At 44.1% G+C, this 60,948-nt stretch overlaps 1 protein-coding gene and 1 long non-coding RNA gene across 5 annotated transcripts; one reads left to right on the forward strand and one right to left on the reverse strand.

Annotated features, from left to right (window-relative positions):
* Positions 1-8,336: 8,336 nt before the first annotated feature.
* Positions 8,337-53,038, forward strand: LOC106019087 (uncharacterized). Of its 2 annotated transcripts, none has more exons than XR_011807670.1 (3): positions 8,337-10,545; positions 11,005-11,101; positions 51,968-53,038. It is a non-coding gene; the product is annotated as an uncharacterized lncRNA (long non-coding RNA). The 2 variants fall into 2 exon arrangements; XR_001193645.5 differs by lacking the exon at positions 51,968-53,038 and adding an exon at positions 11,698-14,296 and having other exon boundaries at positions 8,338-10,545.
* INO80C (INO80 complex subunit C) lies at positions 26,728-59,096 on the reverse strand. Of its 3 annotated transcripts, XM_072034899.1 has the most exons (7): positions 53,018-53,140; positions 51,725-51,780; positions 45,860-45,987; positions 37,010-37,120; positions 34,053-34,164; positions 32,226-32,293; positions 26,728-27,442 (listed from the first exon to the last, which is right to left on the reverse strand). In XM_072034899.1, the coding sequence occupies exons 3-7, from the start codon at positions 45,968-45,970 to the stop codon at positions 27,311-27,313; spliced, it is 534 nt and encodes a 177-aa protein (XP_071891000.1). In that variant the 5' UTR covers positions 45,971-45,987; positions 51,725-51,780; positions 53,018-53,140; the 3' UTR covers positions 26,728-27,310. The 3 variants fall into 3 exon arrangements, with proteins under 3 accessions (XP_071891000.1, XP_038030801.1, XP_027307594.2); XM_038174873.2 differs by lacking the exons at positions 51,725-51,780; positions 53,018-53,140 and adding an exon at positions 56,366-59,096; XM_027451793.3 differs by lacking the exons at positions 45,860-45,987; positions 51,725-51,780; positions 53,018-53,140 and adding an exon at positions 56,366-56,654.
* Positions 59,097-60,948: the final 1,852 nt, after the last annotated feature.

A 60,948-nucleotide genomic window follows, 5' to 3' on the forward strand; every position in this document is an offset into this window, starting at 1 on the left:
CAGACAAATCACCGCTGGTCCCAGCTGCTTGTCCCTACCCCGGAGTAGCCCCTTGCTGAGGCTAGCAGAAGCCATCCAGTGAACCATGTTGGGAAGCTGATCCAGCTGAAAAATAACCAGGAAAATGTAATGTGTTTTTCTCCCAGCTGAGCCAGTCTCCTGATCTGACGCACCGAGCTGCTACAGAAACACAGACCCGGGCAGAACAGCGTGCGGGGGCACCCAGGAATGAGGTGGTGAGAGACAAGGACAGAGTGAACCTGAAGAAATGCAGGTCGAGCATTTCGTGTCCTTGGAGCTGGAGGCGGATCTAGGTGACAGCAGAAAGTAGGGCACTGCGACAGCTCTGCCTCGTCCCGGGGCGGGAGGGGAGGCAGAGCTGCAGGGGGGACCCAGTAATGATCAGAGGCTTGGATGCAAGGTCTTCACCGTGGCTGTGAACATGAACAGGGGCTGGGATGTGAGTTAGGGTCTCTGCACAATACTGGCTCCTGGTTGCAACCACCGAGGGCAGTGTTTCTGCTGGCTTTGGGGCGTGGGGTGGCCTGGTGTAGGAGTATTATCTGCTACAGGTGAGAGCAAACGTTTTATTCTAAGGAGAAAAGGGCTAACGGGGCACCTCCGCCTCCCCTCTGCCCCCCTGTGTTTCATGGGACAGCACCGGGAGGTGGATGCGTGGGATCTCCTCTCATTGTGGGTGCCCAAAAGGAGCTCCTGAGGTCCCCATCGGGCCTCACAAGGAGCTTGTACTTGCAGCATTTTTGCAGAAGGAGTGGAGTGGCTCCAAACTCAGTCTCGCCTTCTTTTGGCAGCCATGCTGACTGCCAGTGTCGTCACCTTATTATTACCCTGCTCCACCCCGGCACGACTGCAGTTGAGGCAACAACATCTGACCTAATAATCAGAAATCTCCAGCTCTACATTTTGTAAAGAAAAACCAGAAAGAACAGAGCTCAGACTTGACCTTTACAATTGTTTTTTTTTTTTAATGTCACTCCCAAGAAGACGAGAAAGTTTAACTCAGAGGTAAATAATGTTAATGATTGCACAATTACATGAATAGACAAAGGATAAGCCTGTCAGACGTATCGTAACGTGCATGTTTATCTGCAGAGAGGGGAAAGTATGTCAGGATCTTGCAGGAAACCTGTGAGAGAGTATTTTGCCAGACCTGTAAAATTCAAGAGATAACTAAGAGGTATTTTTTATCTTTGTTTTTACCTACTGCTTACGCATACCATGAAAATAAAATACAGCACAGACAATATTGACTGTTCATAAATATAGCCACAGCCTTCAATATAGTAACAAGGATTGGTAGGAAACTTCTTCTTCCTCCAACGTGTGCTTTGGCCACAAAATATTTGACGATGTTGACGCTCAGGTGATCACAGAGAAGCTTCAGAGTGAATGCCTGATGGAAACAAATGAAGCTGCTTATGATTCACGAGTATTATTTCAGCGTATGATAGGTGCTATTTTCAGGCACCACATCAATTACACCTTTTCTCACTTTAAAGATTTTCTTCACAAGTAATAAACTGCACAAACCAATCAACCAAACAAAAAGTCTTCACATTCTGAAAAAGAAATGACAGCGACAAATGTAAAATAAATAAATAAACGCCGGTTTACTGAGGAGTTTTATTTCACTCTGGATGAGGGTTTTGGGTAGCTATAGTGTACTCTCACCTACTGAATATATTCTGTCTGCTTTCCTGCTGACACCATTTCCCCTATATTACTTCTGTGACCTTCAGCCTGAAACGTTGGCTGTGTAGTTTTGGCATGTTCTGTAGCTACTCCAGGTTGTTACAGAAACGGTGTGTCTGCCTGGCTTGTGAGCCTCTTCAGTTTGGAGAGCGTGGGAACACAGTCAAGCTTTCATCATTTATTATTTTATTTTATTTTTTTTGCATTTCTTAATGGCTGTTTCTTTATAAAAAGCAACTTACAAGTTAGTCACACCAAACCCAAACTTACGTAAAGTTGTTGAAAGCGATTGCCTTGACAGCAGCGTGTATATATTGCTCCGTCCTGCTGACTCAAGGTTATTCGCTGGCGTCCTCAGAGCTGCAAAGTTCTCAGACAAAAAGGGAACGAGGCCACGAAGCCTCCACCCCAGCAGCTTCTGACGACTGGCTTTAAGATTCCCCTTCTAGGTGTGTGGAAGGAAGTTATACCCCGACCTGCTCCTAAAGACTGCAGATACCATGTGAACGTTGCCCTGTGACAATGGGAGGGTTTCTCCCTTCAGGACAGCTTTCCAGCAAGGAAACCTGTGTACAGAATTGCCAGAGTTAGCATCCATAAGAAATGTCACCTTGAGGCATGCCATGAAAAGCTTTGCTGAGCAGCTAACCTGTCTGCTTATCGGGGAACTGGCAATTAAGGTGCATTTTGGTTTGATTTGTCTTTTTCTGGATACTATGTTTTTAAAAAATAAAATAAAATTGTATTTACAAGGGGGTGTGTACTGATAGTTGATAAAACTATATTCACACAATTCCTGAAATTACTTATTCAGTGGGAAGGCAACCTAGCCAATTCATCGTTGTTTAAATTTTAATTCAGTGGAAATGTAACCTCTGGAAAACACTGTTCACATCTATAATTAATAGATTGTTATGCGCTGTATTTTACGATTTGATACACTTTCCTCAAACTCTGCGAAGAACTGTTTCATGTTATCTATCTCGGAATTCATAACAAATGAAAATGGCCTGCTTGGGTTCATACAAGGAGGTTCATTTGCAGGGAGAAGCAGAACCAAATGCTGTTTGCTGTCTAATATAATTTAGACAGAGCAGTGCAGCCTTCTCTTTTTCTCATGACAGTGATTCTCCCTCCAAAACGAGGTTCTGGCAGTCTGCTTTCGTACAAAGTAGACTCAAATGTAATTATGCTGCTATGACAACTTAGTCTTATAGCACTCACAATCCTTTTTCTTCTAATCTTTGTAGTGCTGCTGTGGGCAGAAACTGATTCTGTTCTTTTTTTCTTTTTTTCCAGTATAAATAGAAATCCACATCAATGAAGTCCAAGTTGCACTTGTGCAAGATCAGGGTCAGCCCCGGGATATTAATCACTTGTCTGTTAAAAAATGGGAGAGTGAAAAGAAGGAAAAAATGTAAAATGTGCTTGAGCCCCCAGCCTCTACTTAATGTGAGTCGAGTGTTAACAGCTGAGAGTGAGACTGCCCCTACCCACACACCTGTGTGTGGAAGGAGACCTCTGTCTGAATCTCCACTCCCACATGGGAAGGGAGCAGCTAAGGTCCATGTGCCTCCCCTTCTCATGTCATTTCTCCAGAGCTCCTTCATGCAATTTTTAAGCCTTGCAAAAGGATCCCATGCATGTGCTCACCCAGCCTCTTCCTGGGGTTGAGCTGTCTTATGACAGAAGAGAGAATTATTGCCATTTGGTGAGGCCCCCATTAAAAGAAAAAAAGAAAGAATTAGCTGCTCTGGTGGAAGAAAATCATGGGAAATTTTTGATAGTTGAAGGCTGTTTCACAGAGAACAAGCACCCAGTCTGTTCCCTACTTCCTGTGTTTACTCCTTGTATGGGGTCTGAGCCTGTTATCTCCTGCAATGAAAGCAGAAGTTCTTCTGGACCTGTTCCGACAAGTTTTAGCTTCCTCTTAGATCTTCTCGTCCACTCTTTGAGGTGGATTGTGGAAAGGACAAAGTTTGTTTGGATGGGCACTTCAAAATTCAAAGCCTGATGCAGGCGCTTTAATGCTGGATACCCGCGGCCAGCCCCAAGGTGATGTGGTTTCATGATCAAGATGTCTCCATCAGTTGCTACCAAAGTCAGAGGTTTTCTATGGGATGAGGTATGTTCATCAGAGGTCTATGACTGTACAACGTAACTTAGTTCACGGTGACACCCAAGGAGCCATGGAAAGCTTCCAGAGGTGTCATAGCGAGCATTTTTGTTTCATGTGGCTTCCTGAAGTTCCCCAAAGCACGCTCAAACGAGTCCAGCCATTTTTTTCTTTTTATTTAAGGCAAAAAAATGTCCCCTTCCCAGCTGTGAAAGCAACCGTATAGTCCAGAACAGAAGGTGTTTGCAGTAAAAAGAGAGAGGCTTTTTTTTCCTCCCTGAATTCTCCATGGAGCTGGCCTCAGATCACAGAAAAGACCCAGGGCTTCTACTTACCTTCTTAGTTGTGATCCGTGCCCTGGAAGCAGTAGGCACTTCTGCTAGTCTGCCTTGCTCTCTGCCACTGGGGCTGAGGCCTCAAGGTACACACAGACTTTTCTTGCTCAGCGTGGCGGAGACAGCTGCCAGACCCAGCAAGGGGCTGGAGAGAGAGTTTGTGCAGTCCAGTACTTGGGTCACCACTTCTGAAACAGGCTTTATCGAGAAGTGAGGACCCCCATCTGCCCTGCTCCAGAGCCTGTGATGTCTCACAGCCCTCACCCTGTATCTCCCCTGTGCCTCCTTGCCACAGGGCTTCCAGCTCTGCAGTCTTCTTGCAGCGGAGCCCAACTCATCCTCGCCCTCTGCACACACCAAAAAGCTGCCGTTTTTCAGCTTCTAGCTTGGCTGCTCTGAAAACAGACATTATTTTTATCCTCCAAAGGCCTGGAGCGGAGGTGGGACCTAGTTCCCCAGATCAGGGAACTGTGGCAGCCACAGTGGGCCTGGACCTCCTCTGAGCTGCCCCTGCTGGGTGCTGCAGGGCCTTTCAGCATGGGCATCGCCTGCAGCCACAGATGGCCCAAGGCCCAGTATGTCTGCCCCAAGCACAGAAAAGCTGCTTTCAGAAGAGCATCTGGCAGCCCTTTCTCTTCCCCTCCGCCCCTGCTCAGAAGTGGAGAGACAGACAACAAACACAGCAGGTGCTTTTTTTTTTGTTTGTTTCATTTCCACAGATTTGAAACAGCAGCTTCGTGGAGCCATCCCTTCTGTGAAGAAACACCTCCTTTTCCTCTTGCTCTTTGACATTTCCATGGATAAACCAAACGTTCTGACCTCTAATTTAATCAAGCACCATGGATTTTGCTCGCAGGCTGGTCACTCAAGCTTACAACAGCATATGCAAGATTTGTCATCTGAAATAGAGCACTGGTGTTACACCCAGCACTGACTTTATGAGCACTGTTTCTGTCTCATGCCCCACATTTGCTTGTTCACATGTTTCTGGCCAGCCGTGACGCTGTCTGCTCAGCACCTCCTGGCTGAGGCCTCACGTTTTTTTGGTGGGTGGCTCTTCCGTGGTCTTGCTGTCTAGACGTGTCGTAGACTAAGAACTTGTCTGAGACTCTCCTGAGAGCTGAGACAGATCCCTGACAAAGTGATGACTTGTCTATAGCCGAGTAAGATCAGGAAGGGGAACTCTGTGTTTCCATTGACCTGGTGGTAAAGCTGCTGCCAGCCTACAGCCTTCCTGTTTTAAAGATTCCTGAGGAACTTTTCCTTGGGGAGAGTCTTAATGCATCTCCGTATGGATGGCAGCTGTTGTCCTCTAGGCAAGCAGAGTGCTCCCTCTGATTTTATATCATGTATGTATTCTGCCCAGCCTCTCTCTGCTACTGCACATACTTCTCCCTGCACATCCCTATTCACAACACGTCATGCCGAGCACCAGTCTGCTTTACCTCCCATCCAGCTTGTCCTCAGCTCTGAAGGTGCCCAGCTGCACACTAGGTCTCACAGCTCAGGATTTGCGGAGCTCTCTGGAGCAGCTGGTTCCCTGTCTGCTCTCCTGCATGCTGCTGGCAGTCCCGTGTGCCAGCCCTGTGCATTGCCTAACCATGATGGCTTCACCCTGCTGGGCAGCTGAACTCCACCACACTGCTCTCTCAATCCCTCTCCTCAAAGGAAGAGGGAGAGAAAATACGAGGCAAAGGGCTCAGGGGTTGACACAAGGACAGGGGGATCACTCACCTTTAGTGGCAAAACAGACTCAGTGCAGGGAGATTAATGTAATTTACTGCGTATTGCTAACAGACTAGAGCAATGAGAAGCTAAAAGCAAACTACAAACACCTTCCACCCATCCACCCTCTTCCACTTCCTCCCCCCAGGCAGCGCAGGGAAACAGGGGACTGAGGGCTGCGGTCAGTCCCTGACACTTTGTCCCCGCTGCTCCCTCAGGGTCCCTCCCTGCCCCTGCTCCCCGTGGGGTCCCTCCCACGGGATGCCGTCCTTCCCCAGCTGATCCCACACGGGCTGCCCACAGGCAGCAGCTCCTCAAGCACTGCTCCCACACGGCTCCGTCCCACGGGCTCCATCCATCCATCCATCCCCCAGGAGCAAACTGCTCCAGCACGGGTCCCCCACGGCTGGGCGGCAGCTCCCCCCAGACCCCCTGCTCCTGCGGGGGCTCCTCTCCACGGGGGGGCTGCAGCTGCGGCCCGGGGCCTGCTCCTGCGGGGGCTCTCCGTGGGCCGCAGCCTCCTCCAGGCCACATCCACCTGCTCCACCGGGGGCTCCTCCACGGGCTGTCCCAGCAGCTGTAGTGCAGCAGGGTATTTTCCTTTCTTCAATCTGCTGTCCCAGAGGCCCAACATAGTCGCTCCCTGGCTTTGCTCTGGCCAGCAGCAGGTCCCTTTGGAGCCGGCTGGAGCTGGCTGTGCTCTGACATGGGGCAGCTGCTGGGCTCTGCTCACAGAGGCCACCCCTGCAGCCCCCCTGCTACCAAACCCTTGCCACATAAACCCAATACACTGACAGCTTCTTCACCTGCCTGGTTCTTCCTTCAAGTAAAAACCATGCTCTTGCTTCTGTCTGAGATGAAAATACCTGAGCCATTACTAAAAGTAAGCTGTGTTCACAAGAAAAGAAGGCATACGAAAGCTTCATGTTCTCACAGTCTCGATTCTTTCACTGTAAACTGTCTTGTGCTGTTGATCATATCTCTATGGAAAGCACAACACCATGACCAGTGGCATATCTTGCAATTCCTTTGCAAAGATGCTAATAACGATGGGACCAAAATGAACTAGGTCTTCCCTGAGAAGGCAATACCATTTTGTTCTGAGAGGCAGGTCATATCAGATGCAACGTCTGTGCACTTGCTTTCTTGTGTGCACTTCTCATTTCTGCCTTCCTGTTTTATTACTGAAGCAAAATTAGAAGGCACTCATACCAATTGGTTGTTGTCAATAGAACAAATATTTTCTATTTTAGGGTTTCATAAAAGAAGAAATGGGAATCACACTCTCCTCTCCTTCTCACATCACAGTCTCTTGGGAAGTGGTGGCTTTCTTCCAGGTGATGCTCAAACTTAATCCTAACAATAGCAATTTTTTATCGATAACTTAGAAGGTGAGTGTTTCAGCATCATAAAAAGGGCTTGGAGCTTATTGGGATTCTCGTTTCATTTTCTTTGTTGGGTTATAAAGCAGTTGGGCAAACATTGTTTCATGGTTCTGATTCTATATTAGATTCTATGGCTCTGTATTTCACAGCTACGATAAAACCAGATACAGCAGTGATGGGAGCCATATAAGTACCTAGATAGATGATAAAAATATTGATGCTGAGTCCTTCAGGGTATGCTTTGTGAGAGAAGACACTTAATCTGAAAAATAAGGGATTGTTAACTTTTACTATATAGCATATGCAATACTAGAGTTTATTAGCCTATTGTTCATACAGTAACTGATGTGCTGTTTAGTTTAGTTTTGTGTTTTTTTTTTTAAATCCATGAGGTGAAAAAAGTTCCCAAACTTTCTGCTCAGTTGTCCTGTTTGCAATATGTGCATGTTAGTGATACGAGGTGAAAGTGCAGTAAATTAAACACTTGTATACATGTACAGCACACAAGTGGAACACGATTCACCCCTGTACCTGAAAACATTCATGTTTTTCCCAGGTCAGTGGAAGACTTAATCCTGGTTTAGGTAAAGTAGCTGCATCCAGTGCACACGGCTGGCAATGCTGTGCGGTTGCTGCCTGGGAGAACACGTCAGAGAGCTGGCTGCATTGATATGCAACGCGGCACCCCCTAAGCAGTCTGTAACAAACACCCAATAAACCACCATTGTGCCGATGTCCAGAGCTGTCACCGGCAAAGCAACCTGCGTGCAGGATTAACACAATCCCTTGCTGTGTTCACACAGGCCCTGGGGCAGGCTGCGCATTGCCAGGTGTGGTCACGGCTGCGGAGAGCTGGCTGCGGCGTGTGCAGGAAGGGGGGAACAAGCAGAAAGAGAGGAAACGTAAAGGAGAGAAGGTGCTGCCACTAAGCCAATTCTGCAAGGCAGTCTCACGGCGCCGTGCATTCATTACTTGCTGTATTTAATGGTAATTACTAGAAAGTATTGCCAACCTTTTTCTTTCTTTTTTTTTTTTTTTTTTTTTTTTTCCTGTCATCCAACACATTTTTGTATTTTTACATTTATATTCAGCGTCTTTTTTAAGCTGAGCATAGAGTGACAGGTTTAGCCCGTAGCTGCTTTCAGCCTGCTGGCAGGGAGAGAGACACTTTTTTACCTTTCCACAAATTGAGAGAAAAGCAGTCATTCTTTGTACAAAATCTGCATCAGTGGCAGCTTTTAAAGACCTCCTTGCTTGATGTCTGAATTTAGTTTTTAAAAATTATGAAGTGCCAGCTTTTTCTCTATAAAAGCTGCTTATCCCTCAATTGCAGGAACTTCAAACAGTTTGCTGACAGCATCGAGGCAGCCCCAACTGAAATAGCTCGAGATGGGTATAGCTTCTCTTGGCAAGTGGGGGAGATTAAGAGCAAAATCCTACGGTGATGAAGATAGCTACACTGAAGTCCCTTTCTGCTGTTGATCTCTACACATCTTCAGGCACGATCGCCGCTTTCCACATTTTTCCCACCTCGCAGTAAACATCCATTGCCAGCGTGCAGATCCATCGGCAGGAGCTGTGCGTCCCTCTGTGCTCTCTCCGTGTTGGATGCAGGCTCGGCGAGGAGGCAGTCCAAGCTCCACAGCAGTGCTTACACAGGGCCAGTGGCTGTCTCTCAGCACTTCATGCGAGTTTGCCAAGCCAAAGTGGCTACTTCACCCGTCTCGGTGTCTGACAGGAATTTGTCCCTGCTCCAGGACTCAGGAGTCCTGGAAGAGCACAGTGCACTTACGCTTCGTTAAGGCTGCAGATGATAAGCAGTGAGATGCATTCTAATTATTTTCATCTGGGTATGTGCAGCATAGAGGGACAGAGTATTGATTTTTTTTTCTGTTTATTTTCCCATCTCTGAATGAATAAATGCTTTTTGCCCAGCAGCGATAGACTCATAACCTCAGGCTCACATATATTTGTCTTTTCACTTGGCTCTTCTCTCTGGCTTTCTCTTTGCTGTTGCATACCCTGGGGATCACAGAATCATGGAGTGGCTTGGCAGGGACCTTAAAGATCATCTAGCTCCAACCCCCCTGCCATGGGCAGGGATCTGTCTTTACTCTATGTGGTACTCAGAGGCATAAAATTTGGATACATGGTGATACTACCCCCCTGTTTGCTGGGATTTGAAAGGAGAAAGCCACTACAGAATGATGGCCCCAGAGTGTTAGGAAAGTGTCCCCAGTGACTGCACTAAAAGCCTAAATACCTTCAGGAACAGGCCCCTGGTGAACCACGATGTCTGTGTGCGTGGCCTGCTGCAACACCAGTACCAGGCCCTGTGGCGCCTCAGTCTCTGTCCATCAGTGCCCATCTTTTACCAGAATCAGCAGAGTCTACCAAGGTAGACTTTGGGACTCTTGGTGGCAGGTTTTGGATACAAAGCTCCACATATTCAAAAAGAACAGGATCTGAACTGACATAACACAGCTTCAGGTGTCTGCTGCTGGGGGATGCTGTGATCCTTCTCTGTCTTCCCAGCCTTGCAGTGAGTGACTCAACTCCATGCATGTGCACAGGCAGTGGGTATCAGACAAGTGAAACAGGTTCATGGCAAGCTTTTTATCTCCCTTTTAACACAGAGCAAACAACACCTTAATACTGCTTGTCTAAGGAAATAGAAACTCCTTTCTAAAAACTGGGTCACTCTCAAAATCCTGCCTGTGTAGGCCCCCATTGTCGGAGCTGTGTTTTTCTCCTGGCTGACAGGGCTCCTTTCATTACCCCTTGCAGGTGGAGCCTGGGTAGGCAGCTTCACAAAGCTCATGGAGGTGTCAGTACACACAATGGCTATCACTGAATGCAGAAAATGTTTTTCAAAAAGGATTAAAAACATATCTTCTGATCTGGGGGCTCAGTTTGATAGGCTAGGCTGGCTGAGGGTCCCTGCCTAGCTCTAAGGCCTCACACACCCTCCAGCAGCTTTGCTGCAAGCTGTTCCTTTAAAGCTGGAGGAAAGCAGCACCTGCAGCCTCTCAGGGCTTGTTTTGTAAGGTCTGATGTGGGTTGGGGCTTGGTCTTTTCTCACTTGTGAGCGCTCCTTTCTTTCTCTTCCTTGAGGTTATTTTGGACTCCTTTCTTCCTCCCTTTCATGTCCTCTTTGACTTAGAAGATATTGGTTTTGAGAAACATCACGTAGAGGGGCTTTCTTACCAGTGTTCCTCTGCATGGAAATGTGCTGGAAGATCTTTGGGAAGCACTTTAGCCATGCCAAAAGGTAAAGATTTCTAAAGCACCAAACTCCACCTGGTCCTCTGCTTTGTCTTCCTTTAACCTATGCACACCATGGTGTGAAGGTGGGCACGTGAGCATGGACTCTTTCCCTTTTTCCCCTCCTTGCTGGCAGCCCCATGTGCAGGCAGGCATCCCCGTGCAGAGCTGTGCCAGTGCCCCCCCAGGGGAAATCTCTGTGCTCACAGAAGATGGTTCAGCAGCAGCTTTCCTGCCAAGCCTGCAAGCGTGCCAGTCGATGTGGGAGCTAGGTCTCGATGTGCTATGCCTCCCGTTCTGCCAACTCAACAGATGAGATTGTGGTGCTCTGTGATATTTTAGAAGTTAACAAACATTATGTGCATGCTGTGAGAAAAATCCTACACTGAAATGAGATGAGTGCAATTTATGTCTTCCTTTACAGCACCTCTTAAATCAAATTATTCTTTTTTTTTTTTTTTTTTAGAAGTTTATGGAAGTGGAGCATAACAGAGGAGGAACAAGCTGAGAAGAAATAGCAGAATATCTTCAAGTCGGTGACTGCTGGGGCAGAAGACACAAAGGTAGGAGAGCACCTACGTGGTTATGAACCCTTCAACCACTCAGGCTGGCTGTAGAGTTGCTGTTGGCTCAGGTTGTGCCACTGTCCAAATACTGTCGTTTGACCCTCATTTCCAAGGGTGGAAAGGGGCATTAGGAAGCTCCAGAGATCAGGAGGAAGGCAGGTAGAGTAAGAAAGACTTTAGCAGCCTTGACCTCTGGCTTGGCTCCATGCAAGCAAGAGGGGAGATGCACTGCTCTGTGAGTGAGTTGTCTCTCACAACTCCTTCCCCCATCCCAAAGCCTCACGGCCTTTTTGAGGCCAGCCCCATTTCACCACCATCTTGCATACAGGCATATGAAAAAGAGCGAGCCCTGGGTTTATTTGCTGAAGCAGCTACCTGCTTAGTGTTTAAAACTCTGGTTTTGTTTCCATAGTACTTTATGGCAGCATCGTAACCTTTAACAGGCCATGAATCAAAGCTGTCAGCTTTTCCACTTTTGTCGTGGGCCCTGTGATTGTTGCCATGCGTTTTAGTTTCTTGTGGTTTGTTGAAGCTTTCTTGCAAATTTTTCCGGTTTAGAAATGACCATCATTTCCTGTTCTTTTTAACAACAGAGGAATACAAGCCAAGGCAGGCGGCTGTGCCATGCAGCTCCTTGCTCCTTCTAACTGAGGGTGCTCTCAGTAAATATGGTTTCTGCCTCTCACCCTTTTTAAGGGGACTGCAGTGAGACTCTGCTTTATTCCTTATTCCTGGCAGCTCTGGGGAAGTGGGAGATTAGGAGGACAGAGCGGGGAAGCTGACCTGAAAATGCAAAAAACAAAAATCAAACAGAAACCCAAACAGAACCCACAACCTTTTCTCTAGTTGTTGAGTAAAAGTCTTATATATTATGTGGAAATTTTCCTATTATTGTTGTTATTTCAGCTTTTAGTTGGCCATGGGAACACTTCCAAGGAAACCAATGCTCTGGGAAGCCTTTTGTTTTCCAGAAAGGCTGTTATTCAAAAGCAATTAACATAAAAACATTAAAGTTGACTAATTTCAGAGACAGAAGAATGGAGGAAGGAAACGTGAGTGTGTGTGCAGGAGGGAATACGGCAGGCCAGGCTAATGTGAGAGGCAGAAGGGAGATGTCACGGGGACTCAGGTCAGCCTGGGGATGGGTGCGGAGCAGCTGCTGGAGACAGCCAGGACAGGAAGGTGACATGCACAGGGGACACAGGCTTACTTTCTGAAGGGCTAATGCTCCTGAGTCATCTGGCTCCTCACCATGAATGCTGGGTGAGGGCACTGGCAGCTGCAGTTTTGGTGTTACATAAAGGTACGGTGCAGCCTCTCTCCACTACTTGTCCAGGGGGATTTGTGCCAGCTGATCTGTCTCACTTGAGAGGACAGAGGGTCCCAAGGTACTGAGGAACCGTCTGGCTCTCTGAAAATGAAGGGTGACCAGAGATTTCCAGATCTTTTGAGTAATCTGTCTCCTTTGAGAAAGAGCACAACTGTTTTAAAAGTCTGCACTGAACCATATGCAGCCTGAAGGCAGCTTCTTTTGGAGGGGAGGCAGCAGCTGTAAGTTTACCGATCATCTCCTTAGCCCTTCAAACTTTTGACTGGTCTTTACTTACAATTTTAACCTCATCTCTTGCCCTGCTTATGTCCATACACATCACTTATAGCCAGCCAAAAATGTGGAAGAGAGCTCCCTCATACTCAGGGAGGGCCAAGGGGACTCAGAAGGGAGCCAGAGGCGGTGTTGCAGGCAGGAACCTGTGGAAAGGAGAACTGATGGCAAATACTGGGAAAGCTGAGGCCATCAGGAGAGATGGACTGGATTTACTGGGATGGAAGGAAGGGACATGAAATTCAGTTGAAGAAAAATCACAAACCAGTCAGGATTTGTGAGTTCAGCTACACTTAGAAGAGCTTATTTGCATCCCAGAAGCATGCTTGAAATCAAAATATACCAAGAGCTTTTCTTAAAAGTCTGAAATGCGAAGTTTTGTTCCAAACTGGATGGTGGCCTTGCAGTCTTTTTTTAATTAAAAAAAAAAAAAGACAAAAATGACAACTAAACAGATAAATGGGGGAAGGAACATAATATAAAAAGGCAAAAGAAGTGGGAATTGCAGGGCTAGTAGGTTTGGAACTGATTCATGACATATAGAGGCTTAGGAGTACAGCATACAGATGGTATGAGAAAAGGTGTCAGGGACTCTTCTACTCTTGCTGTAGAAGGACACTTTCCAGCTTTTTCATGGCAGTGTTTCTGTGTTGGTATTTTCCTGCAAGCCTTCCCATCCAGTCAAAACACAGCATAAAATGTTAATATATCATCAGTAGCTTGTACCATAGGGTCCCACCACTTCCATCCTTCTGTCTTCTTTCAAGATCAAATTTTAATTGAAACAAGATGTGGCAGACAGGATGAGTTTCTATAAATATGTTATAAAATGTCATCTTAACAGGAATGTATGTGACCCAGTTCAAATACCAATATGAAGAAAACCCATCACATACATAGCCCCATAGGAATGTCTCAGTGTAAATAGTTTTATTCTTTGGCAGATATTTATTTTGGCTGGTTCCAGCAAATGATAATGTATTTTTGTTTCAGTACCCAGTAAATGTATTTTGCTAATAGTTTCTGCTGATATTACACTTTAAATTGTCATGGTTGGAAGTTGTTGCATGGATAATGCACACTTTTACTAGTTTCTTTCTATCACAATTTTTAAGGGTTTCATTTATATAATGTGCTACCTGGTATGCAGAAGAGGTTTTGTTTGTTTAACTAAATCTTCAGTAAAGGATGTAATTTTTCATGATGTAGTATTCTGTGATGGCCATATGATTTATCTGAGAAACCATCTTCAATGTTGTAGAGGTTGTGATAGAGGGTTTGAAAGCCATGTAGAATGTTTAATATCCACTTGCATTTATGTAACACAGTATTTAAGTAGTCTCAGCGCCCCCCCAGGATTACCTGCATAAGTAACAGATGCAGACAGTACTCAGCTTTTGTTATTTGATCTTTTTAACATACAAAATGCTCTCAAATAGCTGGTTACATAAGCAGAGGTTTGGCAAGGCTGTGTATTTCAGTACCTGACTCTCAGCACTGTGTATCTTCTCATTTGTTTTTTTTGCTGTGCTGTCTTAGGGGTTGCACATATCATTCTTATTGCTGAAGTTGTGCAGCAGCATGCCTATTTTGAGAAAAATACATATTAAAAGTGTAAATATGTTTTCACTTAAAAAAAAATCTATGGTTAATATTGGCTAAAATAAGAGCCCAGCGTTCATTCTTGAAGTATGCTCATGCAAGCTTAAATAAATGAAACATAGACGTTTAAACATTATCCATACTGCCCAGGCTTGACACGTTATTGCTATAGATAGCAAGCAGTCAGAGCCAACTACCATCTAAAGACCAATAATAACAGTGTTTCTTGGATTTATATTAGAGTAAATGGTTCCTTATCTGTTTTGTGAAATTATTGAGAACTTACCATATACTGCAGTGCTAGCTGTTTATGTTCATGTTGAGAACTTTTCAAATATTTGGAGATTTGTTATATCCATGTGAAAGCCAAGCATTTATATTATATCAAGCTTCAACACATTCACGAGCCATGAATGCAAAGTGCAGACCTTAACATTCAAAATATAGGTGCTTTTTTTGTTTAAGTTGATTGACAGATTTAGACATAACATTTAGCTGGTGGAAGCTGTGAGTTTAAATATCCTTGGCTGCCTCTAGCATGAAAAGTCATGGAGCTTGCATTACCAAATAAAATACAGAGGTGTCTCAAGCTACAGACAGAGCAGTTTGGTAAGATTTTTTGGGACAGTCCTGTCTGACAAAGCTGACAGTTCAGCTCATTGTGCGATTGCTATTGTTTGAGTTTGGATATTAAACTTGCTATTTGGTTGGGTGCTCTTAAAATGCTTTTTAAAACTTGTAGCTTTTTAAAACTTGTAAGCTTGAGTGCCAGAGCATTGGAAAATGGGATAATGGGTTGTGGGGTTCTGGAGGTGCAAAAAAGCAGTCTGCTTTTTTTTTTTTTTTTTTTTGGTCTGAAAGCAGACATTGCTTCTGCTTCATCATAGTTTGTTCTGGTGACAGAGGGGAACTGCTGGCTCAATGTGATCTGATGCCCCCGGGACCTGAGTAGATGCACAGCCTTCTAGTCCTGTGCCCTTTGCACACCTGGAGTGCTCCTCTTAGCCAGCATGATGTAAAGCAGAGATGGCCCATTCACAGAGCTGGTAAATATGTGAAATAGTGAGATATGTGACATGAAAGTAAGCATCTCTGTGAACCTTCATGTTGGCATTTAGATTTGAAAGCAGTAAATGAAGCCAAACTGAGACCTGTCCTCGCCTCTTGCAATAAAAACTCAAAGCATGTGTGCACAAGGCAGGGCTCTGAGTAGATGTGCTGAGTGAAACACCACCTAGACAGGTCTAGCTGCAAGCGGAGAAAGAACATGAGTCTTTTAAAGGCTGAACTGCACGTGTGCAGCCTTACATAAGGTACTTTCTTTAGCAAGAAAGAGATGAGATTTAAAAAATTCAGCAATTTGTCTCTCTCCCTATATCCTCTTTCAATGCCTTTTTGATTTTTTCCAGATAGTTCTGGCCTTTGTAGGAAACTGGTTAGGGAATAGAAACCATATTGTTTAACGTGGGTGACCAATCACACAGCATATTTGAATGCTGAACAGAAATACTTTGTGGTATTGGTAGTATTCAGCAAACCATAGGCAAAAATTGTTTTCATTGAACCTCTTCGCTACGTGGTTATAAGAGAAGACTGTAAAAAATGTTACCCGTTTGTGGTCAGAAGAAGCATCAAGTAAAATAAATTACTCATACTGAATACTTTAGTTACTGTAGCTGGCAGTGAACTTGCTTTAACTCCAGAACAGAGCTGCAAATGAAACATTTAGCAGAGATACAAAGCCATTGTGCAATACTGGGCTTTCAGTTCCTCACACCGTGGTCTCACTGACGATCACAGGCTCTCTGTCTACCAAGAAATGTGTCCTATTGAGGCAGCAGGAAATTTAAGCAGCTCCTAAATGCAGAAGCCAGCATAGCAGCTGGGATGAGAGCACCAAGACACAACTGCAGTTCCAGCAGGATTTGGCTCCTAGGTCCTGCGGGGAGCCTTTCCACTGCCAGACCAGTGATGAAAAGGAGAGAGGGGGGTGAGGGTGAGAGGAGCTCCAAGCCGTGACTCACTGCTCATCGAGGCCAAGGAGGCTTCAAGTCTACAGACAGAAGCAGGAGGGAAGCAGCTGCTGAAGCAAATTGTTGAGGACTCAACTCTCCTCTTCCCCATTAGGAAGAGCTGTGCTTTTTTTTTTTTCCCTGAGATATGACCTCTCACATGGCATTCACCATCATAATGGGAGCATCTCCCTCCTGCACCCAAATTAAATGGCACTGTCGTGGTAGAGTCTGCGTTAGGAGCGACTTCGAGCATGCTGCTCAAGCCAGCCTGCGGGTTGTTTGCCCCAGGCCTGGTGGAGATAGGTCTTCATCTAACTTTATTCAGAATAAAATGATTAATTGTATTGAAGCATGAGCAGACCAGCAAGAAAAAGGAAGGAGCTTCTACTGTTGTGACCTTGAATCCTTGTTTTTCTTTTTCTGTTAAATACATTTAATACTCATTCTTCCAGTGGAGCAAAATAACACAAGGTAAAAGATGGCAGTGCACACATTAAAAGGGGGTTACACCACAAACTGACAAAAGATATAGAAAAAAACAGCTGAGGAAGAGTTTAAGATCACAACTGTATGCATGCAGAGATGGCCCTTGCTTTAGTGAGTAAATCTTTCAGCCGGCTGCTCTGGAGGAGCTTCCCGTGGCTGAGGAGAGAAGCCTGCCTCCTGCAACGGGGTCAGTGGGGAGCGGGACCTTGGCCCAGCCTGTGGTGGAAATAAAGTGTCAGCTGCAGTGTGGCTTCCAGGCCTGATTCGTAATTTCCCCAAAAGAGCCACAGGAGTGAGATTCCTCATCTTCCTGTTGATGGAGGCACCCCAACGAGGACCTTCATAAGCCGTAATCGCAGCGAGAGGCCTGCTTGTCACCAGGCTCAGGGTCCCCAGGGGAATTTCCCCTGTGCCTATACGAATGGGGCCACCTGTGTCTGTGTCACGGTGCCTGTGTCCAAGCCAAACAGGCAGCTTCCTGGAGTCCCCGCTGGCAGAGGAATGTCACTGGGGGGTGTCACCGTGTCACCGGGCCTCACAGGCTGGAGCACGCCACGGCCGGCCCAGCTGCGGGCATGGCTCCTGTGAGCTCACGCAGCAGATGGCTGCTTCCTGCGTCTGACAGCAGGGGAACGGCAGGGAGGGGATTTTTTTTATTTTCCCCAGGAAATCAGCCTGTCCGGCAGATCCTGAGCCAAGCATGTGCGAGTCCTGGGAAGCTGGTGCAGATGTGTTATGGTGCTGACACGGCCCTGAGCTCCCCAGCTGCGTGGCTGGGGGTGGCCTTGGCACGGGGTCCTGCCTCAGTATGCAACATGGGTTAAAAAGTTACTTCCTCGCCTCTGTCCCGCCACCACCAAGCAGTCACAACCATCCTAAACCTCTGCTTTCTTTCTCAGACACCAGCTAAAGCTTTACCCTGCCAAAGCTTGGTTGCCAAAAAAAAAAAAAAAAAAAGCATGATATTCAATATAAAATGGGAAATTTCTATAGAAATGTGTTGCAGAGGAGGGTGACAGTCGTGCTTCTTCCCTTTTTTCTGTATTTCTCCCTTTAGTGGTGCAGACATTTCCTCTGTCGTGGGGTTGGTGTCCCTGTGGTTTTAGGTGGCCCCGGTCACTCATTGCCGCGCTCGGTGGCTGGGAGCAGCCACACAAGGCAGCTCTCCTCACTCCCAGTCAGCACGCAGGTAGGGTTGGATAATGATAAGCCTTGTTGAAGAAGTCAGTAAGTCTTTTCACCATGACACATGCTAAAATACTGGTGTTAATGAGCTAGGCTGGCTCTGGGTCGGAGGGAGGTGATTTTGCAGTGCTTCTGCCTACCCCGTTCACCCAGCGTGGCTCGTAGCAAGGCGACTTGTTTTCAAGGTGTGCAAACGGAGATGCCGCTGCCTTCCTCCTTCCTTTAAAGCTCAGTAGCTGGCTGATTTCTTTTTTAGCTTGAGTGTTCAGAAAAACATTCTCAAAATGTAGCGTCTCCAGAGGCTTGTGGTAAGAAAACAATGTTAATTTGCCCAGTCTAGAAGCAGAAAAGATGAAAAAAAAAAAAAAAAAAGGATGAAATACACTGTGCTCTTTGTTCTAAATACCTGGAATGAGTACCCTTGTTGGAAATGAGTGCCATAAATGGCTTTAATGTTTTTTTCCTCTTATTTATGGAGCAGCGCAGTACTGCTGCCGTAGCTCTCACCAGCTCACCTTACAGCACAATCCACCTATTTTCACTTTTTAATGAGCAGTGACTCTAATTACTGTTGATATCCCATTGGGTGTGCACCCATGTTTTATTGCATTTTTCCAAAGGGGATTGTGTCATATCTGCTTCTAGAGGAGTTCAGGATAGCAGCCTGGGTCATGGAAAAATCGAGCTTGATTAGCAGAGGATGTGAGAAGCTAAAATAAACATTAGGAATGTGTAAAGCAGTTAGGGCAGTGCAGATTAATACGTATGACGGGGTGTGTAAATCTGAGCGTTTGACATGATTCATTTTTTTAATCAAAAGGGAAGTCGTTGTTACTACATACCTAGTTGGAGATCCCTGCTCACAGGGGTAGTGACTTCAGTGTCCTGCTCAACTCAAAATCTCAAATGTTTTGGAAATTAGGGTCTGCATTTACATCTTTATTGACGTGGAAATATGAAATAACAGCAACGAGGGAGAAAAGTGGAACTTCTTAAAAAGCACATCTGTCAGCAATACCACTGATACATATGTACACGGCCAGGAGGTGCCAAAGCTGCTGGACATCAGCTCTGCGCTTCGCTGGAGTTTCTTCCTCCCGGGCTTGTGCTTGGCTGCTGCTCGGCGGCTTGGCACTGCGTGTTCTTGCCTCCGTGCTGCTCACACCGCTCATTTTGTGGCTGCTACTGGCCTGACACAAGCAGCTGCCATAAAAATATTGCAGACAAAGAAGCAGGTGAAAAGCTGCAGTTATTTGAATTAGTCATTGAGACGCATCTAGTAACTCGGTTATGCAGCAAGCATGAATTATCGTGTTCTTACCCTGTCATTTGGAGACAAATGTTTTACAGCACAAACCCCATCATTACGTGTACATATAAGAAAAAGGGTTTCTACAACAATCATCAGACTTCTAGACTTGTGAAGAGGTGGGTCCAACTTGTGGTTAAATCCTGCAGACGATAGTCTTGCTGATCTCAGGATTTTCCAAAGATTAAAATGCAGATGTCTGGATTTCTCAAAACCCCACGGAACTTCAAAAGCACCAGACCCATTTCACTCTTCCCCAGATACCCAAGATGGCTATAAGCCACTTTAGCATCCTGGCAAGATTTTCTTTAATAGACAGCCTATTGAATGGGTCTTAGTGGCTCATTAACAACGTTAGGTTTTATATTTTAGCAAATGAAATCAGAGTTTATTGCTTAGCTTTTGCTTAACTACCATAAACTACCTACAAGGTGCACCCCCATGTGTGTGCATGTACAATACTTTTTCTAGTTGTGCAATTTCTATACCAGAGTGCCATTCAAAATGTGTGTGTGTGTTCTGTATAGATAAATTTAAAGTCTGAGCCAAGAAAAATAAAGGGATCTCCGAGTAAACCCCAGCACCCTAGTGGCAGTAACCACTTTGCCATCCCCAGCACCTCCTGTGGGTCTTGGTACCTGCCTCCTGTGTGGCCCTGTGCGTGGGCTTATCGAGGTGAGAATTTGTTAACTGAATTAAAAGGAAGTCATTTAATAGATGGCCAAAGATAAGCCTGTAGTACTGCTGCACCCCAACCTTCTGGCAAAATCTTTGCAATGCATATGTTTACATTAAGGGTTTGTACATAGATAGGGTTACAGGGGGGCAAAATACCTCTAATCTAGACAAGTTGGCAGGAAGGAGAGTAGTAAGAACAGAGGAAGTACCAGCGTGCCAGATAGAGTAAAATTTGGAAGGTCTGCCTGCGGGTGTGTCATTTCTTCATTTGTTTGTTATCTGAAGTTTCTCCGATGGTGGCTGCGTAGCCTTGGGTAGCTGTACGGTTTAAGAAATGAAATATGCCTGCTGATGGAGAACACTTTGTGTATTAGGATGGCTGCACTGATCTGTGGCAAGCCGGTTTTGATTTTCTGGTGAACTCGTTCCCTTTTAGGCTTTGCTTCAATGGTCCTTTCAACAGCAGGATTGCTATAGGGGATGCTCCTGTCTTTGGGCTGCCCTGGGGTTTCAGTTATCATTTGCAGAAGGCCGTCATTTTGGCAAAATGTACCCTTAGCTTTCCTGTCGTGGTTTCAGCTTTTCCACTTGGATTTTTCTTCTTCTATCGCTTCTCTTCCAGTTTCATTAAGTAGCTTCTGCAGGTCTCCAGGTGAATGCTTCCTCCGAATAACTTGATCATTATTTGTCCTCATTTTTAAGATTAATATCAGAGGCCTTTGAAGGTTTGAGGGCATTTTGTTATTGGGATATTTTTTTGGTTGGTTGGTTGGTTTTGTTTGCTTGTTTTGGTGCAGGGAGGGGGGTGGGAGGTGGAGGGCATCGCATCGTCTTCCAAGGGAGGTGGTGTTACTGATGGTGCTGTGGACCTCATTTCTTAGTGGTTCATGTTCTTGATTGAACTTGTGTTTGTTTTGGGATGAAGTAAACAACAAAGTTCCTCTCTTTCTAAACCAGAAAATGAGCTGTAACTTCAGTATTTGTTTTGGGAAGGGTCAGAAAATTGCATCTGTTATCCTTATGCATCCTACAGCCCCAACCCTGTCCCACAGAGTCCACCCCCTTCCTTCCAAAACCTGGCCACCCGCTCCCATTACAGAGGTGCAAGGGAGGAGCATCAGGATACCTGTTACCAGCTGCTGACTGACTGACTGCTGGACGGCACCCAGACATCTAGAAATCTTCCCCTAGAAATCTTCTGTGTGACTGATTTTTTATAAAAGATATAGGGAGGTGGTTACTGCCCCACTTTTGGTGGGGCAGTTTGGTTTTTGCAGTCTCTGTCCTTCAGAAGGACAAGTCAAGGCCCATGAAGAGTTTGGCTCCTGATTCACCATTAGGTAAATCAGAAGGACGTGGAGACGGCTGCTGAAATAAACTGTCCACAGATGGGGTTTCCCTGAGACCAGTGGGGTTCGACGTGCTGGTCCCCAAGGGTTAGGAAAGCACGGGGTGAAGCCAGGGCACTTACTTGGAGCACTTCGTATTTCACCAGAAGGGTGCTAGTGACTCTCAGTTTACAAAGCTCACAGGAAGGCTTCACATAACGCTGGAAATGTGAATTGGGAATTGTTTGTATTTATTTTTATTGTTATTTGTATTTTATTTTTGTAGTTCTCTTGTTTCGCCTGGTACGATTTGAAGGGTTACAAACAAAAATTCTTGGCTCTTAGATGCCAAAAATTTTTGGCTGATTGTGCTTGGCCATTGGTCCAGTAACAAAAGCCTGTTTGACACGAGGGGAACGAGGCTTGTGCCTATTTGCTGCAGGCACTCGGGCGCATGAGAGCGATGGCAGGCGTTGGCTCTGCATCACCAGCTCTGACACATCTCGCAGTTACGGTCCAGTTATGTTCTCTGTTCCAAATACAAACCCACCATAACACCATATTTGTGTTTCAGGGGATTAAGGATCACCCACAGGGTATTCTGGAAAGGATTGCTCTTTGCTATAGCACTTTTGCTTCGGCACCTGGCGAGGGAGGCAGCTGTAGTCGCAGGACGGGAGGTGCTCGCTCTGCAGCTGCCCTTGGCCAGCTCTGTAAGCAGCCGTAGCCTGAAGGTTTTGCACAATTAATCCCTCCATTTGGGTGGGGTCTCTCCTTCCCTTCCTTTTTATGAGCACATGGGGATCCAGGTTATCTAGGCTGGAAGATGAGAGAGGGTTTGGGCCAAGAGACCAGTCCGTTAAAAGATCCCTAGTTCTGTCCCCTCTCCTCTTAGTCATGAACCCAATGAGCTGAGGCACAGCATGCAGGCAGTGTGCGTGTGTTTGATGACCTCCTAGAGCCATCTCCACCCCCTGGCAGAAGGGAATCGAGCAGCCATCTAGTAAAACTGCTGTCCCTTAGGGTATAAATGGGGTCACAGCCAAAATTCAAGACATTCCCCATTACTCATTCTTCCCATTAAAGGGTAGGGAGCTGCCCTCAAGAACTCCACGATTTTATGCTGAGAATTTGCGTGTGATCTGTGTTGGCACAAGTTTCTACACGAAGAAACTTTTCTTTACTTTTCTGGTTTTATGCCAACTGTGCTTTGGTTCCGAGGCCTGCAGAGAAAAGGGATGCTGTTCACACGTGCTGTGCACAGTTAGTGGCTTGCAAACAATTTCTTCGTATGAGAGAAGAATAATTGCTGCATGTGAGGTCTGGGACACTGACGGAGACTCCAGATAGCCGTGAACCAGGTGCTGTTGTCTGTGGTGCTGAGCTGGGTGTACCAGCTTTTAGTGATAGCTGCAGCTGTTGGCATGCAAGCAGCTGAGGGGATATCACCTGGAGAACGTGCTTGTGAACAGCAGGTGCACCCAACCTCAAAACCAACTTACCCAGCCCACCTGTGAGTTTTGATGTAGCAATTACTGATTTTAGGCTACTGTGTCGGAGAAGGCCATGTTGCATACCCAACTCGCGTGATCTCAAAGGTCTCAAACCATATGCAACCACACAAGCAGTACTTAGCAGCAGTTTAAGCAGCTTGTTAGTTGTTATGATTGGGTTTCCCAAGAGATTACTGCTATTGTTGACTGAAGGGTGTGATTTACAATAGTGTAATCATCTGAAAAGACTGGGTTCTGCAGCGCTCCTCAGATAATAGGGAACCAAGTCAGGCAACACATACAAATACCAAATGGGCTTGAAATGTTTTATTACATGAAGATATATTGCTTTGTCACAGCCCACCCACCCGGCAGAGAAAAGTGGTTTTTAATCAGGACACGCGTACCAAAACGAGGAAAATAAGGGATTTCTGTGAATTCTAATAATGGTGGCATCATCATCCTGGAGTGATTGAAGTGTTTGGAAGTAATGCAGGTAGCACTTGGCTGTTCTTGCTTAAAGGAGCACAAAGTAGTTTTGTTTTGTTTTATTTATTTCCCCAGAACCTACTGTCAGGTCTGTGGAAGTCTTCTTCCCTGAAGTGTTTCAGAAAATCTATGTGCTATTTTGTCCGGGTATGTAAACCCTATACATTAGAGACTGTAAGAGCCCTTAAAACCTGATGGTAAGTCTTGTGGTAATAAATTATAGTTGGATTAATTTATTAGCTTACCTAACTCCTTCAGGAAAAAATCACAACCATGCAGGGAGTTTCAGCTTTTTTCTTTCTGCATTTACCAAAGTTTTTTAACCTTATACTGGTTCACTTTTACTTTGATGTTTTTCACCTGTACAAAGTCCTCCTCCCTTTTGCTTACCTTTGTTTTCCTTGTACGTTGCGGGTTTGACGTTTATGGGTCCCTCCCTGTTGAAGAAGACGAAGGCACATCTCCCTGCATGTGCCTGCTGCTCCTGGGGAAGGCCATCATTAGGACCCCACAGAGATCCAGGTCGCTATGAGGGGAAAAAGCAGGGGAATAGCAGACAGTGAAATGCAGGAGCTCCAACATGAGCTGCTGTAGGGCTGCCCTGAATGAAACTTCACTGCTCTCCAGCACCTGAGGCCAAAGCCATCCCTTGCCCAGGTGCAGGAGGGCAAAAGCAGCAACAGGGAGCAAGCCCGAGATCCTGCTCTCCATCTGCCAGAGGATGGGAAGGGTGGAAGCAGCAACCACAGCCGCTGGCAGAGCTTCATTCCTCTCATCTGCTCCATGGCAAAGCAGGCAGCAGAGCTGTGGTGGTTTTGCAGCCCTGGGCAGCCTGCTGCAGAGGCAGTTGCCTGCTTTGTTCTGGCTTAGAGAGCAGGCACAGCCATCCAAAGCACGAGATAAATGCAAGCTACTGCAGTTGTGGGTTTTTTTTTTTTGGTGTTTGTTTTAAAAAGCACCGCTGTCAATTGCAGGCGAGCCCCATCTCCAGAGTCTGCTCTGTGTGCGGGGCATGTAGCTGCACAGAAAAACAGGAGCTTGGCCCCAAGCAAACATCCTTCCTCTTTCCAAGGAACAGGACAGATGAGGCAAGGAAAGGCTTTCCACCTTCCAAAAAGAGTACAGGCAGAGCTGTGCCAGTTGGACTACATCCTGCTCGCCGCGAGCTCCCTTCCCATTAGCATGGCCCAACCATCAGTGGCGTCAGCTCCACGCTGTGACACCAACACCAGCGGGGTACGGGGCGAAGCCATCCGTGTCTGCAGCGTGCAGCACCCGGGTGATATTCCACAAGTAGTAACCTTTGTCCTTGCTGTGACTCCTGGCTTCCTGCCTTACCTGTGTGACACTGCTTTTAGCCTCAATATATTCCCCCCGGGTCTGAAACGGTATTTGTCGCTGCTTCTCCTTCCAAATGCCTTCCTTTTGTCCTCTTTGCAATTTAAATCCAACTCCTTTTTTTTTTATTTTTATCTAGATAAGGTCCTGTAAGTACTTCAAAACATGAATGTACTTCTCTATTTTCAGATCATCTTCTAAAAAGATGATCATCCCCCAAAAGAACCCAGTTGGACTGATCAACATTGTACACGCTGGCTACTAGTAAGTGGGGTACCACAAACTAAGACAAAGAAAAGGGCCAGTAGCAGACAAAGGAAAAAAACAAGGAAGGAAAAGGGAATCCAACAGCCACCGCATGGCTACAAAGCAATGGGAGAGGGGTCATTAACGCTTGTGCTAAACCTAAGCCATATTTCCTTTTCTGACGCTGACTTGCTCACTAAGACACTTAGGTTTTGGAAATGGAATGAATAAACACTGCTCAGGAGAAATTAGCTGAGAAAAGTAACACCTCCCCGCGCGGTGCGGGACTGCCTGGAGCACTCCTGATAGCGAGGGAGCCTGTGCTCCCAGGCAGTCATTCCCAAAGAATGCTAAAAATATTTGTGGGAGAGAACAAGCGAGCAGAATCTGATTTTCTAAGCTGGTGTCTGCCTATTTAAAGCAAAAGCGATCTTAGAGCAGTTCTACATGTTTTCTTTTCCTATCAACGTTAGGCTTATCTTATAAACACATCTTCAGTACGTACAGTAAGCTAGAACAGCCATTCTGAAACTCGGATACAAAGAGAATGTGGCTTGGATGCTTACTGGCATGGAGAGAGATATCCTGTCCTATTATTTTCTGCTCTGCGATACAGTTGTAGCATTATCTGATATCCAGGGCTTTGAAGGATCTATTGTAAGCATGTCAAAGACTTTTAAAATTACTTTGTTTTTGTAAATATTAGATCACAAAAACTGAGGAATGAGTCCTACATGCATTCGCTGAACAATGCACCCCATTGTTAAGTGATTTTTCCTGTTTTGGAGCTGAAATTAAACTAGCATTTATAATGCCCTGCTTATTTATTCTTTCAATGAGAAAATATCTGTTCCAATAATTATCATTCCTATCGAAATGCGCATTCAGGATGCAGCTTAGGGGTTAGCTACTCACCACGGTGTGCTCCCAGTGCACTCAGAGAGAAGAGGTGATCTTATGCAAGTCCCCACGTCCTTGGTGGAGCCTGGGTGAGGTGAGGATGGCTGTTTGCTGGTGATCAGTGTCTCACCCCATGAACAACCCAGAGGGTCTCATGCTAACGAGCTATGGGATAGGTCTGCCACGAAGCACCTGGCAGCTCTGCACATGGCAGAAAAGCATCCCCACAGCAACTGGTAACTCACCTGGGGCCTTTGTGGCCAGCGCCCACTGGCTCACAGAGTGCTGCAGCTACAGGATAGTGCACTGGTGAAGTGGCACAGGCCACAGGTTGGAGGCTAGGAATGGCTGACACTGAACTTGGAGTCCAAATGAAGAACGAAAACCTGACAGAAGCTAGGCTGAGGCAAAGGTGGAGGAGAGGGAGGAAAAAAAAATCAGCAGCTTGCCCTAAGGAAGAGGACAGAAAGAAAGAATGGGTAGAAAAATCTCTGTCCACTTCCCCCTAGGCTTAGTTTCAGAAAAATGACCATTTCTGCTGTCAGGAAGTAGTTGTCAACCCCCCAGCAAGAGCCTGAACCCTTCTTTGTTCTCCTTCCTCTAAAGGGGGACAGCCCTCAGTTGCTATTGCATGTTCTCCTGGTACCTCACACTGCAAAGGTCCGTGTCCTTACCTAGGGGGTTTTGCTTTGATGATGACCATCTGGGTGTCAGAATGTCACTGGGCAGTGGAATTCATGCTTTTATAGCATCTTTTTATTTAAAAAAAAAAAAAAGTCTGGGAAATAAGTGCTTTTTTGTACTGATTAGTAATAATAATGATGATGTACTGAGGCAGAAGAACAGTTGGGTTGTGGAATGAAGTACTCAAAAACTACAAAGTGTCACACTTAAGAGTCGCATGGTGATTTGGTTTGGTTCCATTATACATATTTCTTAAGATACTTTAAACCAAGTTTGAGTCCAGCTTTATTTATGCTGACATTTCTCCAGTGTAAATATTTGTGTGAAGCTGTTCACTTCCACAGTGCTCAGTACCACCAGCAGTCATTGATAGAGCAGCTCTTGGTATTTTAACTTCCATGTTTACACGTGGGACAGACTTCTTCAGAGACAAGTGGCAAGCACATCTGTAAGGCAGGTTTGGAAGCCGGGATATCTTAGTACCTTTCCCTCTATTCATATGGCCATTTCTTCTTCTGAGCCAGGGCAGTACATAAAATATATAGGGGAGGGGTGAAATCCTTTCTCTGAATAAATTGATGTAACTTGGACATTATGGTGCCGATCCATATCCTTAAGGTCTAAGTTATTCTGTTCACCAAACCAATTGCTTACAAATTGGCAAACTAACAAATACAAGTATTTATCCAAATTAAAACCGCATGTTCGTTCAAATCCATGTATCACCAACTACTTCCAGATGTAAATATCCATGGAGAGTTTTAAAGAACCTCAGTCCTGCAGGCAGTTTCCGTCGTGGTTCTCAAAACCAGAGCCCTTCAGGAGTGATACCCAACAATGTTTGGTCTCTTCAGGAAACAATGCTTGTTGCCTTCCTTAGAGCCAGGTATCCTGTAACCACATCTGAAGGGAGCATCCGAATATAGGCAAACTCTTCAATAGTACTGAATCTCAGCTTGCTCTGGGGATCTGTGTAATTTGCCTGGGAAAGAAACAATGGCAAAGATACTATTCAAAGAAAATCTCAAAATGGACTATTAAAAAAGCATCAAATTGTAGGACCAAAAACTACTGGGCTTCTTTTTGCAGGAGCAGCACTGGTGTTCTGCCACATGACCAGAAGTTTGTAAAGATTTTTTTTTCCTCCTCATGTCAAAACTTATGAGCAGTTTACAGACCCCTATAAAATCGCATTAGAAATGCATTAAACATCACAGAGGGCTAGAAGAGACTCACACAAAGCATGGTGCAAAAGGAATTTCACAACTCTCCAAACTCACCCTAGCAACTCTGTGCCTTGTGCAGGCTCTCACGGGGCAGCTCTCCAAGCAGTCGGGCTGCTGCCAATAAATTACCCAACAAAGAGGCTGAATTATGGGTGCTCGGATAGCTTTGGACTGATTCTCTCTTCCTGCATACAACTTTGCTTTTAATTTACTTTAAAGCGGTTGTTGAAGCAAGGGAGTCTCAGCTTGCGGCTCTGTGACTGAACTGATAAGAAATGTGAGCGGAGCATTTTGCTTTGCTGCCGACGCCTGCTTTCAGGATAGCAGCCTGGCCAGCGAGCCCTGGGCAAGGCTCCTATCCTCTGCTACGTTTGGGTCTCGGGTGCCTGGGAGCGCTGCCAGCCTCCTTCCATCCTCTCCCCTTCCCTGTTGCTACAGAAACCCTGAGCTTGCGCTAACCCAGGGGCAGCAGAGCAGGCTGAGGCTGGGCTGACGAAGGCCTGCTTCAGGGTAGCCTTCTCTCCAAGAGGTTACAGCCTCCAGGGCAGTCACAGCAGGCCAGTGTTATTCCAGAGTGCCTGCCAAGGCTCTGGGCGCGTCCTGTGTGATAGGAGGTGGTGGCAGGCTGCAAGGCACGGGCAGCTGCGCTCTTTTGGGACACCCTTACCTGAGCAGAAAAGGCCAGGAAGGCCCAGAGCACTGCTCACACCCACTGAGTAAAGGCGTAGAAGCCTCTACCAGTTTTATGTTGGAAAGGATCTGTTCAGCCATGGTAACAATCCACCTAATGATCTGGCCTGATAAGACTTAGAAGAAAATTAAGTGTTGTTTATAGCTGGATTCTGCACCAAGAAACGCTACAAGGTTAATTAAACGTAGTCAGCTCACAGTCAGGCCATCAATTCATTCTCAAATAAATGGCGAAGCTAGGCCATTAGGAGTAAATTTATCCCTGGTGGTAACTTTGTGGCTATGCCAGGTATACATTTATTTTTATTTCACACTTTACATTTGGCCTTATGTACCTAGGGAAGAGCTGACCAAGTAGAAAGCTGCTCAGATGTGTGGGATTCTGTAATAAACTAGACGAACAACATCTGCAATGCGTGGTGAGCATCAACCCAGGTGAAAAAAATGATGGCAGTTCTGCAAGTTCGTATGGGGCTGCACTGCCTGCACACACTAATGTCTTCATGTAACTAACACACAGTTTACTAATCTGTCAGTAATTTATGCTAGGCCTTCAGACTGAAAACAAACTTACCCTACTGCAGCAGCAACTGAAACAGATCAGAAAAGTTCAGGTGATTCTGCAAAGCAACTCTGTCATACCTAGAAACTAAGCCAAAGGCCACAGATGCACGTTCTTCAAACAATAATTTAGTTACATGAAGTTTCTTTTTATCTGTTTTACATTAAATTACTTTATTTTGCATGTTAATACAACTAAATACTCATCTTGTAACTTTGGAAATAATACTTTTATTTTGCAGTGTCAATATAGCAGATAATAGCTTTTGAGTTCTGGCCTGCCTTACAGAGATAAATTGGCTGCTCTGCTTAGACCACTGGTAAATTTAATTCCATTTGTGTTACACAGAGAAAGAGAAGAGAATCAATAGAATTTAATTGTGGCAGTTAATATAACTGCAGATATACTGATGAGAGTGTTTTAATACACTTCTCTTTTTTTTGTACCTGCTAGACCATTTAATTCTTCCCTAAATGAGTAAAGCTAAGGAATTTATTTTACTTTTATTTTTTTTTCATAGGGAATCCAGCATCTCCATACAAAATACATTCTTACACAAACACTTTCAAATTTTAAACAGAAAATAGAGGGGCATTTTTCTTATACTAGATTTCTGAAACATTCTATTACCCCACACATCTTCCTAGCAGGAAATAATCGTGAAAATAAGCTCAGTGCTTCTCAGGCATCATTTCAGGATCAGCCATTTAGAGGATACGCTGCCTCAGTTATCTTTCTTAATACAGAAGATTTTTTTAAGCATGGTATTTTTATCATCGTCTGAAGCAACGTCACAGGCCAGGTAAAATAGGGAACAAGCCACAATACGATTAGAGGATGGAAAATTTTAAAAAGTGGAAAGACCAGGGAAAAAAGGAAACAACAAAAGCAGCACTGAATGGAATCTTAGAGAAAGGAGGTTATTTATACTGAGCTAGTATAGTTAAAGCACATAAGTTGCTGATGGAAAGGAGGAGCTGGCAGGGTGAGCCTGCTTCCAGTGGCTGAATGGCCCCTTAGCTGGGAGGGACACAGCCTTCACTGACACCCATCACCTGCATCATCATCATCTCACTGTAGTTGCAACGACTGACTAGTTTTGAGGTGCTGGTGCTGGAATGATTGCTTGGTTCCTTGGAGGTGGGACTGAGACAGGGACTTCAGCTGTTATGCCTTCTGCCCCTCGTTAGCCCTTCAGAGATCAGTGCTGTCGCTGCAACTCTATCAGCACCCGTTGTGAACACCACTAACACTTGCTGAGCAACTCTTTAAGGGTTGCAGAGGAAAGAGATGAACACCATTGAGTGACTCTGCCTGGATTTTTTGCTATTCTGGTGAAACCTCCTCATTATTGTTTCATATCCACCTATTCTCCCTTCCTCCACCCACTGCCTCTTCATATGGTGTGGGGGTACTGAATGCAGGGTGCCTCGTTCAACTGACCTCTGCTCCTTGGCTGGAAACGAGGTGCTGTTAAAACAAAACAGTACTCTTCTAAGTATGAATCCGTAAGTCTGCCTGGCTGGAGGGAGTTACTCTCCCTGGGTTTGTGAGCAATCTCTTCCATTTTCTCTTTGCCAGTTCATCTGCAAGGGAGATTTTTGCTTTCTCATTCCCTCTTGAGCACCGTGGGTTACCAGCCTCGATGCAAGCTACCCACTCCACTTCCTAATCATGCTCAAGAGCACAGCTGGGAACTATGCCACCTCCTAGGTGGCTTTTCTAAATGCGTTACTTAAAAAATAAAAAAAGTCACGGAAAGTAGATGCTGTCAAATGAAGAACTCAAATGTGAGGACTTGCAGGGTTACAGCTGGCTTTATGGCAGTTCTTTGATCCCTTGCACCGTGTATCCACTATCAGGCAGTTCTTAATTAAGTGCTCACCCATTGTTTTCCCAACATGGACTTTCATCTAATTCCGTACACAGAATGCAAGGTGCTTAGTGAGAACATGTTTAATTCTTTGTTTTATCCCCACTGATGTCATACAGCGAATATTCCTAGCAAATCACATTGCTCAAACCTCACTCTTAAGATAGAGTTGTTAATTTTCTGAGGAGCTTTTTTTGTGTGAGCCTGCATCAACATAATGCGTTTATATTTACAGGCACCTCTATGAGGTGGTATCATCCCTGTGAGGTGGGATAGGGCCCTAGGGATTCAACTGGGGGAAGGGACCCAGGAATTCTGTCTTAAGGCTATTTGAAGTTACAGAGTTTTCAATATTGTAGTTATTTAGTGTAACCATTACTTAACGCTTTCCGTAGTCCCAAATTGAACCTTCCCATTCATGTCCATTGCAACAAACTCATACAGGCCTCTGCAAAATAAATCACTGAAGTCATCTGAACATGAGCACTCAAAAAGTGAAAAGTTATGCTGTTGCTAACACCTGTTTTGTTTTAAGTAAAATTATTCATGTCACATAGGAACAGTGTCAGCAGCAGATAGAAAATTTTTGTTGGGCAGAACTCAGTGACTTTACTCATGTTTTGTGCCAACAGAATCTTTTGGGAATTCAGGTGCCAAATTGTAACTACCAAGACTTTTGGAGCATGTGCAAACCATAACTAAGTCAAATGTATTTTTTTTTATTTTTTACAAACAAAACCATGTTAGAGAGCCCATCTGTGACACACAGGCTATGCATCTGCCAAACACCAAGTTCCAGCTCTGCAGTATGGGGATATTCGGAATTCTCAAAAGTCCATGCCAAGTGTCTGTCTCAGGCTGATATGTTCGAGAGAAAGTTTGAGAGTAACATTTATTTTTTTTTTAGCCTGGGCCAATCAATATAATTTTGCCTAATCTCATTCTTGGAGGTTGCTGAACCAGCTTTTTTTTGAAATTTTCCCTACAAGATATAATGAAGAAAGAACAGCCTCAGACAAACATTCAATATGGAAAGTTTCAGACTGTGCGGTTAAAGCTTGGTAAAGCTAGGAGTGAGGGAAACTGTGGGCCACCAGCTTTCACTGTAACAGACTAAAAGAGTTGAGAATGATGGGGAGCAGTGCAGACTCTGAAGCTGGGGAAGCGGTGTGATAGGAGGCAGCTGGCAGGACAAGGTATTTAAGCCGTCCTGGCATCTATTACGATCCCGAGGACTTTGTGATGTAGGGACAGTACTGGGGGTTTGGCCATAAATCAAAGGACAACTACTAAGTGCAAGGCTGAATGGGAGCCTCTGCATGTACATCTTTTCCAGAAGCGTGGTTTATTTCCAGGTTTATTTCATTGTGGGAAGCAAGATGCCAATTTTGAAGAGAAAAAATAAGATACTTACTGGAAGTCCTGAAATATCGGAATATTTCTTGGCAGGCTTAAAGGATGGAGGAGCATCAATACTAAAATCTAGAGAGAAACAAAGGGATACGTTCAGTGTGCTACATAAATTTTAAAAGCAAAACACAAAATGTAAAGAGGTAGCAAATATCTCTTTAAAACCACCTTTACTTTCTGAGGTCTTTATTAACTAGGAGCATTAAGGCAAAGAACTACGAAGCAGAATTACCTCTGAAAACATTCAGCCTGCTAGCACTGTAAACAACAGCCTGTTTCTGCTCACCTCACTAGACCAACAGTTCAGTAAACAGAACTGCCCTTCCTAAAAGGAAAAATGTAAGACAGCTATTTGAAATGAAATGTGCTGATTTCCTCCAAGTCTTAATGAATTCCCGCAGTTATTTGCAAAGAATAGCCATTACTGTACACATGCTGTATGTTAGGACCAGGAAGCATTGTTCAAGATTGCAGTTCTGAAATAGTATAATCCAGAAAAGCGAAGTAATCTTTTAAATCAAGTAAATCTTTAAGCATGTACCACTTTAAGCCCAGTCAATGACCTAGAAAATTGTCTGAATGTTTAAATTAACTGATGGAAATTGCTGTTCTGTGGTGCCCTTTAGATACCAAGATCCATTCAGTTATGAGACACCACTTTTTAAAATATGACTGGTACATTTAAACTGCTAAATCCATGAATTTCAATGTTTACAAAAATATTTTGTACCTGGATCATTTCTCTCCTCCCTCCTGATCTCCCTTGTGCCTCATCCAGCTGCTACAATAAACTGAAATGCTCCCTCCATATCGAATGTTTAAATCTCGCTCCCATAATTCAGAAGACACTAATGCCACAGGCAGCTGGTTTTGAATGCGCAACTGAATTTCCTTTGCCACCATCTTAAAAAAAAAAAGCCTTTAAATTTACTGTTGCAAATAAAACCTAATAGAAATAGCAGTGTCAACAGATTGTTGGTTACAATAGCCAGGCACACACAGTAGCCTGCGTTTTCTCTTAACAGCTGCATCTAAAATGCTTCAAAAAATGGCAAGTTATTTTTGGATAAAGCAAAATGTATATTAAAAAAAAAAAGAAAGTATACTCATATGGTCGATTCTGAGATGTCTAAGTAAAGTTCTGAGTTGCTTAAGTAAAATCTGAGGATCAAATTCTGCCTCCAGCTCCATTCAGTAGTATCCTCCACGAGTCATCTTGAAGTACGTCGAGATTAAGAGCACTGCTGTAGCTCGGTCCTGTCGACGTACGCGAGCTCACTGTAATCTGGAGCGCTAATAGTGTAGTTTCAGCTGTGCTGAACTAAGTAGGGGATGTAGGACTTAAGTCTCCCAAGAATCTGGGATAAGGAGCTGGATAGGCAGCTTGGGCTGAGGTCTCAGCTACTGCAGGGATGTGGCTAGCAGAATCTCCCTTGCAAACAGCTCAAACACAGCTAAGGAGGCAGCAGCCACCACACCTTCAGGAGACAAATGGGCTGCATGCAGCGGAGGTGGCTCCTTAGCAGTGAAGAGGTGACAAAAACCTGACAGGAATAAGGGGTTTCTGACTTGGTTCTGCTAAATACAATTCCTTCATAGAACTCCCTCCCCAGATGTGCCCAAACTTTTTCATGGCACTCCAAATTATGTGTCCCACACCTTCCCGCTTGGCGTTGGTGAGTGTGGCTGGACAAGTCTTGAATGTCCCACTGGACCCTGTTCAAACAGGATATTGCATGCACCGATGCAATAATTTAGGTTTGTTTTAAAGAAAGTTATTTGTATGGATTTTATTATTTATAAATACATGCAAAGCATCTAAGCAGCTTACAGCTAGGATCATTTAGTTGCCATGGCAATGCCCTTTCAGAAGCAAGAATTTGTTTTAGGTTCTTCCAAGTTCTGTTCTTCTTGCCAGCTGCTGCTCCACCAATGCCGGAGTGCTAGAATTAAAAATATGGTGTTCAGAGAAAAAATAAATAAAGAATACTATTTCAGAGCATGACACTTCTACTTTATAGTCTTTCTGATACATCTCCTCTTGTCATGAACCGTTCCTTATCCTCACTTATTTCATCAGCAGGCTAATACACTGAACACTTAATCTTGGTCGCAAGAAAAACAAAGCTTTTTGGACTGTGTCAAAGCTGCTACGTTTAGGATTAACTGAAGGAAATGAAAATCTGCTTTTTACATGGAAATAGAAAATCTATGGGGTTAGGTTTAGCCTGAGATTACAGGATTCTGAACGTCCTTCCCATCATATTAGAACTTATTACTACAGAGCTGTGCCTGAAATTGTGATTACACGGCTCAATTTTCCCTCTCCTTTTTATGGCATACTACAGGTGCGGCTCTAGCTCTTGTGAGTTATCTGTGACTGTGGAAAACACAACTGATCTTGCAAAACGTAATGAATACTCCGAGAAGCTGTCTGGAAATTTTATTTTTCTTTCAAATGACAGAAGAATAGGAAAGGAGTAATAAATAGAATGTTGGCTGCCAAGACAATTTTACATTTTGAAAGCTACGCTAACAGAAGGCTTGCTACAGGTACTATAATGGTAGTTTCACTTATCAAATGGGATTGCTACGGGGTAATTTATTTATGTCCCTCCAGAGACAGAAGATGCACAATATACTGTACTACTTCTAAATGATCAAAGGACACAGATTTACAGCTTTACTTCAGAACAGAAACCGTTCTTGGAATCGGGGAGTTGTTATCGCTGTTCGTAATTACTACCTGACACATCAGTCTCATCAAAACTCAGCAAAGTTCTGCTAACACACTTCTGCTGTGATTAGTTTATAAATTAGGCTGCTGAATTGCTGAGAATGATAGCAGAAGGGATTCGACGAGAAAGCTTTTTTTCCATAGACGTAAGATATGCTCAGAAAAGATGCTCATAAGCTTATGATGTTATCAGTTTTTGGCAATGCACAATCCGATACAGAAAGTACATGCAAATGTTTGCTCTGAGAGCAACATCTTAGTAATCTATAGATCATTGCAAATACAGACTGCTGGAACACGAGATGGAAACAGATGTACCGCCACATTCATAATTCAAATTCATTGCATGAGTTTTCCCCCAAATCATTGCAGAACAATTTTTTTTTCAGTCATCTGTTTTTTTAAAAGCTGGTCTTTAGGGCATGATCTCTTTAGGGCCAAGAGGAAGCATCCACCTGATCTCAGCAGGCCACGGATCAGACACACAGTTTTGCTGCTGTTTTGATTCTCTCTCTTTGCCATAATGAGAAAAAAAGGAGGCGTTGTCCTCTGTATAGTTAACTACAAGTCAGTGTTTGCAGAGTGATCTACGGAAGGTCTCAGTGTCTGTTAGGGGTATGGGTGAGGCCAGTAAGAAGGAAGCACATTGAGAGATGCACGCTACTTATTTTCTTCCATTTAAGGCATATTGGGCTGGAAGGATGCAGAAAGTCATCCAAGTTACAGCTACCAGTTCATACAGACAAAAAGCTAGTACAACATCAATACATTTCTTCTCAAATTAGCTGCTGTATTGGGGAGGATAATTTAACGTTACTCTAACTGCCTATTATTTCTGCAGCAGTTGTCAAGGGCCTTGTACGTTCATTATCATCTCCAGCATGCAGACATCAGGATTGCCTCTTTGGAAATGGTGATGCCCCGCTAGGAAAAGACAGACAGCAGGCCTTATGGCTATTTAAATCCTATAGGGAAGCTCCATGGAGTGCCCCTGGGCACAAGTGGAGATTTTCCAGTAAGCCCTGTTTCTCAAAGATGCTGGTGCTCATTGGAGAATTAGAGCAAGCCAAGTCTGCAGTTGTTTCTTTGAATGCTCCTCTTGTGACAGAAGATGTCTGCAAAGCAGACACAGAGCAACTTGAAAGTCAGAGACGAATTTTACCCCCTGCCAAACCCTTGCTTGGTGAGCGGTGCGATGCCTGATTACTCAGGTTTTGTGCTGTGGGATATTGTCTCTTATTCATGCAAAATTAAATCTGGGATAAAATCCTACTTTCTAAGTACTGGCTTTGGACCAACAGTCTGAGAAGTTTGCTTGCCTAGAAAGCATTTGTACAGTGTGCCAATGAGTTGGCCCTGGCAGAGCGAGATATTAAAAACAAACCCAGCAGTGATAGCACTGCTAGCTCTAGTCTTCCTTCTACTTCTCCCCCAATTTAAATCTCACATTGTTTTAGCAGCCTGTATTTCATCAGTTGTCAGGGTTTTCATGACTTCTGAATGCCGGGAGGCGAAGCTTCTGGGGAGCACAGAGTGTTTGCTCCTGAATCTAGCAATTACTGCAAGCGCAGACACCGCAGGTCTGCTATCGTTTCGGGGACTGGTAGAAGAGCAAAATGCCAGCTGCTAATGACTGTGTGGCTGACTTTTAGTTCAACTATTTTGCAACCTCCCTTTGGCTAGGAACTGGGAGATGGGGTTCCTACATTTACAGGGGTATAAATAGTGCCTTTCCAGCTCTCTGAGTTTGTCAGGTACCGCACCATAAAACTTCTGCGCATACCTTGATCTACCGGGTTCCCTGGCTCTGCTCCACGATTTAATATAATGGTTCTCACTCTGGAGGCGTGCCATTTTCGGGTTATAATATAATGTGCACGTCAGACCAGAGTGTAGCATGGACTCGAGGTGAATTTCTTCAGAACCACCGATCTTTTATTTGGCTGTTAACCTGACTTTCTTAATATTTACATTAGCAAGACGCTTAGACATCTAGCTAGGGTTTTATTTGAAGAGTTTGGAATTTCAAATTGTTAAAATAATATACTTACGATGAATTTTGGATCTTTAAATGGTAAAGGCTTGACGGCTGTTTCCACTGATCCTGTGCTGGAGTCTGTGTTCAGAAATTTATTTTCGTTCATGGCCTCTCCACCTGCACTCTGAAGAAAGAATTCAGTCTTACTGCTTGTTTCTCTGAGCAACTTTAACCAGAGACCGAGCCATTTGCTTTATTACCTACCTGTTGCCTGTTTGGCCTTTCTGTCTCTTTTGAATCTTTAAAGACGCCAGCAGCAGGGAAGCATGAAACAGAGTATTTGTCAAGCAATTTACAGCTGACAAACAAAGGGGAGGAGGGGAAAAGGGTGGCCAAAGCTTGCTGAATAAAAACAGCATCGGTTTCATTTCAGAATTAATGAAAGCCCTCTCTATTCAGTGCAAGACAGCATACGAAACCAGAAACAGCAGAAGTGTGCACTGGATTTGTTTCAGAGTGTTCAGTAATAAAACGTTAACAGTAATAAAGAGAATAAGGTTTATAAAAAGTTTCTTTTCAAGGTTCTGCAGAATAACTGCAGAATCAGTTTATTCTCCATCCTTGACTTCAGTCATGCTCGAGTGAGGATTGAGGGGAAAGAAGATTTTATTATGTATCATTTTTTTTGAATACACACCTCATGACATCTATATGGGTACTGGTTGGTGTTTTCTAGGCTTTTCTTGATGGTTTATTTGTTTAGCAAGAAAAACAGTGGCAGAATGTGTGTGTGTGTGATTGGAGAGCTCAGAAAGCCGTGTGGCGGTCCAACCAATTTCTGATAGTTCTGCATGGCTGCCTCAATGAGCATTTTTGTTTGTTGCTTCTGGTTTTGTGCCCTCTGAGCCTCCACGCTAACCAGAACTACCCCTCTGTACGTACACCAGTGTGCCTAGCAAAATCCTCATCTATGCTGAAGCCACGGAGAATGGAGGCAGCAGTAGTTCAGCCACCAGGATTTCATACTTTGAGTCCTTTGTCTTGAGGAACAAAAAGCTTTGCTAAAAGCTGATCAGTTGTTACTGAACAGATGGTTAAAATGTTTCTCCACTCTACCTTCAGATGGGTAATACTTAATAGCAAAAAATGTTTTCTTGTGAAACCCTGCATTGTAAAACCTTCTGTGCTGGTATATACACTCTTTCAAGTAGGAGAAAAAAAAAAGGATCATTATTATTCCTGAATTACAGGAGTACCCCTAGAATTCGAGACTGTATTGCAAAGGCCTTGAGTGGCGTATCTTCTCCACGTGATTACAAGGGAAGTGTTTGTGTTCGCAGCTCCAGGCCCAAGTAATTACAGGATTAGGAACCCCACAAGCTGAGCTCTACTTTGGGGAGCTACCAGTTAATTCTACATCACCTGTTTTTAACATAGCAAAGAGAGGTTGTAAACATTCAAAGTAAAGAAGTTTTTAAGTAAAATAGTCGTGTTTTTAATGCCTTATTAAAGTAATAATATAGAATAAGTAATATATGAATAGGGATGATCTGTCCTCTGTAAGGCCATAGTATAGGGGATACTGCCACAATAACATCAGTGAAAGCAACACAAGTAAGTAGCTTAAACAAGACTCTTCCCTTGCTGAGGACAATATCAAAAGGCAATGACTGTCACAGAAACAAAAGAAATGCAGATGGGTGTTTAGAAACATGTGCGTTAGGTGACAGCGAGCAGAGAGAATACTGTCTTAAGCGACCCTGAAGAGAATGACTGTACAATGAATTGCTTGGTTTCAAACTACGTTCTTGCACATGCATGCTCCCAGCACCTTTGATTTCAGCTGCTGATGTTACCCTACAATTAATCTTGAGAAAGACGAGGCTTGAGATACGAGATTATTTTTGATGAATAAATTATCTCTGATACCGTTCATTATCAGTGTAAATTCTGTAACTGGAGGAGTCGGCACTCACAGCTGCTCTTCAAAGTGTTCTCCTTTAATTTGGTACCATTTGGTCAGTCTTACACCAATCCTATGGTTTCTGATAAATTACTTCATCACTTTCACCCCTTCAGTGATCTTCTCCTACATACTCGGCTACTGAACAGGCTTTGAGCAGCATTTGACCAATGTCTCATAACAGTAACTGGCATTTTGAGGCAGAGCAACTAGAAATGAATAAGCAGCAAAGGGCAAGAAGCCTCCTTCCACACACAGGCCTCAATTTCTGCAGCTGGGTACACGTTTACATATTACACTCGCTGTCCTCGGTGGACTTTTCTCTGTGGATTCAGTGCTAATCTTGCTGGCTTGCTGGGAAGGAAAGTAGGGAACTGCTCCTGGCAGGACAATTCGTGAATGTAAATTCTACACATGGTTTCTCTTCCGGGCTATCCCCTAAGGATTTCAGGTATCATTTCAGGTCATCCTCCGGTCCCACGGGGGCAGCAGCTAGGGGATCTCCCCCAGACACTTTGAGTGGTGGTGGCTTCTCCAAGGCAGAGGGGGCAGGTGTAGGCATCCCACTGCGGCATGCAATCGATGGCAAATTTGGGAGCCTGGTGGCAGACTGAGGAGCAAGTAGGATTGAGTACTGTGATCCTCGTTACATGCAGGGAGCTGAGATAAAAGCCATGCTGCAGAGGCATGCCAGTTCGCTCAGTCAGCATGGCTTGTGTGAGAGCTCTGATTTACAGCGGTAGCACCATGGAGGAGAGACACTCAGCAAATGTGCTTTTCTTTCTAGAAAAACATTAAAGGGTTCGGCAGGAGCACTGCTTCCAGAATAACAGGCTGCTGCACACTGACCTCCTGCAAGTATGGGGCCTTGAAATGCTGTCAGTGCAGCCTGCAGACTCTCACTGATAGCCTCAGCGCTTTTGCAGCCCCAAACTGGAAGTGCCTCAACAAATGGCTGTCCAACCTGTGTTTTAAAATAACAGGATTTAAAGTGTAAGAAACATGATTTAATACTCCAGTTGTTTTTTTTTAAAGCTTTTTAGGGGGGCAACGCCAAATGAATTTTAACCAGCACGGATCTATCTTGGTACTGCAAGACCTTCTTGCAAGTGAATAATGCACTGATAAATACAAAACGTTATTTAGAGCCTGAAAGAAGATTTCTCGGTGAACAATTACTGCCAAGTAAACGTGGTCTTTATCTTTTAACACTAGTTGAATTTAAACTCTCTGAGCTGTGCTTGTTTGCTTGGTCATTTAGTTCGTGCGATGATAGTTCATTCTTCACTGTCATGCACTGGGGCAAAAAAACAGGAATGAATTCAGCCCCCCTTTGTAGTCCTTTTAAGAGACTGTGGTTTCATCAGCACAGTGAGGAAGTGCATGTCACCAGGGAACGTGTACTGCTCAATGTGTGCTGTAACCCGGAGTCACGTGTGGGGTAACTTCCCCTTCCTGCCGAATTCACAGCCGCTCTCCAGCACATTTCCATGACCCAGCTAGCTCCCCCGACCCCGCTGCCCTGGGATAATCCCAAACGCTCTGCAGTGAGGCTGGAAAGAAAGCGTAACTGTGGGCTGAAACTCCTCACAGCTTCTTGAAAGCTTCGTTTTAACTGATCTTGTAATGTAAGCTGCCTTTACAGGGAATTCGAAATACGCTTCAAGGAGAGAGACAGTGAAGAAACTTCCAGTGTGCTCTTTAAAACTAAATTGTGGCTTTTAAAAAGTGGCTATATGTAACTAGAGCTACAGGGAACGTGTGCTACAGCAGTCCCTAAGCAGCCTGAAATCCTCCTCAGGCTGTTGAGGGCTTTAACTGCAAAGGCTTGGGAGGGTCCTTCACATTTCCAGGGTGCCCTGCTAAATGCAGGTGTGATTTCATCACAGCTGGACATGCTGACATTAGTTTTACTCCAATTAACAGTAAAAAAACTGCAGTACGGACAGCTGCTAAGGCTGTGAGTCACTACGGTCAGTCAGGCATCCTTTCTCATCACCCCTTCCTCCTGCTGCTAACCGCTGTGGCAGTCCGTGCTGCCACCGCTTCCCGTCTTACCTCCTCTCTTCCTCCTCCTCCTCCTCCTCATTGCAGTACCCTCCTTAGCCAGGCCAAAAGCCACTCTGACTGGAATCACGTGTTTTAAAAGGCAGACAGCAGGTCAAAGGCTTCCTATAGGACCGCTTGTGTGATTTTATTCCTCCCATCAAGTTGTATTTATGTGCTTTAGCCGACTTTTAACCACAACCACAGTGTGACAGGTTGGCAGCCTTTTGCACTATTAATAGATGTCGATCCTCCTGGGACAGAGCGGAGCAGTAGTGGAGGTGTTTCTCCTTTTCTGCATCTCTTTTCATAAGGCCATCCATCAAGTTTTCAGTGCACGCCAGCTGGGTGGGAGACAGCGAACCGTCTGCAGAGCACAGACCTGTGGCAAACCCTCCGGTCCTAAGAGGTTTGTTACAGGAGCAGCCGAGCCTGGAGGAGAGCCCCACGCTGAGCTTTGCTACCTTCGCACTGGTTTCTTTCGAATACAGCCAAACCCCAGGAATGAGCCTAGCTTGGGCCCCCCTGTATGTGCTGTCTGTGCCGGGAGAGAGCTCGCATTGGGAGGCTGCCTGTTCACACAGGAGCTTTAATCTCAGGTTTTGGTGGATCTATTAATTTTCGCAATATATTCCGTTCCAAATTCCCTACCGCAGATGGATTGGTTTCCTCGTGATTTCCAAAGCTTGCTCCATCTGTCTGGTTTTATTTAGGGAGAGGACAAGCAAAACTTGTAGACCATGGAAGGCAAATTCTTTGTTTTGGCTACTTGCAGGTAGAATCAGCACTGTGGGGTTTGGTACGGGCGCCTGTGATGGGACTGAATAACGGGCAGAATTAGCTCATGAAAGTGCTTGTCTGAATCATTACCTTTTTTTTTTCCCCCAAAAAAAAGATTAAGACTGTATATTGGAATAACTGACATATGCTGCAGTATCATTTCCTATCTATTTATTTCTGTATTTTATTCTGTAATTATTTTTTTTCATTGCTTTAGACTAATAGGATTTAACAAAGTGTGAAAAACAAAACATATGAAACAGCTAAATTTTGAGGCTCTCAATTTGTGCATTTCTGGCATCCTATCAGTGCGTACCATGCATGTCATGCCTTAGAAAGAAAATGGATTTGCACATTGCTAAGGTTCAATATGATCTTCAGTGACCATTTTTCCTAGATGTTACAGTTTTGCATGGTAAAGCAGAACCTAAAAATAGAAAGTAAACTGAACAGTGTGTTGGTAAAGCAAAAATTAAATGCATAAATAAATTCTGTACGAACTGGAAAGGAATTTCTAGTTTAAGGGAGCAAAAGCAGTTTGGTAAACTGATTTTCTCTGTTTTCCACAAATCATTCTTTAGTTAGTTTTGTGACTATAACGAGTAGAGTAATTGTAGAAGAAAGTGATCATCTGTGCAGTTTTCTGGTTTGGTATTGCTTTGAAATCCATTTTCTCTGTGTTCAGTATTTCCAGTCCTCTGGCTTTGTCTTACTGTGATGACTGGGGGCTTGTAGGTCACTCCTGAACATTAAGTGATAAGAAGGATCTGGTTTTAAATCAAAGTTGGTGATAATTTTGCCCCAGGCACCCAGTTTGGCTTGCTGAGGAACCTAGATGTCTCCAACCTTTGTATGTGAAGGTGGATACTTCAATTATTTCTACTTACTTTTGGCAGCTGATTTGCACAATCATAATACCACAATAATGATTTTCATTTCACTGACACAGTTGCTTTAACTTAGTCTCTGCACTGGTTTTTGTCTGTTTTTTTTTTTTTTTTTTTTCTTGTAATGGTCTACTTTTAAAGCAGCAATATCCAACTTGTAGCACTTTACTCGTTAGCTTTAAGTTCTGAGACATCCTGATGAAGCTGTGGCATGCAGCCAGGGAAGAAAATGGTAATTTATAAAAATAGATGGGTAATACCTGTATTTTCACTAGCAGCCAATTATGGTGAGTGGAAATGCCATGTGGAAACAGAGCACAGATGTCACTAGATGACAGCAGCAATGATACGAGCAGACTTTTCAAAATTGGGAGTAGATTTTGAATGTCAGCTATTTAACAGAATCCCAGCTAATATTGTGCATACGGGAACATATATTAAGCTGTTTGATTAATGTGTTATCTCTCACGGTGTAACAAGCCCGGTACAGGCTCTTGCACATTCTGCATATTTAATTCATTTAGCTTTGCATGATGACATGACAGGAGCCATTAAAACACGAGCGTGTATACTCTGACAGACACAAATGCTGCTCTTTACATCCCTGGGAACAATTCACAGGGAAAGGTGTCAGACTTGGACGTGCTTACACTCAGATTAAAATGATAGCTAAAAATTTCTCATCACCTATGTTGGTAGGAGAGTCTGTTTCTGAAAAGAAACTCACTGAAGACTCAATACCACTCATTTGAACATTGAGATAACTCTCTCCATCTCTGTGACAGAAAGGTTTGAAGATGGAGAGAGTTGTTCAGTACCACATATAAACATGTCTTCTCCATCTGGTTGCATTTTACTCGTTCTTGGATTCAGTGGGAAAAACATCTTTCCCTCCTGCTTTCCACACACTAAAATGAAGCCTGATACAATTTCCCCAGCCTTTTCTCTCTCAGCACTCTGGTACATGGTAGTGTTTTAGGAACATTCGCCCTTCAAAGTGATGAGAAGATTTCATCTGCTTATTTTGGGGTAGGACAAAAAAGATTTCAGCTTGGAACTGTTAAATGCCAGGAAGCAGGAAGGGGAAAAAAAAAAATCCTGCATATTCACAGCAAATTTTGCTCCACAGGGTACTGAAGAACTCGATTTACTAAACCCACGAGAAGTACAGTGCCAGTCAGTGCTCTTGGTTCCAGCCAGCTCGTAGGGTGGGCACTCTGTTCAGTCAGGCTTACAGCATGAACTAACTGGGAGAGAATCCACCAAAGTCAGTAAGTTGCAGTGCTGCCAACTCTTCATAAGAGAAAAGACAAGGCTCCTGGTGCAGGTTTCTGCTCCCACATCAGAAGTAACACCCCAAGGGCCTGACAACAAAAACGTTTAAGTTCTGACACTGTCCTCAGATGCTGCTTCTGCTTTAATTCATAAAGAAAGCTGAGGGAGGGTAGTTATAATACAGAAAATAAAGCTCAAAATGAGATTTTTGAAGTTGTTATAGTGACAATAGTTTGCACCTCCAAGTCGGTTTTACTAAATGCACTTCACTTTCTTATAAGCATTCTCCAGAGGACTTCTGAGTCCCATATCCCCCTCCTTTTCCATGTGAATCACAAAATCTTCCCTTTGGGAGGCAGCAGTCCTTCCCTTCTAACTTGCTGAGTATTTCCATTGAACATTGAGAGTTAATCAACTATTCAAATCAACTCCAAACATAAGACTAAAATGTGGCAATACTCCAGCCCGTTGGGTGTGTAGAAGGGGCGGGGAGGGATGTTCGAGGCAGGACATGGACGAAGTTTCAGCTGCAATCTAAGTGAGTAAAGATGCTAAATACAGACATACACACTGGCCAGAAGGCAATCCTTGCATTCTGCTCTCCAACATCCACAGCGCCGTTTGGAGATGAGTTAAAACATCTTCTGCTCCAAGTGCCTTAGAAAGGATGAATAAAATCTTACTCATGCGCTAAAAGATTGGACTGTCAGAAGGTGATGGATGGCTTTGCGATGTTCTCTGTAGGGCATTTCAATACCATAGACTCCAAGGGCTCTTGATTAAAAGGCGACATTCCCATTTAGGGTCCCGTCACTGCCTGAGCTTCAAACCATTATCATTCACCTGCACTGGCGCTCCCAGTGACAAAATACTTACCAAAATGTATAAAATACTAATTACTTTAGTCACTTTGATAGAGGTATAAAACACCCTAAAGCAAAGCTCTATTACACCGTGTGAGGGTTTGAATTCAGAATTAAAAATGCAGCCAAAGGGAGGATAAGATTTTAATTACATCCCCGCCTCTCAAACATTGCTTGAAAACCTAGAAGAAAAAGACCCAGCAATTTTGTGACACGAGAGCTGCCTTTGCACTGGTGCTGCTCACTTAAAGAAAAAAAAAAAATCAAAATCCAGGAAAACTCAAATTGACTTTATCCTCTTCAAAATTACTAAACTTTCAAACACAGAAACAGAGCAACAATCTTCAGTAAAAGCTTTGATTTCTTCTCAAGAGATTTCAGATGCCAAACATATTTTTCCATTTAAAAACTTCCAAGCACTATGATGGACAAAGTTTTATAACTTACAGATATTTTAAGGGAAAAAAAAAAGATTACTATTTTCTATGGGGAAAAGCCTCAAATAAAATGTAATTGGGACGCAACTGTGAATAGCTGCACGCTATCCCAGAAAAGTGTGGTTTAATTTGCATTTGCCACAGAGCTCCCTTCGGCTTACATAATTGCAAAGGATCTCTCACTTTCCGATTTCGTTTGGTGGACTGGGACTAGTCCTTGTTTATAACGTTTGACAGTTTTCTTTATTAAGAAAATTTTAACTCGGACAAATTCAAGAGCTGAGTGTCATGCTGAAGCAGCTCTGGAGCTAAAATTTTCCATATGTTTCCGTATGTTTCATTTAATGGAATGAAAAAGCACGTTAGTTCGTATCACCAAGAGTAAAACCGAGCCCAGCTAACAGACTATTTTGATTCCCCAAGAGAAAGAAATCTGCTAAATTGATGGACATTACATCTGAAAATGTATGGAAGTACAGTAGCAAGAAAGACTAGAGTAAATCACAATTGATTTTTTTTATAAAACCTGACAGTACTTTCCTTTCTCTATCAGAACAAAAATCAGTTCAGTCAAGGACTTTGGCTAAACTGTGCCTTAAAGTTTCAAAATACATCATTCGATACAGAACAGCTAAGGTCAAAGAACATCGGGAGGAAAGAATGGAGGCTTACGATATGCTCATGTGCTGTTATCGCTGTAATGCTGCTCAGGGAGCATATCAAAACCCCTCTGTCAAGTAACAGGCTGAAGCCAAGGCAGGAGAAGAATCCAACTCCATTCATCTACAACGTGCCTGAACCTGGGGCAAGGAAAGCAGAAAGATACCAGTTCCTATGGCTGACAGGAAAACAAAAATTCTACAAAAACACTCGCTTTCCTGATTTTAGTATATTCTGTATAACGTTACCTGTTTGGACAGGAAACAAAGTGTGAGTATTCCCTTCAAGGCATTAATTAGTTTCGAGGAAAGACAGGTCTTCCAGAGCTCCTACCTATTTTTGTTAGGAAAAATACATAGACCTGAACTAGAATAGTCTAATTTTACAGCCAGGTATAGTGGGCTAATCGGTGAACTGGTATAGAGAACAAAACTTTTTTGTTTTAGATTTTTCCTGTCTTTGCAGCCTTTATGGCTTCATTCTGCCTGTCTTAATTGTCACTGGAAGGAGATAAAAATTCTCACTCTGTTGCTGTTATGCTTCTGCTAACTACACCTCCTGCTGTCATAACGCACGAGTAAACATCACCCATCTTACCGCAAAGGCTTAGCACTCCACTCCAAAGTTACTTGGAAGATTGTTTCATTTGTGTCTATGTATTTAGGACTGTCATACCAAAACAAAGGCAAATGTTAGGTACAGTGACATATGGAACAATCCACTGCTAAAGCAATTTAGAATAAAAATATATTTTTTTTCTACAAACTTCCAAAAGCTACCAAAGGTACGTGGTATCAGAGAGCAGCTACTGTATCAGATGTTCCAGAAGTCCTTAAAAGAGGACAGGAAAAGAAACTACCTCTTAGGTTTTTTTTGACTAGAAATGTCACCCTTAGCGTCTGTCCCATATTATGGGACAAAAAAAAACTAATCTTGCTGTGCATGCCCTGAATCTGCTACGTGCACTTTCCTTCATCTAGCAGACTCGACACCAAGTGCTCCTGCTTTGAGCAGCACACCAGGTCCCCGTCATCACCAAAGCTGTAGGAGCATTATCCTATGGATGCCTACATTTAACTGGATAATGAAAAAGTCCTGACAACTGTGCCAAAACAGACAAGTGGCAGATTTTAATTGAGAGGAAAATAAGGTGACACAAGTATCTATTGTGCACTATTTTGAGACTGCTCAGGGGGGAAAGGGAGGAGAGAGTTGTACAGCGATACTAATCTTGAGGCAAATTTGTGAAAGATTTCCGCAGAAATATTTGTACAAGCAGGTGGCTGTTTGCTCAACTGTGTAAGTTTTGTGGCAACACACTTCACCCTGATATTGTATCACTGAAGTTGAGGAACTGCAGCACATCCTGGAAAGCGGCACAGTTGAACGTTTTGCATATAAACTGGTAGCCCGACTGCCTTTTTTGCTGCACTTGAAGCAAAGCAGAGCTGTTAAGAGACCTGACTTTCCACTACAATAGAATTAGAGAAGTCTGGTATGACATCCGTGATCATAGGTGAGAGGGAAACATTTCTTTAATATTTAAATACTTTCCATATTTATTATTTAGTATTTTGTTATGGATGGGATTAGAAGGGCGTTTTAGGAAGTTTTCCACAATGAATTACTTAGTATACCAAAAAAAAACACCTTTGGGGACAGATGGAAGGGAGGAGCATGAAAGGGCAATTCTGTGGCTGCATCAAAAGCCAATTCTGGCTGTAACAAAAGAGGTTTAGCAAAAACCTAAGGAAACCTTCCAACCAAGGGAGAAAATGTATGGATGCCAACTAGCATTGCTAGTTCTAGACTAAGTAACCAATGGCACTCAACTCAAGGAATAAGGACTTGCCAGCAACTCACAATTTCGGATGAGGTCTGAGGGGCCTGAACACGCTGTGAGCACGTCAAGGCATAATAACAGCTTTCTCCTGTCCCAGTTTCCTACTCTAAGAGCCAGCTTTGCTGTAAGGACATCGTGGTGTTTCTCAGGGGGAAAAGCAATTCTATTAAAACATAAGCATTGTTATGGTAAAAGGAGAATAATAATATTAAAACATAGTCACTGAGTCTGGGGCTTCGTTAACATGCTACAGGGAAACGTCCCCAGTTGCACTACCCCGAGCAGCCTGCTAAAGGACTGCTCGTCCAGGCAGCTAACGAAAAGCTCTTTTGGTCACAAGCAGTCATATAACTCATGTTAATTACTGCCCTAATTTCTGCACGTTCCATTTCAGCAGTATTTCACTGTAGCACTGATGCTTGCAGGGCATAACGTTTCTAGGCAGAGGGATCATCTTTTATTAAATGCACCTGTTTATCTGGAAAATTAAGACAAGCTTCTGGATGGACTGCATAACAATACACCTCTGGTTCAATAGGAAGACTTTTTACAGCACATAACTTTCACGCAGCCTTCTACGGGTTTTAACTCCCTCCTCCTTTCTCACAGGTGACAACTATTTTTGTAACACACTCTCCCTTCCTTGATGAACAGCCCCTGTACTCCTGGGATGCCACCAACCTTAATTCAGAGACGATCTAGCTGATACAGACCTAACAAAACGCTAAGCAGATGTTCTCAGTTGGTGTTGAGCTTTGGAAATTGCTGATTCATTTTCAGATTTGAAAAAAAGACTTGTATGCTTGAAAGCTTGACTGATTTTTCCAGCTGTACCACCTAATTGACAGTATCCGTACCTGTAAACCTTCTCTAACTTACCCAGAAACTCTCATAGGTGTCTCAGCCTTTTGCACCCTTCTCCTCATTCCTTCACTAACTCATAAAAGCATAAATCTCTGGAAGCAGTAAATGAGGCTGCCGTGATAACCACACAGCATCCTTACAAATAATAAGGGCAGTAGTGCTGTGAGCGTGCTGCACTTTAAGGACAGAAGTCAAAATACATACCTAGTGGAAGCCCAGTATTTTGTCTGCTCAATAAAATCTAAGGATATATGATATAAAACAAATCATTTCTGCTGTGTTTAATAAATGATAAAAGGATGGGTTTGATATGAGAGTCTCTTCATGTAGTAAATCCTACCAATGGCCTGCAGTGCTTTCCAAAAAAAGAAAAATATGTTTTTATATATATATTATATATATATATATATACACACACTTTATATATATATATACACACATATATATATATATATACACACACACTTTATTTCCCCAAAATGCTTCTTATCCAGAGCAGGATCTTATAATCAGCAAGGCCTTTTTTTTTTTTTTCAAGTCAGCTGGTATTTAGGTCTTGGGGCAAGATGACTGGAAACCACGTAACTACAGAAATCACTCCTCCCAGAACGACAGACTCTGTGGAAGACTTTGCTATATTTGCTAATTACATATTACTCACAAAATAGCTTCCTTCTATCCATTTCCTATTAGTCTCTTGAATTAACAGTGATGCATTTTTATTACCACATAAATAGGTGTTATTAGATGGCGTGACTACATAGCTCTTTGGCTAGAGTTTTGGAAGGAAAGGATTTTGGATCCCTGTTTGTGCATTTTGCATTAAACTATCATATAAAATATGTAAACTGAAAAAACAAACATAAGGTACATGGAGAGGCCACTCTGATGACTGTGTTCAGTACCAGACTGCGCAGTCGTTCTCTTTGGGCTAAACAGGGTCCCTCTCCATCCTCAGCTGCAGCAGGGAACACATTTCCACGTGCCTCTCCTGCAGCACTAGCCTGGCTTCTAGCCTAGCAGTTAGGATGTGCATGCAGAAAAGGGGCTTGAGGCCCCGCAGGCAGAGGCAGGAGCAGAAGGAGCTTCAAGCAGGGGACAGCACAAGCAGTTGTATGGACACCTGATACAAAAAAGAAGGAATCAGTGCCATAAGTGTGACTTCTGTTCTGAACCGGTGCTGGCATGGTACCGGTGGCAGAAGCACACCGCTGAGGGCTGTGGAGGTGGGTGGGAGATGGAGATAGGAGACTGGGCAGGGTGCTTAATTGTGCCTCCCAAAATCGCAGGCGGGTTTTCAGGGAGACAAGATTTCAGGGCGATGGACATGAATTCTGCCGTGAGAGCCCGGTGCGTTTCGCAATGCAGTGTCACAACTTTCTACGGCCCTAAATAGACAGCTGACAACTCTGTTCTGTTTTCCTGGAAGGCTTGAAAAATGTGTTCAAAACACTGCCAGGCTACCAAAGTAATATCTCCATCAGCCTTTCTAAACCAAAATGAACACATTTACGTAACTGCTACTGAACTGAAATATTATCTAACACGAGCACTACACTTTACAGAATTGTGAAAAACAGTCTGACAGCTATTCAAATCTGCAATATCTTGTTAAGTTATTCCAAGTTTTCTTTTGTTAACCTGAACTTTTTAATGAGCTAAGTGAATTCTTAGATTGCTTCTTAGGAGCACTACCTCTCCGACAAAATGTCATGCTAAAGTATACGCATTAAGTGTTTTAGATTGTTCTTCCTCTTTCATAAGAAAATAATCCATCCAATTTTATCTCCCTGTGATAGAAGCAATGAACCATATTTATTATCTCTTTTAACCTCCTTGTATATTTATTAGGAAGCCTGGAATTGAGCACAATCACAGCAAGGCTCTCCATTATCACCCACCTGGAGCAAAAATTAAAATTCCCTTGCTAGGGTCAGGCGAGAGAGCAGGGTAAATAGCATGACACCAGCACACTGACGCCCACAGTAAAAGTCAACACACATATGCTTTTGCATTTTTACAACATAACACATCTGTGTTTACTCTCAATCTCAAATCTAATCACATTTGGCTGGGGGGTTGGTAGTTCTCCGGGACTGGCATAGACCGGTTTGGAAATTCACATACTTTTGTGATTACAGATCATCTAAAGCCTTCAGTATGTGATAAACGTCAAGCAAAGTCAATGCTGAGCTCTCAGTTTTGACAGGCTCCCTTTTAATCCAGATTGCTGTATAAAAGCAACTCCCTCTTGTTTAAAAAAAGCTAAACCTAAAGCACACGCGTTGTACCTTTTGACACATTTCCCTGCAAAATCTGCTAATTGTTTTTAATTATTGCATTTCCCTGCCGGGGACTGGAGGTATTCTGCATCTTTAACAGATTTGACTTCAGATGTGCAACTGACAGGAACCGGTACCTCGGGATAATCCCGGCTCTTGTTAGCGGGCTGCCTGAAAATAAGCTCTTTTTCTGGAAGAGGACAAAAGACCTCCTAGAAGAGATGCTTCATGTTTCAGCTGTTCACCGTCTGCTTTATCGCAGACAGCATCTTTGTGGTCTCACGTGTTTCAAAGGGCTAGATCGAAGCGGTAGCCCTTTCGCTGCTTCACACAGAGAACTGCAGGTCTGGGGGATTTTGAGTGCTCTGTGGTCTGGTGATGCTGCAGTGAGCATGATACCTGTTGGTGATGGGGCTAACACACTTTGCCTGCTTCTGCTAGCACTCCTGTTAAGACAAGGCCACTTGTTTCACACTGGCTGACCTCATTTTGTAAGAGCCAAAACTCTTGGGTAGGGATGTGAACAGGCGTGCACGTGGCTGTACCTAAAACAGGTCACCACCTCAGCAGTTCGTATCAGGAGCTAGCGAGCGACTGCTCTGTATCAGGACAGCCACGCTTCATCCAATTTAAATATTTTTGATCCATTTAATTCTATTTAATCAGGTTTGAGTTAGCATCCCCGGGGAGCACAGGGATTTTAAAAGCACCCTTTGGAGCAAGCAGTAGCTCCATATTGGGACTGTTTCACTGGTTAAATTCATGTATTTTCAGTTACTGTCATAACCTTAAGGGCTGAGAGATGCTTAAAAAAAGGAGAAAAAGTTTAGTCTAGAGTATAATGACATGATAGCTTTCTAATAAACTGGCAAATATAGATGTACTTACTCCTCCCTATTATTGTGCTCTATCAGGGTCCTGCTGTCTCTTTCCAGGCAAGTAGACTGGTGAGAAACACAAATTATTTATTATTATTTTTTTTAATTTCCAGCTACAGAGGATAATTATGCCTTTCTGTTACAGAAAGTCTTATGTGGAATAGTATTACGATAATTAGAGTAAGTTTGTTGTTACACCGCTTAAGCCTGTAAACAAGGTCTGAATTCCTAAGCAGTTAATTTTTCCTTTCAGATCAGAAAGTCATTATTATACCGTGCCATACCAGAGGAGACACTCACCCCTGAACACGGCGAAAGCAGCAGTTCTGCTCAGTAGCTGCAGTCATACTCACTGATTCTGTAGTTAAACTCATCCTGCCTAACCTCGTTTTTCAGGAAATTAGAGCCAGATCAAATGGACTTTTTAAAACAAAGTTATTTTAAAATTGATTTGATGGTTTCCTACTTACAGTGATAGACTTGGTAAAACAGCAGAACAGGAGAACTGATTAAATTTACGTATGGTTTGGAGTCCAATTCCACGCTATTTATGTCCTCGGGTAAGCTCTCTGCTTTTAGTGGACAGCTTCTGAATACATAACAGCAGCCACGCACATACTGAAGTCTCGCTGAGCAGTTGTCTGTCAGAACCCTCCAGATTTCAGTGCAAAATGGCATCATTCAGTTATGTTCAGAATAGAAAAATGGAGCTCTAGGTACATCTTGGAGTCGCTCCTTCCACATTCATACCGTGCATGAGAGGAGCTTATTTAAGAGAGTAACAACTTTAAGCCGTTTTGACTTTTCTGATATTGTTGTATGGTTTCTCTTTTTGAGCATAAAACGAGAAACTCAGAAAAAGGTGTGAAATACCCATATGAGCACTAGTTACGTAAAATGGTTTCCAGTAGCACTGCTGCAACGTTCGCAGTCAGCGATAAAATCAATGCATTTAATAATGTGAGTAACTCCTAAATACCACTGAAATCTTGCAGAGGAGGAAGTTCAATCTTCATTTCCTAAATTGTACCAAGACCTGCTGTTGCTACAAGGATGGAGAGAGGAAGCAAAAGCCTTCTCTGTGTGTTTCTGTACTTTACAAAGCGGTTTACATCTGTTCAAAATGTAAAACAAACCATGATGTCACTCTCAAAGTGAGGCATTTCCTACATACTTCATCACTCATGCATGAAGTTGTTTTGCAAATAAGGTAAGCAAATGTGCTTTCCCCATAATATTTAGCACATTTTCACTTTGTCCTCTGACAAAATCACAGACTTTTTTCCCCAAATCCTTCTCTTACCTCACTGCAAATTCTGCCTTTTAAGCTCGTTAGCTGTCATGTGTGAGTGTTCTGTTTCATCAGTTACATCTTAATATTGAATACTCTCCTTTGAACGCTTCCTGTTGCTCTAATCATCTGTGAAAGTAATGGTGTGAATATTAAGGTGGCAGTTTTAGATCAGTATCGAGCTACTCATTCTACCCCAGGTTAAGCGTTTGTAATTAAAACGAGAAGGGACCTGGAGACAAGTCTGCCCCAGAGCTTCTGTTACCTCTGCCAGCAGTGGGGCTGAGCCAGCACAACAGCTATTGGAAATCTTTGGGCAAGGAATCTAACCAAACGGTGCTACAGAAGCCACTAAGCAGCACTGGTTTTGACACATGGAGGTTAGCAGTCGACATACATAATGATTCTCAACATTTAAAATCCCTTGCTGCAGCAAAGACTGCGGTACTTTCCGGTGGCACGACTGCACAGGAGGAATAACTGTGTAAGGCTAATAAAAGTGATGTAATTAATCTGCAGCCCTGCCTTCCTGTAAACTCACTTTTCATTTTGTGTTTGGTAAATACAGGCATTGTATCCAAAAACCATGTGTCTCCTTCTGTAGCCATGACTGACAAGGCCCGTGTGCAGTGTTCTTCCAAAGCAAACATGACTCAATACCTTTGGGTCAGCAAGTCATACAAACTATGAAGAATGTTTTTTGTTAATGCCTCTGGAGTGTATCTTGGAGAAAGCAGCAGTTCATATGCTAGACCATGTGTTGGAGAAAACATAATCAAAATTGGGCTAAAAAAAACCCTGTATGCTCTGTGATACTTGTGTGTTCTTGTTTGTAACACACACAGGTACTCAGTCTAGCTGCTATCCTCAGGCAGAACAGTTGTATTGAAAAATAAGGACATTTTTGGTGATTCTTTGGTATCTACAGTCTTACCCTACCTACCTACACATCTTGAGCATGAGCACTGCGATAGCTACTCGTGACATGAAGCATACAAAAGAGAAACAAGCTCACGTGACTTGCGGAAGTTACAAAAAAACAAAACAACAACAACCCTTTTGGTTGAGTTTCACAGCGATGGAGCCACAGATGTGAGGAAATTCAAAGCTGGCACAGTGTGAATGTACTTTGAAGTAGGCCAGGCATGAGGGTCTCCGCAGAAGCTAGTGGTTAATGCAGTGGCCAAAAGCATAGGAGGTATTTCACAGTGCATTAGCAGAGTCCTCAGATCCTAAGCTGACCCTGCAAATAGTTAGAAACCTCTCGGTAGGGGTCCTCTTACCTGTAGTTTGCTAATTAACTGAGGAAATAATTCGCTATTTCTCCATCTGTTTCACAATGTCAGTTTATTTAAAATAGAAACCATTCTGTGCTGAGCTACAGCATGATATATTTGTCTTCTGAAAGGCTGAAAATAGGCTGTAAAAAGCTGTTAAAGATATCAAAGAAGTTAATTAGGAAACTGAACAGTCAGAAGAATAACAAGTGCTGCCTCCACACCTGTGCTGCCAATGACGTGCGCTAAGGGTGTGCAAGTGTAAGATGGCTGGATGAAGAATTCTGCTTGTTTGGTGTTAGAAATAAATAGGCCTACACAAGGACTTCTGGAGATACAGACGGAAAGAGGTACTGCAGAGGAACGTGCCCAGTCATCACTGTTTCTAACGCAAAAACTGCAAAGCCCCCATTTTGTTTCTGTTTAAACTGGCTCGCTCCAGAGCCAGTCAGCAGCACTGGAGGATCAACAAGCTGCTTCTTGTCCCATTCCTGAGGTTACGCACTTTCTGAGCCTCAGGTGGGTTTTTTTTCCTTTTCCTTATGGGACTGATCTGCACTACTCAAGTCAGTGGACGTGTACGCTGACTTGAACGTAAAGTTGAGAAATTCCTCCTTTCTGCACTCAAATCACTTGTGAGAAGAATTGCAAAAACTGTTTATCACACTATCAAAACCCAGTTCGGGCAAGAAATCGTGGGTTGTCTCATAATACTGGAAGCTGTCCATGGACTGAAGTTTGACGTGAGCTTCAGGAAACAGTTTTAGAGGCTGAAGTGTTTGGAGAAGTCTTTTTTAAGTGTAAAGGGTTTTATATATGCATGCACACACAGGCAGAGCGGTGCTCTCCAAACTGAAGCTCCAGACTTGTATCTCTAACAGACCTTGAAAAGTTGTCAAACGTGATCATGCTAGGCAGTTAATTTTTCACGGTTGCAGTGCAGTTTGTTAGCTACATAAATCACTGTGGTTTGTGCTGCCTCTCCTAGGGATAAGCTCACCAGAAAAGGAAAATAAACTATGTAAATGCCACAGGGTGAAAACAAGAGCTACAAGAGCATCATTTGGAGCGGGGAATGGTTTCTGTCTGTGCCCTGGCATGTACACGATGGCTTCCAATTGTCTGGAGAAAAGATCTGCTGAAAAATGCATTCCTCCGACCTGATGGCTCATGTGAAAATAAGCAACCCAACAGGCAGTAGCACATACTTTGCGGCTATGCTACTACTACGGATCATGAAATACTACCAAGAAAAACTATTTCTTGGATAAAATATAAAAGGGCTACCATTTTTCCCAACTTTTTTTTTTTTTTGACCACTTAGCTACTGAAATCCTTCTAAAAGAAGAAACCCAGACACGCTACTTCTGAAGTTTATACAGATGTTATGAGCACATGGTAGGACACAATGACCCTGGGCCTCTTCCTGGGCACAGAGATGCATGAGATGTTGCCTTGTGGTCTTGGGGGAAGTATTATTGTTGGTTGGGGATGGGGCCTGGCGAGCCATGTGGTGCTGCTACTACAGGTAGGAGGTGAGAAGAAATGGGTATTTATAACTTGTGGGGATAGGACAAGGGGTGATGGCCACAAAATGGAGCACAGCAAGTTCTGCACCAACATAGGAAAGTACTTCTTCATGGTGAGGGTGACGGAGCACTGGAATAGGCTGCCCAGGGAGGTTGTGGAGTCTCCTTCTCTGGAGATACTCAAGTCCCGTCTGGACGCCAACCTGGGCAGCCTGCTCTGAGGAACCTGCTTTGGCAGCGGGGTTGGACCCGATGATCTCCCGAGGTCCCTTCCATCCCCTACAATTCTCTGATTCTGTGAACCCTCCTCCTGACGCTGCCCGCCCAGAATCAGCCCCTGAGAGCCGAGGTTGCCACCACAGTGCCCGCCGGCAGCGCCCTGAGGCGCCCCTCACGGCACCGCCCCACCCCCAACCGCCCCAACGGCCGCTGCGCGCGCTCCCCGCCGGCCCCTCCCGCGCATGCGCGGCGGGCGGGGGAGGGGAGGGGAAGGGGGGATAAGGGAGGAGCGGTCCCGCTCCGCGCATGCGCGCTGCCGCGCCGCCCCCCAGTACCTGCGAGCCGCCGGCCGCCGCCACTTTCTTCTTCTTGGCCGGGCCGCTGCCGGTGCCCGGGCTCGCCGGGCGCTTCTTGCTCCTCGCCGGGGCGCCGCCGGCGGGGGAGGAGGAGGAGGAGGAGGCGGCGGCCGCGGGGAGCAGGCTCGCCATCGCCCTCCCCGTGCGGCGGCACCGGGAGCGGCCCCTCCCCCTCGGCAGGGCCCCCGCCACCGCTCCGCGCATGCGCAGTGCGCGCCCCCCCTTACCTCAGGCGGGAGGCGGTTGGGGAAGGGGGGGGAGGGGCCGCCAATGGCGCCCCAACGGTCCCGTGAGGGGCTGCGGGGCGCTGCGGCCGCTCGGGGAGTTAAATAAATAAAAGATGTAAAAATAAAAGGTTGTGTTGGGACTGAGTGTGGTGTTTGGGGGTGGGGGAGGTGGCCCTTGAGGTGACGGTGGTGTGTTTGCGGGTTTCTGTCCCAGGTCTGCCCCAAACGAGCCAAAGTTACACATAATGCCTTCAGAGCGAGCCCCGAAGCTGTGTCAGCCTTCTCACATCAGTCACTGCAATAAAAACAAAAACAGCTGGCTTTAATTGTTCCTTCAGCTGCAGACCAGGAGCTCCAAGGAGCCTCCCGCTAAGTGCTCCCCGTTGCCGTCCCCACATTAACCATATAACCCGTTACAAACAAGCTGCAGGTAATCGTGGTGCCCATTAAACGTCTCGGCGTATGACTCCGCAGACAGACATCTACTGTCAGCTTTCTGGGTAATCCATCCTGTGACCAATTTGCTGCCAGGTAGATAGGCACGCGGTGCAACGCCCGGCTCTGACGTGGCCGGTGACTCAGGCCGGCAGTGTGCCCTCGCCTTTGGAGCCTGCCGTGACTTTGCACTGGAGTGACGTGTCCAAATAGGTTTGCAGAGCTTCGGACTGTGTCCCTGAGTGCTTTGACAGCTCTCCTACTCTCTGTGCTATTCAGTACCCAACCCCAAAACACTGCCTGGTGACAATAGTGGGGTTGCAGACAACTCTCAAACTACATAACTGATAAAACTGTTTTTAGCCTCTCTATGCACCTCCATTCAACGTACTGGTCAATGCCTTACCATAATTTTTTTTAGCTACCTCTCCGCAATGGCTGACCATTCGTCTTTTAGCTGCAGCTGTGTGAGATCGTGACCCAATACACGCCTCATAGAGAGGCAGAGGTCCAAGAAGTTGACACTCAAGCAGAAAAATTAGGTCACGTTTTTAGACGGTGCCGTAATGAGGCCTGAGCTTGGTCACAGTAGGGGTGCCAGGCCACACTGTGTAGAACAAAAGCTTTGAAGGTGGCCTGAAAGAGGGTTGAGGACAAAGGCCTGGTCTTCCAGGCTGTGCTCCAGGCACCTGTGTATACAACAGAAAAGCGGGGCAGGATTTGCTTTTCAGGAGTGTAAGCAAGGTTCTGCAAATACATCCAAGTCCCATCTTCTCCTTCCCAACCATAGCTGCAGTCTTCCCGAGCTGCCAGCAGCATTTAGGGCAAACTGGCGGATATCACTGTATTTGTCCTTACTGCTGAGGATCATTTTAGGTGCTACACTGTTTGCATTTCTTCCCTCTTCAAGTGACAGACACCCATTAGGTGCTCAGGATGGTGACCTGAGTTTGAAGTTAGCAGAGGCACTGGGAATTGCCCAGGACCTGTATCCCCTGACAAAGCCAAACCTGCTCTGCTGTCTGCTCAAAGTGCTGCTCTCATCTTGGTCAGCCTTTTTCCGTTCCTGGGGCCAGGTCCCATCTCTTCCCTGTGCTCAGCTCCCAGGCATGCCCTTTTTAAAAGAGGGCATACCTTATGGCAGGAGTGCTTTTATGGGGAGGAGCATCTCTGATGCTCCTGTAGAGCAGATGTTGCATGTGAATCACGCAGGGGATTAGCATGCTGCATCTGTGAACGTTTTTAAATAGTATGCAGCCAGGCATTTTCTTATCTGTACCCATTTTATCAAGCGGTTTACTAACAGCAAAATCAGAAGGCCCATGGGTATTTCAGAAATACTGAGTGCAATGCAATGTTATAGGGAGCCAAACACTGCAGAATCCCAGAAGACCTACAACTCATTGGAAAATAGCAGTAATGGCAATGTCAACGTTGAGAGTGTCCGCAGGGGATGAGGGAGGGAATTAAGGATGCTGGGAGGGCTGTGAGATTGTGAGGCTGAGTTCCTGCCATACCTGGCCCCACAGAAGACGAAGAGGTGCTGTTCTGGTGATGAAGTGCGATGTGTACCTGGCTGGGCTCCTATCACATGCATCAGTGGGTAGCTGTGCTGTCCTGCAGACCAGGGCTTGCCTGAAGAAGTGCAAATTGCAGTTGATGGTTTAGCTGAGCGAGATGTAGTTCTTCCTGCTGCTCATTTTGAACCTGGCTCAAGGTGAACACCATCTCCCGCCCTCGTACTGCAAGGTCTATCTTTTTTATTTGCTGCCTAGCTAATAAGAAAATTAAATAAGCGTGTACCTGAGGTGTGGAGACACATGATGGAGCATATCCATAGGCAGAAGCCATGGGGAAAACACAGCCTGCCTCAGAGCCACTTGCCTTGGTATCCTTCCGCTCTATCAAAAGGAAAAGGCTGGCTTCACAACTGTTACTTTATTCTATTCCAAACTTTGAAATCAATTCTTTTTCAGTTCTTAATTCATATCCCACCTGGTCGCTTGGCTTGAAGAGTTCCGACTGGTCTTACTTCTGTACAACTAGAAAAATGAGGCCTTTGAATGAAATCATCTGTGGCTTCAGTCATTCACCCTTTTATCTCACATTATTTTATCATTCACCACTTTATCTTACATTATTTTATTTTATAAAGTGTGCTACACTTTATAAAATGAATAAGGGTCTAAAATGGTGTGAGAGAATGTACATAATCTATTGAATTAAAAAGAAGGAAGTAAAACTTCATGTGTAACCTCTTTCTGCGTGTATTTTTTGTATCTACAAAATAGGGACAACTTTTTGCTAGATGGTAGGTATTACTTGAAGTTGAATTCACTGTAAGAAGTAGTGGCAGTTGAGAAACATCTGGTGGTGATAGTTATTTCTTACCATTAAGATTGCCTAGCAATGGTGTCAGACAACTTTGCTGTTAAGTTATCCATCTTCAAGTGGCATTGCCCAGATGCAATTTGTGCTACAATTTCCAAGTTCCCAACTCTTTAAAATTAGTTAAGTTTCATTTAAATTTTTAAAAGAAGCTTTATTATTTTTTTTTCTCTTAATTGCACGTATGTCTGCTGGGTGCTATTTGCATTTTTATAGAGGTTCTGGGTAAAGAAAGGATTGAAGTTCTTAGCTTCACCGCTCCATCAGGTAAAAAGCGATGGATTCCTGCAGGGTACTTTGTGAGGTCTTGTGGCATTTTGAACATTATTCTTTAAAAGTACTTGGAGGCTTTGATGACTTTTCAGAGCCTGCAGTGTGAACTCTTGTGATTTGCATTTGTTCCCTGCAATTTGCAGCTGCAGGCACTGCACTAGCTTTGTTTAAATATAATGCCGAATGCCTTTAAAATAGGCATTTGAACCTTGGATTAAGGAGACTACTTCTGTAATATTAAAGGCCTTTTTCTGCACACATCAAATATCTACCATTCAATGCAATCTTCCTGTTAGAAGCTTTGAAAAAGCCATTTCTATATTCGTAGTAACACAAAAAGAGAAACAGGTTCTTTAGAAATGCCTTTTGTGCCATTTTCCTAGTATCTTCTCCTTCTCTCAGTTTATTTTAAAATTTGATGAATTTGACATATCAGAAACGAGCAGTAAGAGGCGGCTCAAAATGCTGTTCTGGATAGATTTGAGTTGCACTTCATCTGAAATTGTTGCTTGTAGCTTGGCAAAGCTACGTTGGCTGCAAGCTTGTGGCAACAACAGTGGTTTTACCTGAAATGTGGACTTCTGACCAAAAATTGCATCCCTGCTGCGTCTGGCAGGCTTAACCAAAATGCTGTGTAGGCAGGAGACACCTAAACCAAGAGGTTATGTTAAATGGGAAAAAAAAAAAAAAAAAAAAAAAAGGAAAAAAAAGATGAGGTAGTGTTTGATTTTGAGTTGAAACATTGTTCTTTTTACTTAAGGCTGTGAAATGAGGAAGCTTGGCATTGTGCAGTCAATGGAAGCTTATACCCTGTATATCCCAGGTAATTATTTATTATGCCATGTTTAGTGTATTTACCCACTGTCTCAAAGGCTTTATGAAATGATTTATCCAGTTAGATTTAATCTTTTCTTTTTGAAAGTGAAAATCGCTTAAGAATTTCCTTATTTAGTTTGCATTCAGGAAGCATGATGAGGGCTTTCTGTAGCTGTGCATGTGAACAAGCTCGTGATTTCTGAAATACACAGCTGAGAAAGATAGAAGTGTCATGATGCTCATCTGCATAATCTTTAATGCAGTAGCCACCTTGAAACCGCTGCAGGTTTGTGGACTGAAGAAAATGTGGATTAGCTGAGTAACCTGATTTACTAACATAAGATCTTGATGGGATGGAAAATGGTTTGCAAGCAATCTGGAGACTGAGTATGGTCATATAACTAATTTATTAATAATTTTAAA

This window comes from Anas platyrhynchos, chromosome 2 (assembly GCF_047663525.1).
Source record: "Anas platyrhynchos isolate ZD024472 breed Pekin duck chromosome 2, IASCAAS_PekinDuck_T2T, whole genome shotgun sequence".
NCBI lineage: Eukaryota > Metazoa > Chordata > Aves > Anseriformes > Anatidae > Anas > Anas platyrhynchos.

Coding starts and splice junctions, on each gene's coding strand:
- INO80C (XM_027451793.3), bottom strand. CDS start 56,590: ATGCGCGGAGCGGTGGCGGGGGCCCTGCCGAGGGGGAGGGGCCGCTCC. Junction 37,121..56,365: donor CGGCGGCCGGCGGCTCGCAG/GTACTGGGGGGC, acceptor TTCTTTCTTCAG/AGTGCAGGTGGAGAGGCCAT. Junction 34,165..37,009: donor TTAAAGATCCAAAATTCATC/GTAAGTATATTA, acceptor TTTTAATTCTAG/CACTCCGGCATTGGTGGAGC.